We start from the raw sequence: 72089 nt of genomic DNA on the forward strand, positions 1-72089 counted from the left end.
ATTGGGGAACACCTAACACTCCTTGAAAACCTTGCGGAGGCTAGAGAAGTGATGTAGCCATACTTGCTTCTTGAGAATGTCACATCCCCATATAGCTTCTCCCTATTGACATAAACTTAAAGGTTGTAAAGGTAGAATCATATTGTAGAAGACCAATGTGAGTTGCTACATTAAGACCAAAAGAGGAAAGCATAGGATTTCCTTCATCCATTATTGTTAAACAATGATTATGGCATTCCAAAAAGTTATATTCCTTTTTTTGTATTAGACCAAGCTCAAGATGACCATTATGAGGAAGGCTTTAGGTTTAGCCTTGGCAAGGTGTATCTTCTTACACTTCTTGCTCGTGTGAGTCATTGTAGTAAGGCCTAAAAAGGAAAGCATAAGACTTCATTTAGCATTAAAGTCATACAATATTGATTTAAATATTCTCAAGTGTTAGCATCAAATACATCTTATATACTTATTAGAACCAACTTGAGATTAATCTCTCATGGTTAAGCTTGCACCTATGAAACTACAAAGGATTTCAAACATAAGTTCTATGAAAAGTGTAACCATAGAGTATTTTGATGTGGAAGTCATAGTCAAATTAGAAAATTTATTAGAAAAACATTAATCGTATGAAATTTCTCTATACATAAAATTTTCATTTCACTATTTGGGATGCTTTGTGATGGAGTCTTTATCCTTTAACCTATGGATATTTAGGATGTTATGGTATAATAGGTTTGGCATAAAAAACAATAAGTTTTTTGGTTGGAAAATATGGTTTTTTTCTTTATCTTGGGGCCCTTTGGGGCGCATAACAATGAAAAACTTGTTTGCAAGGTTAACATTATTCTCGATAATCCTCAAGAATGTATAATGGTAGTATATAGAAGACATTGCTTATGTGATGGGCCGAAGCTTCAATATCTAGCCTATTCTAGCATGATGAATGTTGGTGTATGATGCAAGCATGCCGTACTAGGATGCTACATTCTATATATGTTATAATTTTTTAAAGGATGCTACATCAAGTTGTGCTAACTTAAATTTGTTCATTATTTCATAACTTTTATTGGTTTTAATTTATATTCTAAATCTTTAAAATATTGTTAAACTAAAGTTGTATATTGGTACTATAAAAAATATGGTAGTGTAAACAAAAAGCATCAAAAGGATCCTTGTTTCGATCATACGATAGAAGAACTCGGTTCATATAGGGGAGCATATATATCTTGAAATAGATTTTATCATATGATAGGATCTATCCTTTTAGAGGGACGATATCTATCCAAGGTAGATTCTCTCACATAATAGATTAGCAAAAATATGGGAATCCACATAGTAAGCGCCAAATATAGGTATCACTTGATAAATTGCATTTTGAAAAAGTTTCCATATAAATGCATAGGTTGGAGTTTGGAGATTAAATATGGAGCATCTAATGACCTACCAAGTAAAGAGGTTGATTGAGAAGCAGCATGTGAGTGAGAGAGTGTGTGTGAGGGATCAATTAAGAGAGGCTTTTCTCCATCTTCTTCTTCTCCTTCTTCTTCTCTTAGAATTGGAGCTACATTGAGTAGATGCAAAGAATTAGAGGCAACAGCTTAAAGTGCAATGAGTCATGAGATAGCAACAAGATTTCTATGCTTCTCAACTAAAATGCAGGGAAGGTAGTAGCCAATGTTGGGGGTAAAGGCGCCTCCGCCTAGCCGCCTATGTATTACTACACTGACAGTACTTGCCACTACACATTGCAGGTGGAGGGCACCCGTCATCGTCACTTTATTCTTTATTCTTTTAGTGACAGTTTGAATAAAGGAAGGCCCAGTGACACATTGTAACTGTTGGAGTTCCCATTTTGTGTCTCTCTCTTTCTTCCTCTTGCTCTCTTGCCATAGCTCTTCCAAGCAAGCTTTGATCGTTCTCACCTTTCACTCGAGTCTATTAAACCTTTGAATATTTAGCTTTCTTTATTCATGTGTGTGTGTGTGTGTGTGTGTGTGTGTGTGTGTGTGTGTGTGTGTGTGTGTGTGTGTGTGTGTGTGTGTGTGTGTGTGTGTGTGTGTGTGTGTGTGAGCTTAGATCATTTAGTGCAAGAGTATGAGCAAACTAAGTGAGAGGGTTGAGCCATATATGTGAGAGTGTGCAACAAAAAGAGGAAAGTGAACATGGAGAGGAGACAAAGAGAGAATGTAGCAGAGAGAAGGAACAATGTTACTATAATAGCACAAGATACAAGGCTGCAATAGTCAACCCCAATATGCAACTCTATGCATCAATTTGGGCACTAGACAATAGCAAGGGGATGAGAGAATGAGAAGGGCTAGCTAATCATGAAGGATCAACGATGGATAATGGATAAAGGATAATGAAAGTGGGAGGGAAAGTTGCCTAACCCTAAATGTGGTCAAATCCCTAAAAAATAGCCAAAAGTGTACAAAAATAGATGCACTAATGTGCCCTCCATCTAAAGTGTTTAAAACACATAAATGACAAACAAAAACATGAGAGCTCCTAATGTCCTCATCTGACTTGGACTGAGGCTCACACGCAGGAGATGATCACACAAGACACACATGACTAATAACACCCCCTCTTAGATCCTGGATGTGGCAAAAGGCCAAAGAAGATGAAGTCTCGTGAGAGTGGTAGAAAGAGTGCCAATGCCAATGAAGACCCCCACTAAAGAAATCCAACCAAGGAGCAAGACTACCTCCCTCCATATAAACAGCCGATTAAATGGAAGCCCAACAAAGGGCAATGGAAATGGGGAGTCCTCTAATGGATCATTCTAGAAAACTCTGGGTGAGCCAACCCTCTAACCCAACTATGAGATGATAGCAAGGAACTAGCGAAGGTGCCATAAGCTACATAGAAATGATAGGAACCAAGGGCCAAGTGGCAGGGAATGATGGCTCTATGGCAAAGAAAAGGGGTAGTCACATAAAAGAAAGGTCCAAAGTAGACTAAAAACCCTGAAGGCTCCTCACAATCCTAGGAAGCCCTCTCTGAAACACAAAGGGCCAGGAAATCCACATCCACATCATCAATATTTTTCCCCTTTGAAAGGGATGGAAGATACAAGGGAACCACTAGAGGAGATAGTGGGGGATGGGATGGGACCTATGTAATAGATGGTGCACAAGTGGGAATAAGTGCTACAATAGAAAGTTACCTTGGAGGACCTTGCACAAAGGAAGGGGAATGCAGCATAGATAGACCCCCTCTCTGACGAACTTGCCAAAAACATGGCTCCAGTAGAAGAATCCTCAACAAAGATGGCCGGCTTGGTGAAGACAACTTGTGTCCCGAGATTAGGAATACCATGAACTAAGAGGAGAAGAATCCCAAGTCCAGAACAAGTAGGGCCTAAAAAATGGAGTTCAATGGATTGTTTCCAGCACTTCTCCTCGGGGTGTGAGGTCTTCTCACAATGAGGACACATGGGATATCCTCTACCCTTGCCCATAAAAACAATATCAAAGTCAAAAGAAGACTCCAACTTCTTCCTCTTCCCTTTCCTTTGCTTGGAGTGTCTTGTGCATGTAGATAAAGCCACAAAAATAATGAAATACTCAATAATACATTATAACATTAATATATATTTCATTACATAAATGCAAAATTAGAAAAAAGGAACAAAAATGCTTACATTGCAAATTGAACATTGAAGACTACCAAGTTTTGGAATTCCAAAGAATCAAATAAGCTCCACACTAGTTGACATGCGACTCAACAAGGACTTCAAACCCTTGAGCCTTTGTTTGTATATTGTTAGCACCTCCTTATATAACATGGTCACTTGTTCTTTCAACTTAGTGAAAGACACAATGTGGCCATTCCTACATGTTATGGCTTAGAGTCTACCATCCTCTTCCTAGAGGGCTTTCCACATATCATTGAAAATGACATGTGAATTTGTTTTTGGCTTAGAGGTAGTGGTTGAGAGAAGGTATCTCTCCCATGGGAGCCATCTCATCCTCTCTCATACTTTGATAGGTATCCATGTTTGTAGAGATAAAATTTGTATGTGCTCCAAGATCAAAGAAGATCAAAGCATGCGGATCCATGATTTTACCCCATGCAGGACAAAGCTCTACAACATCCCCATTTGATTGATCACTAAGCACATTGGGGCCCAAACGTGCAAAGGTTTTGGGTTTCTTCCCCTTTGAATCACCTTTATTTTTAGCATTTATAGCTTATTGCCTTTTTGGAATCTGTGGCTCGTCGTCAACTCTCTTTGTCAAACTTTGCGATTATACCAGAGTTTGTCATGGAACACATTTTAATTCACATGGCTTTGAGTAGAGTTTGGAGTAGGAGTTTGGGATTTCATCTATTAAAACACATGGTGTGCGAAAGGCACAAGAGGATGCTAAATCACTTTGTAGTGATCCAGTTCCATGCAAATCAAGTAGAGTGAGAAAGCCAACACAATGATTGAGATATGATAGCTATGTAGCTCATGACTATGCATACATTCCTCCATGAGACCTTGCTGTAATTTTTGAAAAACATGGCTGAGCTCATCATCCAAAAGATAGGTATCTTGTAACTTCTCAATCCAATCAGTATGTAGCTCAATTCATAGCTAAAACTTTATATGCCCACATTCTGGAAAGAGAATCAACTATCACATTGTCCTTACCCCTTGTATGCGAGATGTCAATATCATAATTTTGCAAAGTAGCTATCCACCTACACTACTTAGGAGTGAGAATTGGTTGAGTAAGGAAATACTTTAGGACCTTATGATCGCTCTGAACTCTAAATCAGCTACCATATAGATAATGGTACCACTTCTTTATCGCATGAAGAATAGCCAATATCTCTTGGTCATAGAAATTTATAGCCATCTATGTATCTATAGTAAGCTTGTGTCTCTCAAAGGCAATAACTTCATGCTCCTATAGCAATACAACCCCTATGCCACGACTACTAGCATCACACTATATGGTAAACTCTTCAGGCATACTAATGCTTAATCAATAAGTGGTCCATAGGCCTGATGATGTTGCTCATGAGAGTGCCATCAAAGAGAGTGTGTGTGCGTATGTGTGTGTGGGAGAAGAGAGAGAGTATGTGTGCATGTGGGAAGAGAGAGAGAGAGTGTGAGAGTGAGAGAGATAGTGAGAGAGAAAGTTGAGTGAGATAGAAAGATAAGAGAAAGAGAGGGAGAAGGAGAAAGTAAGAATTAGAGAAGAAGAGAGAGTGACACATATAGGGAGAGTGTAAGCATTAGGGAAGAAGAGAGTGACACATATAGGGAGAGTGTAAGCATTAGGGAAGAAGAGAGAGTGAGATATAGAGGAAGCGTAAGAAGATAGAGGAGGGTATACAAAGAGATATAGAAATAAGAGCGAGAGTGATTGAGGGTTGTGCCATGGATCTTCACATTGCCTTATCTTTTTTGTGAATCCCCTTTACTACACATTGCTCTATCTACCTTGATACCTATCCCCTCCATCCATAAACTTATCATGAGCTAGAAGCTCTCTATACTCTACTAATATTCTTTGTAAAATTCCCAAATAATTCCTCACTTTTATCTTGCATGTAAGCCTACTCTTATAAGCCCAAGTCCTCTCTCCTAAGCAACCCAAATTTATACTTCTTTCAAGGTTATCCATTTTAAGAAAAATCCTTCATACTTTCTCACAAAACCAGTAAGCCTACTCTCTCAAGACAAATTTCTCCATACTCGAATCCCACCTATTCTAATAAAAATCCCCCATAGTTTCTCACAACACCACTAAGCCTACTCTCTTAAGTCAAATTTCTCTCTACTCAAATCTTGCCTATACTTCCTTCAAACTTTTTCTCATACTTCAACGAAACCTAGTTCAGGGAATATAAGTCCAAAGAAGAATAAGGAGATGGCTCCAAAGAAAAGAAACATTGGAGCTGGATGCGAGGTAGTGCATGGGAGCTATGTCCTCGTCACATAGGCCCAAGTCTAGGTTTTTTTTTTAATTTCAAAGTGATATTCTTAAAATAACAATAGATAAAACTAGATGAACAATGTTAATAATTAAAAATTGTAACAATTAGAAAGCTCCCAATCCTTGTGGATATTTGGGATGTTGAGCAAAAGGACAATAAACTATAGATGCTTAGGAGGAAATCTCATGTAAATTACTCATGAATATATGTGTACGTCATGTGGGTTCAAAATAAGGTATTTTTAAAATACCATTTTTATACATTTTTTACACACAAAAGGGTGTAATATAAGGGGTTTATTTACAGATTGAATAGAAAAGGATTACATTTTATTTAGGAAAAATTCACACATGATATTTATAAATAGGCCTTGAACACACGTGATGTAGAGGATATACATATAGTAACAACTTCCATGAGGAGGAAATTCAATTAGAATTACCCTCCCATGATGGCAAGTAGTAGTCGTATAGGAATCCTTAAACAATTTGGATGTTTTTACACTAGCAATGAATGATGGTCCTAGAGAATTCATTGTAAGAAGTTTAAATCTATAATTAGGATGGGTGTTTAGCAAGTATCTCACTAAGGATAATGTAGTTGATCTTCTAGGATAAATCCTTGATGCTCAAATAGATGCATCATTGTTTCCAAAAGCAAGTTAACTTAGTAAGAGACCCAATGTTATGACTTAAATCCATGGAACATTTGCTTGTAAACTCAAGGTCTATATGGATACTTACATACAAGAGCACTTGTCATATTGCTTGTTCCATCAAAAAGAATATTTGGAATGCTTGTGGTTTCTAAATGAATTCCTAAATATAGGTTGAAGTTATGGTTGAGTGCATTAGACCTCCCCCAAGGATAGTTGAGTTGGCTCTATATTAAGGGAGCTAGTTTACCACTCCGAATTGCTAGGATTGGCACCAAATGTGAGAAATCTCTCCGTAGGGACTCATTGTAGGCTAGGAGACACCAAGGAGCCAAGGGGATTTGGTTTTAATTTCTTGGGTATGCTAGGGCTAGCTTACCCCCTCCAAGTATGAGTGGATCTCCTAGAAGGCCTTGATGCTAGTAGCTAACAATGGACTTGGTTGTTTATTTTAGCCTTCAAGTAGAGTCTTGATGAGGACAATTACTTACAAAAAGACAATGACGATAAAATTTGAATTGATCGTTGACTTACAAAATGGTTATTTTCCTTGTATTCGTGTTCGTGCCTAAATTACGTGCATGAATATTATTTTAAAGGATTAATAAATGACATTGATTTCTATGTGTTTAGATATGCTAGATTAATTAGAAAACTAAAGAAACTCTTTGAGGAAAGTGGGTGGTTCTTTCCAATGGCAGGGTGGTATTAGTTAGCCAAGAGTGCTCTATCATAACTCGAATGTTAAATTAGGAAAATCTAGGGAGGATTAAACCTTGATTCTCTTAGTGTATTGTCATTATAGCCATTGTAGTGCCATTTTAGCAAGCCAAAGTTCAGATTATACCTTATGGCTAGAGGGGTTGACAAATATCACTCCCCCTTGTTTCTCACTTTATTTGAACCAAGGTAATGGTTCTCTTTGGTTGGAGGGATAATGACAATGTAGTCACCTCAAAAGTTGATACTAGATGGCTAATAAAATACTAGAGTATTTTATATTATACCCCAATTCTTAGGCCGATCCTTGTGAGATTGACGTGGAGCTTCGCCTATGAGGTAGACTTTAGTTCAAGGTTACGAATGCTTAGTAATTATAAGGAGTTCCAAATGGTTGTGATCTTGATTACTTCTTGATGGGCTACTAAAATGCATACTATCCAAATTTTTTAGATATGCACATTAAAAATAGCAACAACCATCAACATGAAGAAGTAAAGATCAGTCTAGTTAAGATCAAGTACCTAGAGGGCAAAACATGCCTAACATTAGTAGTCCCATATCCCACTCCAACAACATTTGCAACATGGAAACTCATAAAAGAGGTTGTGTATGAAAGGTAATTTCAAATTTTCTATCATGCCTTGAAGGTGAATGAGTCCTTTGAGCTTTGCTAGCAAGGATTGAGCTTGAAAGTGTACTGCATCTAATTTGTAACTCTTAAAAAGTATGCTCCATCGGCTATGGATATCTCCCAATAAGTGGCTAGTTTTGTCAAGACCTAAATCATCCCTTGGATACTCAATTGGAAGCCATGCATCCCATGGATCTAGAATATATTTAATAAAAGCTAGATTTCTTAATCTTTAAGCACAATTAAGAAATACAAGATATTCGGGTCGAGGATTGCCCAATAAAGGACATTGTACCTTCATAAAGAGAGCATAAGGGAAACAACAACTGGATGCAAAAAATAAGATAAAGCTTAATACAACTGGCACCTTCATTCCAAAAAATCAAAACAATGGTGCTCAAAGATGTTTCCATTATAATGAACTGGGCCAATAGAAAATATAGCGCCCAAACTAAACCAATCGCCTTGACAATGACAATTTCATGGCCAAAAAAGAGGGGCAAGAGGAAGAGATAGAGGTACTATAGTAACTTTCATAGAAGAGGAAGAAGAAGAGCCCTCAATGGAGACCAAAATGAAAAGAGGGATGGTTCATGCTGCTCTTGATAAGATGGGACCAAACCGTCAATTCTCGCTAATTCAGACACTAGCAAACCATCGAGGCAAACCCTTCCAAATTTTGATAGATTGCAGAAGTACTCATTCCTCACAAAAGTTAGACATAGAGATTGTATCAACATTAAACTCTTAGTAGAGTTAGAAAATGGAAAGGAAGTTGTGTCATAATATCAAACTAGAAATTCAAAGATCTAAGCAATGAACCCTGCAAGCATAAGGTTTCATGTCATGGACTTGGATGCTTATGAAGTATTGCTATGGATGGATTGGCTTATTCCCAACAATGCTCACATCCATTGTGACATATGCTAGGTTACATTTTGAAACTTAGGAGGGAATCAAGCAACAACTCAAGGAAAGGTTCGTAAGCCAAAATTTTAGCTAGCTAAAGCTTCACAAATAGCATAAGGGTCAAGAAAGGGATTGCCTTTGTACTTAGAGAGAGAGAGAGATGGGGGTGACAGAGGGAGGGAGATAAAAGATACGAAGATAGAGAGAGTGTGTCTTTGTGTGGAACGAGAGCAAAATAGAGAGAGATAGTGAGGGAGAAGGAGATAAAATGAGTGAGATGGACATATTAGAGAAAGAGATAGAGAGATAAAGATTTATAGAAGGAGAGAGAGTGAGAAATAGAGAGAGAGAGAGAGAGAGAGAGAGTAAGAAGATAGAGAAGGAGAGGTATAGGGAGAGATATAGAAAGAAGAGCAAGAACGATTGATGGTCATGTTATGGATCTTCATTGCACCTTCTCTTTTTGGTAAATCCCCTTACTATGCATTGCTTCATCTACCCTTATACTTGTCCTCTCCATCCATAAACTTATCACAAGTCAGAAGCCCTCTCTACTCTATTAACCTCCTTTGTAAAATTCCAATATAATTCCTTCATTTCACCTTTCCAATAAGCCTACTCTCATAAGCTCAAATCCTCTCTCATAAACAATCCAAATGTATACTTCTTTCAAGCTTATCAAAAGCACTAAGACTACTCATTTACAACAAATTTCTATCCATTCAAATCTTTCCTATGCTTTTGTTAACCCCAGCTTGAGATTGAAGAAAAACAAGAAAAATACGACTGCAATAGAAGAAGCAGGACATAGAACAAGGCAAGGCACAAGGGTGGCCTCAAAAACCAAGTTAAAGGCAAAAATTGCATTTTTAAATGCAAGGTGCCCTAAAAATTATTGTAAAAGAACATCAAGCTCCCTCTAGTGCAAAATGTAAAATGTAGATGGGCATAGGCTAAAGAATAGGGCAAGTAGAATGGAAATGGAAAAGAGGACCTTGCCACAATGGCTGGTCATGTAAAAAAGGGATGGGTGCCCAAGGGATTTTAGGGCATATATATAAACTCCAAAAAGTGAATGAGAGCTCATTCTTTAGTGTGTGGCAAAGTGTACTCTTCTTCTTCTCTCCTTCTCTTCTCTTGCTTGCTTGCTTGCGAGTGCTTGAGGGAGGGAGTTTGAGTGAGTGAGAGTGAGGGATCTTGGAGGTGAAGCCCTCCACCATCTCCTCTCTTCTTCTTCTCTTCTCTTCTCTTCTCTCATCTCCCACGTGGCTATGGAGAATGGAGCTTGGAGGAAGAGGCTTGAGGATGCTTGATCTTGCATCACAAATTGTGGAGCTATTGGAGTGCTTGAGAGAGAAAGCAACTCAATCAAGCATCAAGGTAAGCTCACTACACTTGTAGAGAGGGATAGCGCACTGGCTATGTGAGAGGTAGCCACCATTAGTGCTCGCTTGAAATGCTTGAAGGAATAAGTGGTCTATGGGTCTTGGTGGTTGAGCGAGAGCACCCTTTACATTTTGTTTCCATTTTTTCGAGATCAACGGATTCAAGCTTGAGTGGTTGCACGCTTCTAATCGAGTGTCGAAGTAGGGTTCACCCCCAAACCGGTGCTCTTTGTAGGTAGGAGATTCGAGAGTTTAATCTTCAAAACAAGTAAGTATTTTGTGTTGTTGATGATTAGGCAAGTAGGAGGAAGCATTACAGTTTTCTGTTTTGAATTTTTGTTGCATTTAGAGTAGGTTAGGACCAATAACTTGCAAGGAAACAGTAGGGTTTTGCTGCTATGAAACAGGCCCAAACAGGACACGGATCAGGGAAAAGGAGTGCTGGAAGGATTTATGCCACTAATAGGAGAATGACTAGAAAGTTTGAGCCTTTATAACCCAAGAGGTCAAGGAAGAGCTCATTTGCAAAAACTGTTGCATTCTGTGAGAGAGAGAGAGAGAGAGAGAGAGAGAGAGAGAGAGAGAGAGAGAGAGAGAGAGAGAGAGAGAGAGAGAGAGAGAGAGAGAGAGAGAGAGAGAGAGAGAGAGAGAGAGAGAGAGAGAGTTGCAGGTATAGGACAAATGGAGCACATTGATTCTAAGCCTGATCTTGCAGTCTAGGTAGTTCCAAGATCTTCCTTGTGTTCTAATCAGTAGTTCTAGAGGATTGCAGGGTTAGGCGACAAACCCTAGGGATCTCTAGCATCGATCGCGCCAGCATTTAGGGTTGCACTTGGCCCAACAATCGATGTCCGCCAACTCTCAGAATTGGACCAGTCAAACCAGTCAGACAAACAATTAGGGTTGCACCCATCGTAGTCGCCGAGCGTCCAACTCCTAGAGTCGACCAGTCAGACTAGTCGGACTAAGTAAGTTGGATAGTCCGAATCGGACCACCCGACCAATGCCAGAGTCAGATAGTCCGAATTGGACCTCCCGACCAATGCCAGTCAGGACCTAGTCAGAGACAGTCATGGACAAAACCCCCAGTCATACCACCGTGGTCCAATCGGACATACCTAATCGAACTCGGATTGTCCGACTCAGAGAGTTGGATTGGTTGGACCAACTGACTCGGACAGTCCGAGTCAGACCAACACACTAGAGTCAGACTGTCCGACTCTAGGAATGAGACCAACATGGCAAAATAGAACTAGGGAAAATTTACCAGCTTCTGACCAAAACCAACCAAAATTGACCCCAAAACCAACCCATAGACCATAAAATTACCCTAACCGAGCAGAGGGGAGTAGTAGAGACCCTAGACAATTATTATGGGCAGCAAGGGAACACATCTAGAGCCATATTAGGCTACAAACAAAAAGGAGAATAGCATGAGTTGCATCTTTCATTTTGAATTCGCACCCCACATTGATTTTGTCACTTGAAGTGTACTAAAAAGCCGAGAACCTGATTTCACACAGTGCATAGAAGAGAGCACGCACACACATACACTAAGAGAGTTAAGTTGACGAGTGTTTGTAAATAATAAGGAACTCACTTAGACCTAACCATCAGAACGTACCTAGGTGATCGAGAACCCCAAGTGTAGGACAACACCATTGGAGGAGTGGAGCTATCCAACTTGATCAATCTCATTAACAACCTAGTGGAGCATGAGGCCGCAAACATGGTAGAGACAAGCACTAATTACGGATGGGATAAAGAGCTTGACCTAGGCTGTTTCCTGACAGAAATCGTGGCTAGTCACCAATTACGATCTATAGACCCAAACCAACCACTACGATAGGACGTCCGAGGACATCATAGCAGACCTCGAAGAGGAGATGAGGTAGCAGAGATGAGGATGGAGCTAGCTAGATTGCAAGAAATAATGAGACGATTGACATGCCCTCATATCCAATGCATATATTGTGGCAAAAACCACGTGCTAGCTGAGTGTCAGGATCCTTGGTCCTGACCTTATACCAATTGTGGTAGGTTTGGCAACAATGCCATGCATTGTAGACTGCTGAGGAGACTCCCGTACTCGTAACCATATAATCAACCATACCTAGTGAATAGGCCACCAAACTTCTTTGGAATGGGAGCTCCATTGGCTCTCGTGGCACCTAATGACACCAAACCAACCATTCCTAGGATGCAGATAAACCCCACAGGCATACCTAGTACCATCTGGACCCTACGTGACCCATCCATTGAGCGACGCTCCAATCCACTATGTGGAAGAGCCGAATGACGAAGAGCCTTATGTGCACCCCTACATATCATATGACGAAGAGAAAAATGCAATCCTTATGGATTACCGACCTATTGGTGATGGCGTTAGATAGAAGTAGAGGCAAAGGCAGAGGCTTGGGAGGGCAGACCCAAGAACCAATCTCGTGTTGGATTTGTGGACACCCAGGACATATCTCCTCATGCTACCGCGAACGGGAGCAGGCTAATTGGGAAACGATCTTAGATGCCTAGAGTGTGGAATCACTCACCTATTTGCCGAATGTCGAAGATGAAGACCACACTCTAGCACGACAAATGAGCCATCTATACCGTTGGGGTCGTTTGGAGTTGAGACATCTAATAGAGAAGACACATCCATCTCGTTGCATGTCATGACCCGTACACAGATAAAGCAGGCTGGCATATCACTGCTAGACCTAGCAACTTAGATGCAACCTCAATCGGAAAGAAAATTCATAGGTGAAGGAGAAAGAAAGTTGATGCAAAGGTGACATTAAAAAAAGAGAGTGCTATGACTTTACCTACCAGAAAAAAGGTGACAAACACATAGGCAAAAATGTCAGCTCCAAAGACGGCCGAGAAGGGGAGTGCAAAGGTTAGGGAGTACCCCAACCCAAAGCACTGACTCAAAGCCATCGAAAAGGTCAAGGAGTGGGTGAAAGAAGCCTAGGAGCACCTAAGGGATGTTGAGCCCATATTGAAAGATGAGATCGTTGATCTCTTAAGCATAAGCACACCAGTCTCACCTCCATGACCAAAATCGAGAGATGCAACTATGCCACAAGTAGTGCTGCTTCAAAAGAGTCTACTGATGCCCCAAGAGGAACACCAAGGAAAAGGGGATTCTACTACAAGAAAATCTATCTTGTAACATCAACAAGCTTTTATTTCATTCTTTATATCATCAAAACAAAGAAAACAGCAATTCTTCACGCAACATCATAGTAGATTTCTCCCACGGATTTGATAGAATCAACCATAATCTTCAACACCTTCATAGAATCCATCAATAGAACAATGAACACAAAATAATACACCATCTTTGAATGGAAATCAATCGCATAGTATTCACCTTCAATGTCTTCATAGTTCTCTCTCTCAATCTCTCATATACAGTTACACTGTTTTGATAGAATTGACTATCTCTGGCTCTCTCTCTCTCACTCTCTCAATAGTACATCATCTCCTCACTACAATACTCTCATAATAACTCTCAATAATCCTTCTTAGGTCTTGGATGCACCTCCTAAGAGATATGTCTGATATGAAGAGTCACTAGAGCCACTACAGTGTCTTTTCACAGCTCACTACTGTCACTGTCACTTCAGTCTTCATCAGCTACTTCTTCCATTTGTTTTAGCTCTTTTGAACTTAGATTCATCCTTTCCAAAATCTAGAAAACTTTTCCAAAGTCACACATACATTCTACAGAACACTTACAGAAGGTCTATAGAACAGTACAGTACAATACCAAAGCAGCTACAGTACAGAGACAAAGCAGAGACAAAGGCTCTACAGAAGGTTTACAGAGGGTTACAGAAGGTCATCAGAACCTCATAACTCATACTCAAACCATTCCAAACTATCAAAAACTATACAATAAGCTTCCAAAATATCTCAATCTTCATCAATCATCAATCCATGCTTCATACAAAAGACAATCAGAACAAAACAGAAGCTATACAGAAGGTATATAGAACTAATCAAAACCTCAACACAACATCATAGAGCTTCATATCTCCACTGAGAATCATCATGAACTTCCAAAGCATAATCAATATCATCCAAAACACTCTCAAATACTTCCATTAACAACCATACACCACTCTAAATCCATCAAAAATCAATCATTCAGACCTCAAAAACAACAAAAATCAGTCAAAAATTCAGTATTTTTCCACTCTCAACATATCCCCACACTTAGAAAGGAAGCGTCCTTGCAACCTAAGGAAAAGAAGAATATAAGTTCACTAAAGAGCTCAATTTTAACTTCCATAGGATCTTCAATAATCTTTCCAAACCACGACCCCAACTTATCACTTGTATCTCTAAAAAAAACTACTAAAGGAAAACTTCATTATTCATTAACTCATCTAATAATCATTTAAAAGCCATAACAAATTTGTAAAGGATATAAGAGGTTTTTCTTCAACTTTCCACTATAGGCGTTCAATCCACCATCAATAGTTTGAAAAGAGCTCTCGAACAAATTATTCCACCAGCACGAACTCATCACATACAAATATTACAACACACAAACACTAACACAACCATCCGAATGACACCTCCAAAAAGAGAGATATATCTCATTAAGAATCATCCAAAATACATTGCAAAGGCATCAATGAATGTGGTTCCTTTTAAAGGCTTGGTGGTTCCGAAAACGATCCATGGAAAATGACTCATCTACAAATGTCTTTGGAGGATTTTGAAAGAATTGCAGGTAGCACATCCTTTTTAGCAAAACAAGGTATCTGCTAGGTAGACATAGGGCATGAAAATACAGGACATCCAACTGTTGGGAATCAATGTTTACGTTGACATTCATACAAAGCTTTGGAATGGCCTTTTGATCATTATGGGAATGCCTATGCATGTATGCTAGATACCAAGCAAAATGAGCTATCAATCTCACTGAAGGATCTAGAGATTGTGAATATTGGTGAGCAAAATGAAGGTGATTCTGGTATGCTTAACTGGCAGTTGTCCAATCCCCTGAAATTATTGGCCACTTTATCTGGGGTCCTGTAAGAGAATCAGTCGAGCTCCATCCTCTTCTTCTTGGAATCTGCTGATCAAACCCTTCGTATTCACTAACCAAGTGAGGGGGTTGAGAAATAGAAGTGGCAGGAGATGGAAGTGGAATAAGTAAAAGAGGATGAAGAGATGGGTAGGAAAAATCATAAAAGGAGGAATAAGTTAAGAAGGAGTGGCTGAAAATTTAAGGGAATCAGTTAGGAAAGGTGTTAATTGATAAACACGAAAAGTAGAAGGTATATGGACAGATGGAGAAGGGCATGGTGGAGAAGGAAAAAATACTCTATCTTCGATAAAAGAGCAATAGGTAAATATGGGAATTTGAGGAAAAGATTGAGGTTGGAAAAGAAAAGGTAAGATTGTTACTGAATTGGTTTGATAACGGGAAAGATAGGTATTATAGCGATGACCCATTTGTTGATAGTACAATAGGCTAGGAACAGAGGGACCTAAGATAGATCTTCTCTGATAGGCATAAAAAAAGGTTGAATCAAATGGATGGTTTTTGGAAAGATGAGCTAAGAGATCTACCCTCAGTTGGTTAGTGCTCTGCACATAAGTAGACGCTGTGTTTTGATGTTGATTCAGGACCACAGAATCAATCATTGAGTGCCAAGAATTGTCAGGGCAAGTAGCCACTTTCGAGGAGTAACACTGGAACATGTCATCTATCCAGAACTGCAAATAGTTGACATACAAAACAACTTGCAAAACCACGTCCCCCACATACCAGACCATATCTACTTCATTTGGAATCAACAGATCACCTCGTAGATACATGTAAGACAGCAACATGGTATCCGTCGTCACACAGAATCTTCAAATACCATATGGACCACTTCTATCAGCAACTCAAGAGACCAAGCCCCACTCCAACCATCCTCTGGAAGTGGAAGATCCATCGTTGAAAGCCTCATATAGAAGGCCAACTTTTGCAATTGATAGTGGACAAAGAAAGAATGGTTCGGAGGAACATACTCCTGGAAGTGCTCAAATATAGACCATAACAAATCCATCCTGGACTGCAATCTTTCCACTCTATCTTGGAACAATGGACACAATGTGGCATGTCTCTGGAGAACTGCCAAGTCCTGCTTAGAGATAGAAGGAATCATAGGAACATTGGGGCTTGGAGGAACAAACCGTGACTGCGTTAGTTGGTCTTGCAACTCCTTGATTTGGGAAGCTTGTGATTCCACTATGTTATGAGTAGTCTGTAAGGATGACAGTTTTGCATTTAAAAGAGTCTGAAACTCTTGAGCTTCTTTGGACATCCTCTCTTTCTCCTCTGAGACTTTAGTGACCTCTAATTGAGCTTCTGTTAACTAAATCTTCAAAGAAGATATTTCTTCTCTCTGCATCTCAATCATTTGGGTTTACTGCTCCATTTGCTTAAATAGATTTGCAAGTGTGTCTTTAGCAGAGGCTAACTCTGAGGTTGCCTTATGCAACTGGTCTTTGGACTGCATCAGTTCTTCATAGAAAGAAGCATACAGCTGTTGAGGCACAAGTTGTCAAACTGAAAGTTCAATCGAACTCTGGATGTCTTTACAGAGGAATGGAATGGCATCTCCCAACACTACACTGTTCAGTGAAGGGAATGATATGTCGAAGGAACCCTCTCGATGTGCTCTGAACAAATTGTCACATGTGAGGTAAGTAGGGAGGTCACTGCCAGATGTAGCAGGAATTGTGACTGAAGGAAGAACTGAAGGATTTTTATCTGCCACACGCTTCAAGCGCTTCCGTTGAATGACCAGTGGAGGAGGGGAATCAAGATCCTCTATGTCAATAGGTTCTAACTCTTCGAAAGGTGGAGGGGGAGGTACTGGATCAGATGGAGGAGGTGGTAGCACACCCTTCTTTAGGCTTGAGTATGTCAAGAAAGCATACAAGTAGGAACCATAGGTGACATTTGTGATATTTCCTCTGGTTACTTTGACAAAATGTTGGTCCATCTTTGTAAGCAAGTAAGTACTCCAATCAATAACCACTCCTTTTAACACCATCCTGGAAGCTGTAAAGAGCTCTTTGGACAAGTAATGGGATGGTGTTTTGGCAGGCATAAACCTGTCTTGGAGAAACTAGTAGACTTACTTCCAAAGAGAATCAATGATGATCATGGAAAAAGATACTCTTGAAGTATTGATCACTTTCTTGACATCCAGAATTTCCTTGGTCTGCTTCAGTAACAGCTTGAAAATCTCATCGTTGGAGAATAATTGTCTAGCTGTAACAAAGGGCTCTTCTTTGTAGGAAAGAGACAAAGCCTTCCCTAACCCTGGGGGTGTCAACACCATGGAAGCACCATGAACTAGGCCCGACTTCTTGCTGTATGATACAAGGAACGCATCGCACAGGGATGGATCATCTGGAATCAAGGGGAATGAGACAGCCACGAAAGTTACAAGTCCTGCTTTTGCTATAGGCTCAAAAGCCAGTAGGGAACAATAATCCCTACTAACCAGCGGGACATACTGGATAGGAGGAGTGTGAGGTGCCATTTAGATGGAAAACATACACCACAACACAAACAATCACAAAGAATGCCTACAAAACAACCAAAGGGCTATCAAAAAGAGATCAATCTAAAAAGAAGGACACACATACAGACGTAGCTAACCAATTTACCACCCTAAACAACCCACATCCTAGAAAAAATTCGGCATGACCTCTACATATATGCGACTGAAAACTTCATGCGATGCAACAAACAGGCACCCAAACCCCCGTATCAGGCAAGAAAGAAAGAAAAACTACAAACAGTACCCATAATCGTAGCACATAAGCAAACCATAATACCTTAAAAATCTAAATCAGGACCTAACCATAACGTTGACTAACAATTTCAGCTAAGAGGACTTTACGCGCCCATCCCACGAAGCGTGTTTATTAAAAAGGGAGAAAAAAGTGCAGTGAGGGAAAATGGGTTTAATGAAGGGTTCCTTTTAAGAAATTATTAACAATGGGTGACATTTTATTAGGTGATAAACCTTAATAAGAAAACGATAGTTCCTTCTTAAAATTTTAATTATAATTTATTAGGGTGAAACGGTGCTTTATTGAAACCGGGACTACGATTCCCAGACTGGGGTCTCTAAATGCAAATTCATTAATTAAAAATTAATTGTGATATGGAGCGCTTTTTTGCTAGCGCATACTTTTTTTTAATGACGGTTGATACATTTTTATTAAAAATTAAGGTGTCTCTTAAGCGCACGTACCGCATGCAAAGTGAGTGGCTGGTTGATTTTAAATTATTAAATTTTGTGTTTAGCGCAAATGCGCGTGAAAAAGTGGGTGAATAAAGTTTATTTTAGCAATTAATTGTGGTTAAGGGATAATGAAAATACATAAAGCTCAAAAAATAAATACCTGGTAGGGGTGTGTATGCAATGGACTAAAGGCACATGGAGTGGTCCCCCAAAGGCAAGAAATCTAGTCAAACAAAAATAAACACCACTGACTGAGAAAAAAAAAAGCACCTTAGTGTTTTTGTTTTATTTGGATTTGATTTTTATTTATTTATTTATATTTTTAATTTTTTTGTTTATTATTTTTTTTCATTTATATTTTAGGTGTGTTTGTTTTGTGTATATTGTTTGGTTTGGTTTATTTTTTTTGTTATTTTGTTCTTTTTTGATTTTTTTAATAATTAAATCAAGATATATGACACATGAATATGTTGTGAAGGGCAAGGGTGAGATTGTAGCAATCCAGCAAGTGTCAACAATGTGTGTTAATTCATCCATGATTTTCCAACTGATTTTTAGAATTTAAAATGAATTTTTTATAAAATGAAGTATTGAAAATTAGGATTTTTGACTTCAAATAATATTTTTTCCTTTTATGGAAACATTTTTAATTAAGAAATTAGTTGCAAAAGGGGCAAGGGGGTTTGTGGAAATTTTTTTGAATTTATTTCTAATTTTTAATGACTTTTACTCATTTTTCATGTATTTTTGAATGAATTTTCAGATTTTAAATTTTCTACAATTTATTTTTTTGAATTTTAAATTTCAAAAATATTCCAAATAATTTTAGTAATATTGGTAGCTTTTTTAAAAAACACACTTTTTTGAATTTTAAATGAATTTTTGAAAATTTATGTGTTTTATGTTTATTTTTATGTATTTTTATGTATTTGCAGGTTGGAAAATAAAAGGCGGTACCCGAGCTGCGCGTGAACAGCGAAGGATGACTGCGTGTGAATGGCTGACTGCAATACTCCACCGTAGGGACAAGTCGAAAGCGCGTCCTCGCGCATGAACGCCCGCTAGCACACCTGTACACAGCGGGAAAATAACGGAGGAGAAAAGGCAGGAACGGGGGCTAATTGAGTAGATTAAGTGAATTAAGTGAGCTTAGTCTGAGAAAGTTGATCAAGTTTTATTAAGTGAGGTAAATCAATTAGGTTAGTTAGGTTAGGTTAGTTTGTTAAGTTAGGTTAGTTAGGTCAGTCAGGTTAATTAGGTTCATCTGGTTAATTAGGTTAGGCTGGTTAATTAGGTCAGGTTAAGTAATGTTAGGTAGTGTAAGTAATATAAGTTAACTAAGCTAGGGTTAGTCAGGTTAACTATGGATTAAGTCTAACTAGGGTTAATTAGGTAACTAGAGTTAGTCAGTCTAACTATGGTTACGTTAGGGTCATCTAACTAGGGGTAGATTAGGTTAACTATGGTTAAGTTAATTAAGTGTGGGTAGGTTAGGTGAACTATGGGTAAGTTAATTAACTATGGGTTAGGGTGAATTAACTGTGGGTGAGGTGAAGTTAACTACCGTAAGGTTAATTACCTGGGGGTTAGGGTTAATTAACTGGGGGTAAGTTAAGTTAACTGGGGTGAGGGTAGGCTAACTAGAGGTGAGTTAGTCTAACTAGGGGTTAGTTTAGACTAACTATGGTTAGTCAATCTAACTATGGTTAGATACTTTAACCACGGGTGAGTTAGTTGAACTAGGGGTTAATTTAGACTAACTAGGGGTTAGTTAGTCTAATTAGGGTTAGGGTCATCTAACTAAGGTTAAGTTAATGGAATTGTGATTAAGTTAAGCTAACTGTGGTGAATGAGATTAACTATGGGTTAGTTAAACTAAGTAAAGTTAATTAAGTTAACTAGGGTTAGGAAGGTTAACCATGGTTAGGTTAATCAACTAGGGGTCAATGAAATTAACTAAGGTTAATTTAAGGTAACTAAGGTTAGTAGGAATTAACTAACCAGTGGGGGTGGGGGAAAGAGGAGGTGGCCCGCCGCCCGACAGAAGAAGAAGAAGAAGAAGAGGGGAGGAAGAGGAGGAGGAGGAAGAGGAAGAGGGGAGGAAGAGGAAGGGGCGCTGTCCACGAAGGCGAGTGGCGGGCACTGCGGCGACGAGCGACAGGGAAGGAGGCGAGGGCGACAGAGGCTCGGCCGAGCCGACAGCGACGAGGGCGTAGGCGACGGCAGGCACGACAGCGATTGCTGGCGAGGGCGTCGATCGAGGCGGCGGGCGCAGGGGCTCCACGGCAGGTGGCAACGACAAGCGGCCAGAGACGACACCCAAGGGGGGGAGAGAAGAAGGAGGAGAAGGAGGAAGATAGTAGGGGGGAGGAGAAGGGAGAAAGAAAGGAGGAGGAAGAAGGGGAAGAGGAAGAAGGAGAAGGGGAGGAGAAGGGGAGGAGAAGGAAGAAGAGGAGGAGGAAGAAGAGAAGAGGAAGAAGAGAAAGAAAGGGAGGCCACGAAGGAGCGCGACAGGTAAGATAGTTAGGGTTTTTTTTAAAGAAAAAAAAATCTTTTCTTTGTTTTTTTTTCCCCCTTTCCTTTGGTCTTTTCTTTTGTTTTTTTTCTGTGGTTTGTGGTTTTTTTTTTCTCTTTTTTTTTCTTTTTTTCTCTTTGTTTTATTTATTTATCTATTTTGTCTTTTTCTTCTCTTTTTATTTCCTTTTTGTTTGTTTATTCTTTTTCTTTCTTTTCTGTTTGTTTTTTCTCTATTGTTTTGTTTTTTTCTTTTTTTTTCTTTTTCTTTGGTTGTTTTCCTTTGTTTTTTTTCTTTGTGTTTGGAAAAATAAAAATTTAAAAAAAAATGGAAGATGGGTGTGCAAAAAAACGCACTCGCACCCCCGTCCCGTGTACATGCGTGGGCAAGGGTAAAAAAATTTGCAATGACGGGATCAAACAGGGCAGGGACGACGAAGCGCGAACCACAGACGCCACGGGGGCATCCCGAGGTGAGTAAAACCAGAAATAGGCGCTTTCACGCACGATACGAGAAACGTGGTCACACGGGAAAAATGAATAAAAATTAATAAAATTCAAATCGTTCGTCGATTCAAAAATCCATAAAAAAGAAAAAATGTGCTGGGAGACGAGGGAAAAATGATGGAAACATGCAACATCGGGTCCGGGGGAAAATCAGGGTGTTCACATGGGAAAAACGCAAAAAACAAGCCCAAAAACACATACGGGTATTAATATCGGAAAATCTGCACATCCGAACGAAGTGAAGAAAGAAGGAAAAGTGTGCAAAACAATGTGTCCAACAACCCTATCATGGCAAAACACAGTTCCGATCAAGTAGGACGCGTTCACATGGGAAATTTTCCAAAAAGGGACCCGAAAATGGACTCGAAAATTAATATGGGAAGAATCGTGCATCAAAATAGAGGACAGTAAAAAGGAAAAATATCCGAAAGAAAGGGATTCATAGGGCTAACATATCAAAACTCAGTTTGGGGGAAATTAGAAAGGGTTCACATGTGAAAAACACAAAAACACACCCGAAAGCACTCGAAAAAATTAATAACTAAAAATCTGGCAGTCAGAAGAGGGGGGAGGAAAAAGGAAAAAGTGGGGGAAAGGCTGGCAAGACATGATTATCAAATCAAATTGGAATTCTGGTGAAAACAGGACAGGTTCACATGGAAAAATGTGAAAAATAGACACAAAAAAGTCCTACAAACCTACAAAAATTAATAACGAATCAACCGTGCATCGAAATGATAGGGAATAAGAAGGAAAAACGTCAGGGGGAAGGGTTCAGGGCTGGCACATTAGATTAGGGTTCCGAAGCAATAAAGATGCATTCACATGGAAAACCGTCCATTTTACGAGAATTGCTTTAAAATTTAATAACTTGAGAATCGTCTGTCAGAACAGGGGTTGGTAAAAAGGAAAAATAGTCAGTTTGAAGGGACAAATAGGACTGTAAGGTTGGATTGGGATTCCGATGAACGTAGGGTGCGTTCGCATGGAAAAATCACAAAACAAATGATAAAGAAAAACGATCAAAGAACAACTCTGGGGCCAGGGTGAAATAGAACGGAAGAGTGGGGAAGGAACCCCAATAGGGTAAAAGAAAGTCATGGCATAGATGCATGATCATAGCAAGGTATATGCATGGGGGTATGCAACATAGACGCACAGGGACGCGTCCCCACACTTAAAACCTTAGCAGGAAGGGTAAACCGAACAACAAGGACCTAGTACCACACCTCAGACCAACCACGAATGTCCCCACACTTAAGACATGACCATCACTAAAAAACAGAAAGTGTAAGGTTAGAAAAGCTTGGCCCATATTGCCGAGGAGGAATGTCAACTATTGAGGTTGTGTCTTGTGTACTAGGTATCTTCACAGCACACGTCCAACGTCCTTCGTGGCAGGGACTACATGGCAGCACCCATGGAGGTAGCTGGTTGAAGGAATCACAAGAAATCCATCGATGACAAGTGATATTGCACTCAACTCACGATCACTCAAAGGGCAGACGGACTGATATTGCAGAAATAGCGTACCAAGGGAGGTGGCTTCAAATTTCTTTCTGAAGAGGTTCTACTGGTGAGTCAGCTATCCTGAATTATGGGGTATTACCACCTTTTCCACAGTTAGCTTCTCGCCCCAAGGGTGCTTCCACCTTTTCTTAGAACAAGGCCTGTTATGACAGGGAAGTTCTTCCTTTTCTCTCATAATAGTTTTTTTTATTGTTTTTTTTTTCCCTTTCTTCTTCTTTTTCTTTTTCTTTTTTTTTCGTGAAGAAAGAGAATGGTAGAAATATCATGTATCAAGACCAACCTCGCTACCGTTGTTGGATCAAACGAGAAGAGAACAAGATCGGGTTGAGATGTTTCTACGAGGGGGTAGCAGAACGAGACTGCCTCATGAGGAGAATCATAAGGGCTATCAGAAGCACGATAAGAAGGACAGTGCAATGCCCAAAAGGGGGAGGGTAGGTTGACTGTGATTGTAAAGATCCCCAAGGAGGGAAGTACATCTTCAGGCGATAGCCATTGATGAGGAAAGGATCATCAGAGGCATCAACGATCTGTACACCTGAATAGAGCCGTTAGGATTGATAGCAAGTACCTTGTACGGACCCATCCACCGTTGTTGAAGCTTGCCAGGAAACTTGCCAAATCTCGAATCATAGGCCAAGACAAGATCACCTTCTTTGAACTCCTTATGCTTGATGAAACTGTCATGATAGGCCTTGCGTCGCGCTTGAGTGGTTTCCATGCACTGTAAGGCCATCCGCCGTATCTCATCCAAGCATTCCAAGTGCAGGAGACGGCGTTGTAGTGACTCATTATCTCCCAAGCGTTTATTAACTGCCACTCACAAAGAGGGTAATTCCAGTTCAACACGGAAGACGGCTCCTGTCCCATACACTAGCTAAAAAGGGGTCTGTCCTGTAGCTGCCTTATGGGAGGTTCTGTATGCCCAGAGGGCCTCTGTAAGTCAATCATCCTAGTCGCGATGATGTGTAGCAATCATTCTTGTCAGAATCGAGCAAAGGATGTGATTGGTGAGTTCAACTTGGCCATTGGCTCTGGGGTAGTAGGGAGGAGTGGACTTGTGATGGCGGATCTTATATAGCTCTGTCAACTCCTCCATGATTTTGTTAAGGAAATGAGTGCCTCTGTCACTTACCAACTCAAGGGGACTGGCAAAATGAGTAATAATATTCTCGTACATGAACATGGCTACGCTGCTACCATCGTCCCGCTTTAGGGCTTTAGCTTCACACCACTTTGTGACATAATCCATACATACTAAGATGTATCTGTTCTGCTTTCGTTTGGTGGGTGGATCAATGGGACCCATGAAATCAATCCCCCACTTCTCGAACGGCTTTAGGGGAAGAATGGATTGCAATGGCCTTGTTTTGGTGGGTTTTCCCATTCGATGATAAGCATCACATCTCTTACAGTAATCATATGCATCCTTGTGGAGGGTCGGCCACCAGTATCCTACTAGTAGAGCCTTCCTGGCTGTCGCTTCTCCTGCGAAGTGTCCACCACATGGCTTGTCATGGCATGCTTTCAATACTATGCCAATTTCATCCCCTGTAGCAGATCTTCGCAGCACTTCATCTTTGCCTCTCTTGTACAGTGTACCACCTAGCAAGGTGTAGGGGGCTGATTCTAACAGAAGCTTCTTCTTCTCATGGCTTGAGATGCCAGGAGGATACTGTTGAGTTGCCAGGAGATTGGCTATGTCTGCATACCAGGGAGTAAATGTTTCAACTAGAAACAAAGAAGCATCAGGAAGGTCAGGATCATCCTGTTCCTCTGCTTCTGTTTGAGGGATCTGTGATAGATGATCGGCTAGGACATGGGAACGGCTAGGCTTAGTGACCACTTTAAAATCAAACTCGTGGAATAGGATTAACCATCTCATCAGTCGTCCTTTAACATTTGCTTTGTTCATCAGGAAGGACAGGGCTTCATGATCCACAAAGAACTTGAAATGCGTTGACACCATTGCTAAGCATTCAAGCTCTGTCACTGTGTAGTTTTGTTCCCTATCAGTGACCTTTCGACTTGCATGATATATTGGTTGATCTAATTTAGAGGGACCCTTTTGACATAGGATAGCACCTAGCCCTTCAACTGATGCATCTGTGTGCACATGGAACTCCTTCGTCCAGTCAAGAGGCTGCAAAATAGGTGCTTGGATAAGGCACTGTTTTAGGGTATTAAAGGCATCTTCACAATCATCAGTCCAAAGAAAATCTGCATCTTTCCTTAGGAGCTTGTGTAGAGGGGTTGCCTTGGTTGCAAAATATGCAATAAATCTTCTGTAGTAGCCCATATGGTCAAGAAATCCTCTCAATTTCTTAAGGTTTGTTGGTGCTATTAAGGCGGCAATCTTTTCAATCTTCACCGGGTCTGTTGCAATCCCTTGTGCTGAGACAATATGGCCCAAAAGAACTCCTGATGAGACACCAAATACACATTTTTTGGGGTTGAGAGAAATCCTATACTCTCGGCATCTGTCAAAACATTGCTCTAGGTGTCCCCAATGTTCTCGGATCAAACTATTGACACAAAAGTCATCAAGATACACCTCAATGAAATCATGTAAATGATTCTGGAAGGCAACCATCATTACTCATTGGAAGATGGCAGGAGCATTACAGAGCCCAAATGGCATCACTCTATAGGCATAGGTCCCCCATTCTGTGGTGAAGGCTGTTTTAGATTGGTCCTCTTCTGCAATTTGGACTTGATTATATCCGTTGAATCCATCCAAGAGGGGATACAGTTCATGGCCTACCACTATGTCCAATAGTTGGTCTATAAAAGGGATAGGGAAATGATCCTTCTTCATCTTCGAATTGAGATTTTGAAAGTCGACACATATTCAAAGTTTCCCGTTCTTCTTGGGTACTACCACAATGGGTGAAACCCATTCACTGTTAGCCACAGGATAAATGAACTCTGCTTCAAGAAGTTTCAATAATTCAGCCTTCACCAAAGCAGAGTAATTAGAATTCATTCACCTTTGTCTTTGCCTTACAGGTTTGGCATCAGGCTCTAGGTCAATGTGATATTGACATACTATGGGATCAATCCCCTTTAGGTCTTTATACGACCAAGCAAACACGTCTAAGTTCTCTTCGAGTAGGTATCGCAGGACCACTAATTCTTTTTCTGGAAGATTAAGACCCACCTTCAGGTGACGTTCGGTACCATCAGCATCCAAGAACGTTACTTGTCTTTCACCTTCCACTTCGCGCCCAGGGATTGCTTCCAGATAGAGGTCTGACTCTTTCAAGAGAGTAGTGTCCTCATCTGATGTTCCACTAGAACCAGTGTCCTCCTTCTGAGCAGATGACTCATCCGTGTGTTGAGGTTGCTAGAAGGGTATCAGAGCTTTGTTTGCTTCTGTGTGAGTGGTGATTTCTTCTAGACTTGGGTATTCATCTTCAAAGGATGCGTCCAGGAATGTCACATAGCACGAACCTTCTAGAGGCCAGGGCTATGAGGGCTTTGGCTTCACAAGGAGCATCATCATCATCGTTTCTCTGGGACTGAACAATCGGGTGATAGGAGCCACTAGTGAACTTAATTTTTATGCTTTTAATCCATTGCTTATACAAATTCTACATACTTGTAGTCCATTGGTCAATCCAAATGGAACCATGGTCATTCCATCCAGCACCCAGAGATCTTCGGCCCCTAAGGTCTCTATAGGGACATCAACAAGATCATCCACTATCAGAGGAAACTCTTCATCTGCACTTTCATAACGTGCTTCATTTTCTTCCTCATCATTTTCATCATTTTTCTCTGGAGGCTCTGTCTCTGCTTCTGTAGAGGCTCTGTAGGAGAAGAACAGATCTTCTACCTCTGCATCTGCTTGTGATTCTGTCATAGCTTTTGACTCTACTTCAGCCTCTGGCTCTGGCTCTGGCTCTGTGTCTGTTACTATCTCTGTGACTATCTCTCTACTGTCTCTGCTCTGTAACTGTACTGTCTCTGCTCTGTATCTGCTTTGTAACTGTACTACCTGTGCTCTATCTCTGCGATTGTCATGTAACAGGGAGAACAATACATCCATGCTTCTATTTCACTGTCAGAGGTGATTTCAGAAGTAAATTCTAGTTGAGGCAGGAGATATTCCCCCATGGACATGGATTTTACTTCCCTTGGCAGTTGGCTTACAGTGCCCACTATTAGGGACTGTGCCTCTATTTTCTTAGGAAAGATCTGCTTAACAGCCTCTTCGTCTCCTGATGTACCATCTGTTACCTCATTGGAGGAGTCAGTTATGACTTCGATGGATGTGGATCCATTGCCTTTTTGCGATCCATACAGCTTTAACACCACTTTTTTGGGTCCTCTGCCTAAGGTTAGGGTTTCTTTGAACTAGTCCGTCCTAGCTCTCACTTCAAAAAGCCAAGGTCTTCCCAACAGCAGAGGGTATGAGGTCCCATAAGAATTTGGTTTGACCACCAAATATGCTAGCCAATAGTCTCTTCCTGCAAGGGTTGTTTTTACATATGGGAGGATGCCCAAAGGTTTGATTCTGCTTTGGTCTGCCAATCTGATAAGCCATTGTGTAGATTGAATTCCTTGCAACCCTAAGTCCTTCATTGTCACATCTATCATTATGTTTACTGATTAGCCTCCATCAATCAATGCATCTGAAATAAAGCATCCTTCTATCCATATACTAATCTCTGGGGTTCTAGGATCTAGGAAGGCATTAGCCACATCTACTTCCTTTACAAGCTCCGGGGCCTTATTGATCTTGGTCGCTATTGAAGGAGCAATCCTTAGTCCATGCCTTCTTGTCAAGATGCTTTTAAATTTCTTTCGGCAGCTAGGAGACAGCATCAGCAACTGTCAAAACGTTAAGTTAGGTTTAAAAGTGTCTAAGCCTTTGATCAAGTCATAATCTTTAATAGGATCCACAGGCTTCTTCAGCCTATTGGGGAATGGGGCTACCCCCATTTTCATATTTCCTTTTTTTTCTAATAATTGCAGCATTGACACTTCTTTTATTTCTAGAGGTGCTTCTGTGTCTTCTATCTCTTGGACCTCTGGTTATGTTTCTGGTGTGACTCTATGTGGCACTACAGTGCTCTATATTGCATTGTTCTATCCTATACTGCTATGTCCCTTTGTTGGTAGGTTGAACTTGACAGTCTTGGTAGGAGAGTTATTTTTGTTCTAAACAACTGTTTCCTTCTTCTTGGTGCGTGTAATAGCGGCAACTTCCAACTCTACTAAATTGGAGGCAGGCTCTTGTACCTTCTATTGGCTATCAATGCCATTGGCCTTTACAGGGGCTGGGCTTGGACAATCCTTTGTAGTGTGGCCTTCTCCTTTGCATCGGCTGCATAAGAGCTTGTAATCCACAGATCATCTAGGGTTTGGACAAAACAGTTGCTTGAGTTGCTCTTTCAGTTCGATAGCTTCCGGGATGGACATCTTATACGGCCTCTTTGCAACCGGTGCATCTCCTGGCACAAGTTTGATTTCGTGGTCGACTTCCCTTTGGGGAGGAAGTTCCGTCAGATCTTCAAGAAATACGCCTGTATATTCCTTTAACCATGAAGGTTCTTGATTCTGATCTAGCTTATTCATTTTAATCATATAGACAGGTAGGCCCTTTTAAACACCTTTTATTATCCGTGTTGCTTTTGCCAACTGTATTTTTGGCTTACCAGTGTCGTGACTAGTTCCCCTTCAGAATTTCGGAAGGAGACTTGGCCCTTTCCATAATGAATGTGGGCATCATTGGGTATTAGCCAATCCATTCCGAGTAAACATTCGTGGACACCTAGGTTCATTACCCTGAATCTCACGGAAGTTGGCTTCCCACCCAGTAGGAATTTCACCTTAGTAGTTTTCCTAGTACAAGTGACTTCACGACTATTTGCTGATTCCACAAGTAAAGTAGGTGCATCTATTGTGGTTATCCCTAATCTTTTTGCACAGATTGGTGAAATGAAAGAATGTGTACTACCACAGTCAATCAAGGTTTTGAAGCTTTTACCTTGATATTCTAAGGGAGTTTGAATCACCGAGAATTGGCGATTTGGACCCTTCTTGTGAAGACTGGTGTGAACCATTGCCCTCTCCATGTCAGCATCCATGGATGGATCTTCTTCATTGTCCAACTCCTTGGTGGAAACACTGGAGGTTCTCCCTCTGGCCATAACAATGGTTCCTTGGCCATGAGCGGATCTATTTTGACCTTGGAATTGCCCCTGGCAATGCCCTTTGCCAAGCTTGGGACACTCCCTCTTGAAGTGTCCGGGCTTGTTGCAATGGAAGCAACGTGGGTTGCGATCATTGCTTTGTATTGGAACAAAGTTGTTGACAGCATTGGCCCTAGCTTTCTTTCTTTGGCCCTGATTCTAACCCTGCGCTCTCTTAGTTTGAGCCTTAGACATACCCTTATTCTAATCTTTGTAAGGCCAAATCGTCATTCCTTGGTTTGGTCTGTACCTCCTGTATTATTGGAGCAGCTCGAATGAGTGTGTCTTGTAGGTCCGTTGGGCGCATCGATTCCAATCAAGTGTCTATGGGTGGATTCAACCCAACACAGAATTTTGACACCTGTTGTGCCATATCCATTGGGGGTGCATACTTTAGGAGTGAAATAAACTTTGAATAATATACTTCCAGGGATAATCCTAGCTGCTTCAAATACCTCCCTCGCACAGCTTCCTTAAGCTTATCCCAAGTGACTATCCCTTTCGAGATCGCTTGGTCTCTGCACCACTGTTTCCACCAAAGTCTCACTTTGCCTGTAAGCTTAAGTTTGGCAAGCATGGCTTGGTTAGCAGGTGCAGTTCCTGCTGCCTCAAAATAGTACACTATGGACTCAATCTAGATCTCGACTCGGCTTGAACAGTCCTTCCCTTGCCATCAAACTCGGGTGGCTTAATTTGTTTGAGAAGGAATTTCTTCTCTTGAGCCATAGCTGGACTTAGTGTAGGAGTCGGATTTGGAACCCGCGCTTAGGGTTGCGTCTAGACAATAAGATTCTTTATGTTAACATCCTATCATACATTCCCATATTATGTTAATATGAATAGCACAACTTTTTAGGTAAGTGATTTAATCACTTAACACCTTAGCTAACATTTATGATCAAGATAGACAATTGTAAAAAGTCTTATTTATTCATGAGGGCATAACCCTTTGAGTACATTTATTTTGGATAAGTAGGACAAGCTGATTGATACATCAATTTGGGGAAAACAGGATTTTGTTACAATCGGCTACAGGGATGGAATAATAATATGGAGTGGGGTCATGGATTTTCAAGAAATGGTAAGTCATAGGAAGCTTGGGGTATCCCTTCCTTTGATACCCGTTCTTCTCATAGCGCCCTAACACTTTGATTTTGTCAGCAGAGATTACCCGGGTCACTTCTTCATAGACATACTTGTTCTGCTTGACTTGTGACCGCTAATGTGCAAAGTTGCATTTATGCGAGCTTTGACAAAGATGAACACCTTCACGATCTTTAAATCCTCCATCCACTTGATTCTCTTCAAGTTGGTCTGAAGGTACACGAGTCGGTGGGCTGCTATGTAATATATTCCTGAGTCTCCCGTCCATCTCCACTCTGCATACAGGGGTGAAGGATTATAGATGCGGTCTAGAATATTCATCATGCCAAGCCTTTGATGATAATTCAAAGCATGCATTGCAGTCATGAACATGACCTGGAACACCAAGAACTTGCTCCATGCTTCGTGACTCTGCAACCCATCATCCATAAATGAGTAAAGAAATGTTTTCAACAGAAAACACTGCTCTATTCTAATCACCTTCCCTTGGTTATCCCCGTATTCCCTTTATTTTCCTCCATTAAGTTCCCTTGTAATCTTTAGATTTCTTTGGTTTGCTCTGATACCAACTATAATGTGTCCACTCATCCACTTGTGGGACACATCTTAGCAGCCCATTGGAAAGAGAGTCTAGAAAGCACCACTTGACACTCGCAAGGAATGTCACAGGGTCTGAGATCTAGGTCTTCCCGAGTCTGCTCCAGGTGGAAGTATCCGGCCATTCCCATTTAGGACCTACCTGAAGTCATGGTTTCTTTCCTATCAGCAAAGTCTATAGGAAGTAGCTAGTGTCGAGCTCCAGATGAACCACTTTGCATAGGAACAATAGAGCCGAAGCGGATTTATGCTGCACTTGGTTCATGGAGAATAGAAAACGAGAGGGATGCAAAGCTCAACCTCTCTGCCCATAAGGCATAGTCCCATTCTACTCCCCTAAAATAGCATAAATCGGGACTCTAAGTCTACTGACTCTAGGTCTTCACAGTTTTGTTATCACGTCTTTTGAGAAAAGTTCCCAGCTAACCGGGACCACCCTTTCGTAGGAAAGACACAAGTCATGTCCACCACACTTTCCTCAGTTTGCTTAGTTATCTAATTACCTACCATATTATGTTTGATATGCAAAAACAACTTCTTTAATTAATCAATTTAAACACATGTTTCTTCACGTAACTTAGGCACTAACACAAAAACAATGTCAAGCAAGCTCCTTTTTCAAATATCTGATCTTTATTTATCATAGTCCTGGAATACATCAAGTATCATGCGTGAAGGTTAACCCAGCAATCAACAGGATTGCTGCTCCAATATTCGCCCGTAGACTAGTACACGGGCCTCGAGATCCCATCTCAAGTCACATCGGCCTCTTGTGCGGGATCCGGAGATAAGGAATTTACGGCTAGAGCCTCCCTTGGTACCCAAGCGTCCTCCCACTCCAAGCAGCACCCACGGAGAGACCTCTCGCGGCGGGTTCGGTCCATATACCCGGCGCGGCTAACAACCCTCTTGGATAGGGCCAAGTAGGTAGTTGGAGGTAACTGAACCTGCCTCTCCCTCTAGGCTTTTAACCTGAAGTATTAAGTGTTTTGCCTTGAATTAGTTCCTTGAGTAAAGAAGTTCAAACAGTGTACCTAAGTGTACAATCACGATCATTATGGTGGTCATTTGTACGACCAATTGCTAAGGTGTGATTCCTTTTTTCCGAATGCTCCCAGCATTCGATCTTGGATTGTTCGCGACTTGGTGAGATTATAGGGGCTTGGCAAGCTAGGTTGCTTGTTTCTCCTTTTTCTTTGGGTTAGGGTTTGTACCCTACTGATGCTAATTATCCTTACCTTAGGTCTCCTTGTAAGATAGATCATGGACAACCCCGTCATCCTCGGTTGGTCAACTTGCTGGTTGTCTCCTAGATCCGTTGAAGTACCTATGTACCTTTATCTTTGATCTTAATTGATCAAGATTATCTATCCCCTTGACCATGGTTGGTCAAGATGCTTCTGTTTAGAATAGTTCCTACTCCATCTTAAGTATAATCTTCTTAAGCCCTCTCCATAATGCTTACATGCACTAAGCTTTTACCTATCCCTCTTGAAGTTACCAAGGACTTTGACATGGGACTCATGGATCCAAGTCCCATTTGGTAAATTACAAACAACGTTGAATTTTTCCAACAACTTTAATGCACGCGACGTAATGCCATGCCTTCATTTCAATGCTTACAATTTTGATATAATCCATATGATATTTTATGCCACACATGCGAAGGTACTCTCTATGCATAAAATCTTAACATTATCCTCTATGTAATTATTTACATGATCTATAACCTTCTTGAATGATCTAATCTTTATAACTTTATGTGATCATTGTATGAATCTAGCTGCACTTTAATCTTTTCTGTAGTTTATTACATGTACCTCAAAATCCATCTTGCGATAAGAAGTTGCACTTTGCTTCCTTTGATGTCCTTTGAAATGTATTTTGCGAGAACTTGGGCAAGGAGCAATGCACTTTATGCAATAATTTTTTTGGGTAATTTACGATGCAATTACCTAATCAATTTCACCTATTATGATATCATCTTACAATAAAATTTATCTTATTTGTTACATACATCACAACTAAGTTCACACGTAGGAAATTATGAAACACGCAATTAATGTGATGCATGTGAATATGATTTTTCATCGTGATAATTATAATCTATGATTTAATAATAGAGCAACCTAGGTTTGGAGTGATGTCTTGATTCCAATGGTATTCATGCTTGATAAACTATTCGCGGTTGCGGTGTCATCTTGATTCGAACCACCATCCACATTTGTAGGGTTTTCGGCCATCCTTGTGGAACTACACTTCGGGGCCATACTCGAAGACGCGTGTACGAGAGATAGAATTCTTGCACTCTCCTATGCAAAATTCTTGCTGCCTCTCCTTGAGTGGAGAAAAGATAATGAAGAAGAGGGGTGTATTTTCGAAAATGTTGAGGGGTGTGTGACCTCCCTTTAAGAGGGGGAAAGAAGAATCTTCCAAAAATTTTCCTCTCTCTCTCTCTCTCTCTCTCTCTCTCTCTCTCTCTCTCTCTCTCTCTCTCTCTCTCTCTCTCTCTCTTTCATGATGATGATGAGGAGGGGGGGTTTTCTGATCATAGGGGGGGGCTACGCTGCTTGACGATGAGGGGGGGCCGCTGTCCGTTGACGAGGGAGGGGAGGGGCTACTGCCGTCGGAGACCACCAGGGGGGGCACTTCCTGACGACGAGGGGGGGGAAGGGCTCCCCTTTATAGTGGGGAGAGAGTAAAAAAAATTGGGTTAAAATTAAAAATTTGGGTGCTGCCTGATGACGAGGGGGGGAAGGGCTCCCCTTTATACTCCCTCTCTCTCTCTCTCCCCGCCATGCAGCTGACAGGGGGAGAGAGTAAAAAAATTTTGGGTTAAAATTAAAAATTTTTAAAGGGGGGGTTCTTATGCGGAAGGTATGGGGGGGATATTACAGCTGTAAGGGCTTCTGGCCATCATGTAGAGTGGCATTGTAGGCTCCTTCTTGGGCACTCTCTCTTTCTCGGTAGCTTGCTTGTACTCCTCTTCCTCATTTGAGAATTTCTCGGTAGCTTGCTTGTACTCCTCTTCCTCATTTGAGAATGGCAGATCGATTGTAGCAAGTACATGCATCCAATCTTGCCCATCATCTGGATAAGGGGTATACTTAGTTAACAGCCCATAAGATTTTCTAACTTGGGCATCACCCTTCAGCATGGCTGAGATGGCATCTAGGTCAATTGGTGTTGTCTTCCAAGTGTCCATCTCTCCCCTCAATGCTTTTGTCCTATTTTCTAAGAAGATTAGACCATTACCCCAGTCTTCTATGACCCGTGCATTGCGCATCCAAGGCCGGCCTAGTAGGATATCATAGTCCACCTTCTTCATGACTACCGAGTCAACAGAGAATTGGACTCCTGCAATCTTCAAGGGCCAATTTGTTAGCACTCTGAATGGCCTTACCTTCATTCCATTAGCTATTGTGACATTGAACCTAGCATTCTCAACATGCACGGGTTACCCCAGTCATGGAGTACTGCATGGCTCAACACACTAACTCCTATTCTCGTATCTACAAATCCCTTTCTCATGGTGTCTCCTAGAGCTAAGACCAGTAAGACTGCATGCCTTTCAGTGCCTTTCCAAAAAGCATCGAGTTACTGCATCATGATCATGTAGATCAACTGCCCCTTGCTCCATCAGTCCCTCAACCCACTGCTTCAGCTCTTGCCATAGCATCGGATGCTGCCTAAGTAGATCTCCTAGGCTTAGAGTCACCAGGGTGGTCACTAGCATGATGAGGAGGTCATTGACTACTTGTCTCTCTCCTAACTCTATGTTTCTTGGCTAATGGTCCTGATTGGTTTGCTGGCCCATTGCGTGTAGATGTTGAGAGTGGAAAAAGATTGAATTTTTGGCTGATTTTTGTTGTTTTTGAGGTCTGAATGATTGATTTTTGATGGATTTAGAGTGGTTTATGGTTGTTAATGGAAGTATTTGAGAGTGTTTTGGATGATATTGATTATGTTTTGGAAGTTCATGATGATTCTTAGTGGAGATATGAAGCTCTATGATGTTCTGTTGAGGTTCTGATTGGTTCTGTATACCTTCTGTATAGCTTCTGTTTTGTTCTGATTATATTCTGCATGAAGCATGGATTTATGATTGATGAAGATTGAGATTTTTTGGAAGCTTATTGAATAGTTTTTGATAGTTTGGAATGGTTTGAGTATGAGTTATGAGGTTCTGATGACCTTCAGTAACCCTTTGTAAACCTTTTGTAGAGCCTCTGTCTCTATACTGTAACTGTATTGTAGCTGCTCTAGTACTGTACTGTACTATTCTGTAGACCTTCTGTAAGTATTATGTAGAATGTATGTGTGAATTTAGAAAAATTTTCTAACTTTTGGAAAGGATGAATCTAAGTTCAAAAGAGCTAAAACAAATGGAAGAAGCAGCTGCTGAAGACTGAAGTGACAGTGATAGTAGTGAGCTGTAAAAAGATACTATAGTGGCTCTGGTGACTCTTCATATCAGACATACCTCTTGGGAGGTGCATCCACGACCTAAGAAGGATTATTGAGAGTTATTATGAGAGTATTGTAGTGAGGAGATGATGTACTATTGAGAGAGTGAGAGAGTGAGAGCCAGAGATAATCAATTCTATCAAAACAATGTAAGTATATATGAGAGATTGAGAGAGAGAACTATGAAGACATTGAAGATGAATACTATGTGATTGATTTCCATTCAAAGATGGTGTATTCTTTTGTATTCATTGTTCTATTGATGGATTCTATAAAGGTGTTGAAGATTATGGTTGATTCTATTAAATCTGTGGGAGAAATCTACTATGATGCTGCGTGAAGAATTGCTGTTTTCTTTGTTTTGATGATCAAAAGAATGGAATAAAAGCTTGTTAATGTTACAAGATAGATTTTCTTGTAGTAGAATCCCCTTTTCCTTGGTGTTCCTCTTGGGGAACCATGTTTTTGGTGCGTAGCCGGGGAAACTTGCCATCAACAAGCACCAGAAGAGGCTGAAAATGAAGGAAATGGCATTATCAAGAAGAGGAGAAGTCAATTGATGTTTGCAAAGTTCCTTCCTCCACTGAAGAGTTGGAGATTCTCATTATCAAAGCCACTTTCCACAAGAAGTTCATCCCACAATGGCGGAAATATATCACCATCATGATGCATGCTCTATGTGGTGGACTGTTTCCTCTTCCTGTTGAAGCAGCAGAAACTTGCATCTTGGTGGCAAACTGTTTGGGAATAAACTGAAGGGCAGAAACAGAGAGAATGACCACGCATGGAAGATTTGGCATTCATTGAGAAGTTTCCAAACATCGTCAAGTGGGAGATTGTGAAGAAGCTTCAGGAGTCGTGGTCTATAGAGGTTCACGAAAACAATAAGGAAAAGAGTTGGAATTTGTTCATGGATGCTCAACAGCAAGATACGTGGGATGCTTGGTGTACTAACAAACTTTTGTTTGTCCAATTAGCAACCCACTGGAAGTTGGTAGACAGAGTGTTTTTCACAACATACACTGTTGAAACCCTCAGAAGCTGGCATTATTATAATGACACAACAACAATCCTAAGAAGAATGAGTTTTGATACTTTTAGAATGGAATATCTCCCCCTCTGTAGTGGTTTGAAAGCCGAATTCAGAGATGTTGAAAAGAAGGAAGTAGAAGAGATGTTGGCTAGAGAATCCATTAGAGACTGAAGCCCCCTCTGATACTATCCTGTTGAGTTCGGACCAACTGGTTGGAGCCAACCCCCTGATGAATGACGCAATAAAGAGGCAAGTGTTAGAACGATTCCAAAGGTACGTGAGAAGAGAGAAGGCAAAAATCAAAGTTGAGAATGAGCTCGCAACATAAGCCTCCTTTGACGCCCTAAAAACACTCTTTACAGAAGTCCCCATGGCAAGTGAAGGTCCCCTTCCTAGTTAAATTCATCCTGGAAATATTGATGATAGGCCAGCGAATGTAGTCCCATTGCCAGTTTTTAAGGGAGAGTACAATGAAGACCCTGATCTTCATGTAGCAAAATTTATGTAGCATGTGTGGCTAACAATGCCAGAACCCCTGAGCATTGGTTAGTGATATTCCCTGCCACTTTCAAGGGCGTGGCATTTTAGTGGTATGAGAGACAAGCAGCATAAACTTTTGGCATATGGGACGACCTGAAGTTGGCCTTCCTCATTAAATTCAGGCGTGAAGATTTTGAAGAGCGGATACGAGAGGAGTTCATGAACCTAAGTCAATCCTCTGGAGAAAGAGTAGAAGCTTATGTCTCGCGAATGGAATCCATCCTGAAGAGATGGACTAACCATCATTTGGATGAAGAAATATAGAAAGGAGTGTTCCTTAGAGGTCTACAACCAGAAGTTTGCAAGTTCATGGAATTGAGAAGATCAGTCAATCTGCAAGCTGTAGTAGAAGGTGCAAGATTGTATGATGAAGTTGAAGCAAGGCTGTCAATAACTCCAGGAAGAGGAGTCAATGACTCCAGGAAGTTGAAGCAAGGCTGTCAATAACTCTAGAAAGAGGAGTCTTACCTCCTCCCATTCCAGGAATGGTATACCCACCAAATGCAGTCCCAGGGACAGTTCCCTACCCCTATCCCCAGATGCAAACAGTGATGTAGTATAATGCACCTAATCCACTGTGATCACCACAGACGATAGTGCCTCAAATGATGGTTCAACCACAGCAATAGTGGCCTCAAACAGTTCCTCCAATGGTGACTCAACAACAGTGGAATCCTACCAACTGGAATCAACAACCCCAAGTCTCAATAGGAGCTCTGAATCAGAACCATAATAGAGGACCCTCTGGATCAACCCAACCAGTGTATGCAATAATTACAGAAGCTTCCCAAAATCCAACTACAAGTATTTCAGGAGGTGAAAATCTGAAGGACTACTTATCCAACTGAGTTGCAAGTATCAAGAAAGAGCTTATGGATGTGATTACAGAGCAGCTACAGACGTTGAAGGTGAATACCACCAATATATCCACTCGTGTGGAAGCTAGAAGAGATGTGATGCGCTCTAATACATGGTGCAAAAAGTGTCATCAAGTGGGACATTTAGCCACTGAATGTACCCGAAAACCAACCATTCCTAGGGCCTTGTGTTTGTTGATATTGAGAGAGGCAGAGACAGAGTGAAGAGCAAGCATGCTCTCACCTTCTTTCATTTATTCATTATCTCATAACCACACACATAGAGTAAGTGTATACAACAATACTAAGGTCCTTTAGGACCATTCACACTAGGTCTAAGACCACTGACTTATTTAATGTCCCACACTTGCTGATACAGCTAGACTAAGTTAATGTCGATTATACATACTAATAGGAGAATAGTATGAACTTGATATTTTAACACTCCCTCTCAAGCTCAAATCATCTGATGAACTCCAAGTAGCTATCTAAAACTACTAAACTTATCTTTACCCAAAGACTTGGTAAAGATATCTGCAACCTGTTCATCTGTCTTCACATGCATAAGATCTACTCTCCTTGCAAGAACCATCTCTCTGATAAAATGATAGTGTACCTCTATGTGTTTTGTCCTGGCATGGTATACTGGATTCATTGCCAAGAGTACACTACTGAGGTTGTCACATAATAAGGGCACTAGAGCATTCACCTGGATATCCAAATCAGCCATAAGCTTGAGCAGCCATGAAATCTCCCATGCTGCCAATGCAGCACCCCTGTACTCTGCCTTAGTACTAGACAATGCAACCGTCGATTGCTTCTTGCTGCTCCAGCTAATCATGCCACTTCCAAAGCCAAAAGCATAACCACTCATAGATCTACAATCATATGAGCATCCTGCCCAATCCGCATCTGTGTATCCAACCAGTATCAAGGGCTTATCTTGTTGAGATGACAAGCTCAACACATGTGGACATTGATGATGGACCGCCTGGTTAGATGGGTCCACACGTCTACACTTAGTACGTCGGTGGTCATTATGACTCACACATGGCCACTGACTCATTACTTATTATATTCAGGTTGTTACACCTATTTACAGCTGGCATAGTTATAGCACTAGTCGACTAGTGTAGTCGGTTATGCATTATTTGACTTAGGAGGCCATCTTCCTTTTATGTTGTATCTTATCTATACTTTGTGTACATTGTAAAGTGTGTGGAAGAAGAAGAAGAAACCAGCAAGAAAACGTTTTGGCCTCCATCTCTCTTCTTGTCTCTTGAGTGAGCTTCTCCTTGTGCATTCTGTGTGTGTTCGGCACAGCATCTTGAGCAAGTCCCCCCACCACGCTATTCTTGACATGGTATCAGAGCCGCGCCACTGAGAGAGGCTGATTTCGAAGGTTGAAGTGAAGAAGAAGAAGCAAGATTCAAGCAAGCAAGCCACGGGTAAGAATCTCTCCCATCCTTCCACTCTTTCTCTTGGATAGTGCCTGTGGAGGCACCAGAAGCAGGGTAGAGCAAAAATCTCAGATTGCAGTGAGATTTGGTGTGCGCGAAGAGCACTGTGTATTTTGGGCATCTGAGGCCATTTCAGGGTCTGTTTTAGAGTCACAATGTTGCGGATAACAGTTTCAGGGTACGCTGTGACTTCGACTGTATTGACCGAAAGTGGGTGCGCAGGTTACAGATTTCAGATCTGTAGGTTCAAAGGTGTTTACCAGTGAGTAAACACAAGGTTTATCTGCAAATTGGTTGCAGATTGCATATATTGTTGAGCAGATAGTGAAAAAGGCTATCTGGTGTATTGTTGTGCACTACAGGTCGAGGGTTGCAGAAGATTTGCTTGCTGTTTGGTATTAGTTTTGTGATAATGGCAGAGAACTGTGGAAGCCCCATCATTGAGAAGCTCGACAAGAACAACTGCCCTTCATGGAAGTTCCGTGTCACGAACTTCCTTATTGAAAAAGGCCTCTACGAGTTTGTTTTAGGTGAAGAAAAGGAGTCGGAGGTGAGTGATTCTCCAACTGCAGAAGAGACAAAGGCACGAAAGGAATGAAATGCAAAAGACAAGAAGGTCATGTATTGGTTGTCTGCAGTAATTGACAATAATATGCTAGGACATATTAGAAATGCAGAGAATTCATATGCAGCTTGGACCATACTTGAAAGTATGTTTTCTGTAAATACAAAGGCACGAAAGATTCAACTCAAGCAAGAGTTGAATACATTGAAGAAAGGGAAGATGCCCATCAATGAGTATGCACTGAAGGTAAGGAGCATTGCAGATGCCTTGGCAGCGATTGATGCAATGCCCGATGATGATGATTTGGTGTCGTCAACCTTGGGTGGACTTAACAATGAAAAGGCTTGGAAGTCTTTTGTAACTTCCGTATATGTCAGAAAGCCATTTCCAGATTTCGATGAGTTGGTCTCCCTTATGATCACTGAAGAGATCAACATGCAAAGTGAGACATCTGAAATAAGTGGTGAACAAGTCCAGGCTTTCTAGTCCAGTTTAGGAAGGGGACGTGGCAGGTTCTCTTCAAGAGGCCGTGGTACAGGACGTGGTAGTGACAACCAACAAAACAGATTGAATCAGCAATTTGGCGATATGCAGGTTTCAGGCGGTCGTGGTAACTTTAGAGGCAAGGGGAGCTTTAGAGGAAGAGGTGGATGGCAGAATAGAGGCTCTAACAACTCTGGTATTGTGTGTCACTACTGTGGCAAAACAGGTCATATTGCAGCCCAATGTTATGCTAAGAAAGATGATATTCGCAGTGGTAAGTTGCAGAAAGGAAACTATGCATCGTCTTCACGATAGAATGAAGACAAAAATGAACGTTTGTTTGTTATGCAGCATATGGTGAATGCTGTTACAGGAAAGGGAACACATGAATATGTTTGGTATGTTGATTCAAGTGCATCCAATCATATGACCAGCCATGCAGAATGGTTTGGAGAGATGCAGGATTTGCAAAATGCAGGTTATGTGCAGACGGGTGATGATTCATGCCACCCAATTTCACACATTGGAAAAGTTCCCTTGTCCTCGCATGATGGTAAGACAAAGAGTCTTTCAGATATAATACATGTGCCATCTATTACAAAGAACTTGGTGTCAGTGGGTCAAATGGTAGAGCAAGGGCTGCAAGTCAGATTTAATGCAAAGGGCTGCTTTGTAGAAGACTTCAATGACAAGTGCAGGTTAGTAGCAAAGGGAAGTAGAGTTGGACGTTTGTTTACTCTGGATGCTGGAATTCCTACTATGAATGCTGCTATGTATGCTAAAGGAAAAGGTGTTGTTGTAGATATTGAAATTTGGCACAAACGCATTGGACATGCAAATGTACAAAGGCTGAAATTAATGCAGTCCAAAGGGTTGGTTACAGGTTTGCCTACATTTAGAGTTGCATAATTTCATAAGGTATGCGAAGCATGTCAGTTTGGCAAGCAGGCAAGACAACCCTTTTCACATGACAAAGATGTAAGCAGAAATATGCTTGATATTGTGCATACAGACATTTGGGGACCTACACAAAATGTATCTCTTGGAGGCAGTTCATACTTTGTGACATTCATTGATGATTGTTCTAGAAAGCTGTGGGTATATTTTATGAAGGAAAAGAGTGAAGCTTTTGAGCACTTTAGAACTTTCAAGGCAGCTGTTGAAAGAGAAACAGGCTTGAAAGTAAAGTTCTTGAGGTCAAATGGAGGGGAAGAGTACCTCTCAAATGAGTTCAATGATTTTCTGAGGTCTCATGGGATAAAGAGACAGTTCACATGCAGATATACCCCACAACAAAATGGAGTTGCAGAAAGGAAAAATAGGCATATTGCAGAAGTTGCACGCGCCTTGGTTGAAAAGAATATGCCTAAGCATTTTTTGTATGAGGCTGTTCATACTATTGCTTATATTATGAACAGAACCCCCACAGCTGCAGTTCATGGTATGACCCCCGAAGAATGTTTTACAAGTAAGAAGCCTGATGTTTGACACTTGAAAGTGTTTGGCTGCATTGCATATGTTCATGTGCCAGACGAGTTGCGGAAGAAACTGGATCCAAAGGCTGAAAAGTGTGTCTTTATTGGATACTCTTTAGAGCAGAAAGGGTATCGTTGTTATAACCCTGTCACATGTAAGTTTAGAGTGAGCAGGGATGTCATCTTTGATGAAATAAGCAGTTGGTATGCATCTAGTGGTGATGCATTGGATGATGATGATGATCGTGACACTTGTGCAGGCTGAAAAGCAAGAATCAAGGACTCTTAGTGGACCAGAAACATCATCTGGTAGTCCTTGGTCTGGGAGACTAAGGAGTATCTCTATATCTTCGAGTGCATCTAGTAGCACTACAGGTAAAGACAAAGGAAAGAATAAAGTGTCAAAAGGCATTGATGCAGTTCTTGATGGAGATTCCAGTGGCTCAGAGAGCCTGGATGATGAGCTTGGCATTCCTTCAGTGAGGACTCAAGGTGTGCAGAGAGCACGCGTTAATGCAAAGACTCCATTGAGTGATCCAGTGGTACGCAAGTCTAGCAGGGTGAGATACCCTGTTAAAAGATTTGGTTTTGAAGGTTATGCAGCTCACCATTATGCTTATACGGTGAAACTAGTTGAGGATGTTGAGCCCACATGTTTTGAGGAGGCTTTTGGTCATGCTCATTGGGATGCAGCAATGGATGAGGAGATGGCTGCATTAGAGGCCAATAAGGCTTGGGATCTAGTATCATTGACGAAAGGCAAGAAAGCTATTGGATGTAAGTGGGTTTATAAGATTAAGCACAATGCAGATGGTTCTATTAGTAGGTACAAAGCTAGACTGGATGCAAAAGGCTATGCCCAGACATATGGCATAGATTATGATGAAACCTTCAGTCCAGTTGCTAGGATGGCAACTATCAGATGTGTGATTGCTTTGGCAGCAGCCAAAGGTTGGAGGTTGCAGCAAATGGATGTGAAGAATGCCTTCTTGCATGGTGATTTGTAGGAAGATGTGTATATGGATCAGCCAGCAGGTTATGAAGATTTAGAGCATCCCACGTATGTGTGCAGGTTGAAGAAGGCGCTCTATGGGCTCAAGCAAGCACCTAGAGCATGGTCTATCATCATAGTCATCTATGTGGATGATTTGATTATTACAGGTGATAGTGATAGTGGAATTGCTGAAGTCAAGGGCTTTTTCAAGAAGAAGTTTGAGATGAAGGATTTAGGTGAGCTAAGGTACTTCCTTGGCATTGAGGTGATTAGATGTGATGATGGTATATGGCTGTCCCAAAGATAGTATGGCTTGGATATTTTGTCCAAGTATGGTATGACAGCATGCAAAAATGTAAAGTTGAGTGCTGATGTTGGGGATGAGATAGAAGACCCTACTATGTTCAAGAGGATAGTGGGGAGTTTGATCTACATGACCATTACAAGGCCAGACTTGAGCTACGTTGTTGGTCTTGTGAGTCAGTTTATGCAAGTACCTAGAAAGCCACATTTGGATGCAGTCAGACGCATATTGAGATATGTGAAGTCCACATTACATTATGGACTTTTCTATGAGGCAGGTATAGATGTACAGATGTTTGGATACACAGATGCAGATTGGGCTGGTAGTATGTCTGATAGAAGATCTACCAGTGGATATATGTTCTCTCTTGGTAGTGCAACAGTTGCATGGAGCAGCAAAAAGCAATCTACAGTTGCTTTGTCGAGTACAGAGGCTGAGTATAGAGGTGCTGCTATTGCAGCATGTGAGGTAGTATGGCTACAAAAGTTATTGGCTGATTTGGATGTGCAGGTGGAAGGTCCAGTTGTCATTTATTGTGACAACATGAGTAGTATACAGTTGGCTAGGAACCATGTGTTCCATGCCAGGACAAAACATATTGAGGTACACTACCACTTTGTGAGAGAGAAGGTACTAGCAGGTGAGATTGACTTGTTGTATGTCAGCACACAAGATCAGATAGTTGACATCTTCATGAAGGCATTGGGTACAAAGAAGCTTCAAAAGTTTCGAAGCTTACTTGGAGTTGCAGAGATGCAGTTGAGCTTGAGGGGGAGTGTTGAGATGACAAGCTCAACACATGTGGACATTGATGATGGACCGCCTAGTTAGATGGGTCCACACGTCTACACTTAGTATGTCAGTGGTCATTATGACTCACACATGGCCACTGACTCATTACTCAAAACGCAGCTATTGGCTACTGTCAAACTGCTCATCCATCTTTTCTACAGCCATATGTTAGCTTTGTGCATTTCATAGGTTTCCTTGTTGTATCTATGGAGTACCCTATTAGGAAGCTAGGTGGCCATGTTGGCCAGCATGGGCAGCACATTTCTCTCAGTGGGTAGACTGTTTTAGACTGGCTGACCTGCCACTTTTAGCTCTCTTTTGCCTGCATATAGAGTGCTCATTCTCCTCCTCTATTTTATCATCTTCTGTATGCCAGCAACCTGTTGGAGAGAGGGAGACTGGGAGCACTCTGGTGGTCATCCACTGTCCATGTGCTTTGTGTTAGCATTTCATGTGATTTATGCTGGTCATCTCCTAGTTGTGAGGTCCATCAAAGTCAGCCCTTGCATTTCATTTTCCAGCCTGTAATTTTTTTTCAAGTGTATTCACACTGTATAGCTAGCTAGCTTCACTGCATTTCAGTTTTTTAGCCTGCTGGTGTGGAAATTTCACCAAGTCAGCCAGTTTTGGGGCTGTTCTACTATTTATAGCAACCCCTATTGTTGTTTTCTGCAATTCAGTCATTGCTGCTAGCACTCTCTCTTCTCAGCTTGCTTCATTCTCTTCCATTGCCCTGATTTGGTGCCCTCACTAATGCATATCAGCTACATGCATGAGGGATTGATCAATCCAGCCTTGTATTCAACATGCATTTTCAGATCAGTTCAGTATATTCCTTCTATTCTCTACGTTCATTTCAATCTCTCTCTCTATGTTCATGTATATCTTCCATTGCACATTCTCATACGGTATCATCACCAAAAAAGAGGACCCAGAGCTTCTTCAAAGAGGAGAACACACCCTATTTGATGTGTTGCTCACCAGAAACTTGTGTTTGCAACCCTTGAAGGCTATATGACTATTCAGATGGCTAGGCGACTGCTGCCACCAGAGCTGGGCGAAATCAAAACACATTCTCGTAACAAATCCACTGCTCTTGGCTGAGACAAGCCATCTACAGGCTGTATACTACAAAGCACAGCCTCTGTAGCTGTGAAGCGCATTCAATAGCATCATGCTGCATGTCCTTGGTCATGTCCGAATTCTTGATGATAGCCTTTCTTTCAAGAGCACCTGTCTGTTCCACCACTTTCTCTGCCATGTTCTGATTTTCCGAGAGAGAGAGAGAGAGAAAGAAAAAGGGAGAGGTAGAGGGAGAGAGCAACAGCCTGTTGCCCAGATGCTTGGCTTTTCATTTGCGAGGCATGAACATAAGGACACAGACGTCGACAATGGAGATGGTGGCACCGATCCAATCCCAGAGGTCGGGCTGGTCGCCGTCGAGGACATGCGTAGGTGTGCCCGAAGTTCTACTTCTGGAAGGTGGGGATCATGTCGGAGGCGACCAACACCAACACCCCTAGCATGAAGAACACCCAGATGCCGTTCTCCCTCCACCATTTCCAAATCATCCAACCCTTTGCGATTTCGCAAACACTGAGTCTCAATGGGAGCAATAATCAATGGTGGATTGTGGAGCAATGCCTTCTACTACATCGGCACACCCGGTGTGATGAGCCTCAACCAATGGCGGCAAGGAAGAGAGAGGGACAACCGCCTATGATGCTTGTTCTCCGCCTCGAGGCTAACAAGCAACCACCATCAGCGACCCTGTATATCGGAACCTGTGAGTAGCATTTAGGGCAAGCGTGGCGCTCTTCCAGTGCTGGATGTCAGAACTGTCCTTAGCAACTTTAGTTCCTTGTATTCCCATGGCAAGTCCAATGTCTGCTTCATGAAGGGCTGGTGCATCATTTGTTCCATCTCCTGTAATGCGACAACATGCCCGAGCTCTCTGAGAGTGCGCACCATCAACAACTTATTAGATGGTGAAGATCTTGCCATGCCAGATATCTTTGGCAGTTCTTGTTTTCTCTGCTCATCCGTGTAATTCCTGAAGGTCACTCCCTCAATTGCAAGTAGCTGGCAATGGCATGGGAGTATTTGACGGGGAAACCTAATGATCTCGAGGAAAGGACGAGCCTTAAGTAGGCTTAGACTGGTGTTCCGAGACATGCACACAGAGAGACGGCCCTTCTCTTTCTTCTTCTTTTGGGCATTGCCGCCTTCCTTCCCATTCTGGCATCCCCTCAGAGCAAGGGACACAACATTACTTGAGTACATGTGTCTCACAGTGGACTGTCCGCCCCTCACCTAGCAATAAGGATTCTTTGCTTCTCAGCTCTGCTGCTGATATACAGAGAATTTAATGGCTGCTTACAAGGTCCCTGTGTGTTGCCATGGTGTTCTAGCAAGAATTTGTTAGCATGACCAGACAATTTTAGCTCCCAGACTCCCAGGATGCAACCGAAGGCAGCGCTTGTTGACTCTCGTTCTTGGCTGACTCATGGAGAGCTGAGAATCCTCAGCCTTCACTCAGGCTGGTATTCTATCACCCCCCAATTCTTTTAGTGCAATCTTGCAGAGGGGCATGGCTGCACTATCCGGAAGCTTGGCTTTGCCATCCTCTCCAACAGGACTTCATTCCCCTTCTCCCATGTGGCCAATTGTTGTTGTTCTTCTTTTACTGCTCTTGACATTTTGTTGTATGGTGGCTTCCTTCCTTATCGCTACTCTTCTTCTTCTTCGTCTTCTAGCTCGACATTTGTTGCAAGTGCAATTCATATTTGCATGTCTCTCTTAAAGTAACAATAGGCAGCAATGCAGCATGGTAGGGCCTTCTTCCAACTTCTACTCTTTCTACTTAGCATTTTCTTTCTGTTTCTGAATGCTTCTTCTTCTTCAGCAGACATGGCTAGAAGGAAGGAGAATCTTTGATATTGAGGATGCCATGAGCTTGATGGCACATACTTGATCTTGTGCTACTATGGTTGCTTCTTTCTTTCCTTATTCTCCTTCAATGCCTTCACAAGCCCTCCTTCTCTCTCTCTTTCTCTCTACCACTATCATTCCTTCTTCTCCTTCACATTCCAACTCAGATTTGAGATCAGCTTGTTTCCCCGGCTGCGCACCAAAATGACAGCAACCCTCCCATGGCAGGAAATGAACATGAAACCAAGGTAAAAGCATGCAAAATCTATGCACATGGCTGAGCCATTAATCTCAAAACTGAAAAGAAACCATAAATCTTCCACTTAATAATGAACTGATTCGTTATCTTCATCATCTTCATCCATAGCTTCAACCATTATGCAAGAACAAAAGGGAAAAGAAGAATTTCTACACAAAAGACAGAGGAGAGAGGAGAGAGAACAAATTTTTTGCACCACCAAAAAGAGAATGTGAGATTGGACAAGAGAGGGAAAGAAAAGAGGCACATAACCACTCGTGCACTCCACCCCACCTCTTCCCCAAAAAGCACACCCCTTCGTATTTTTATTATTTCTTTGTTATACATTTGATATTATAACACCTTTGGCCTTTAATTTTGAGTATTCCTACCCTTCACAAATGCATGTACGTAACACTTTTGTGTATATCATTTATTTATTATGGATGTGGATGTGGATATGGCCCCCTCATATCTCTATCTCTTTTTGGTGATTTTGTAACAATGTAAATGTTATCCCCTTTACCAAAGATAAAATTGTGATATATGCATGGACATTTTTGTGCCTTTTTTTAATGCTTCTTTGGGTGTCATCACATATGGCATTGATTATGAAGAAACATTCAGTCCGGTTGCAAGGATGGCAACCGTAAGAGCAATCATTGCTATGGCTACATCAAAGGGATGGTCTTTACATCAGATGGATGTAAAGAATGCCTTCTTGCATGGTGATTTGCAAGAAGAGGTTTATATGGAGCAGTCACCAGGTTATGTGCATGCTGTTCATCCTGAGTTTGTTTGCAGGTTGAAGAAAGCCTTGTATGGCTTGAAACAAGCACCTAGAGCATGGTCTGACAAGATAGGATAGTATCTTGTCACTATTGGCTTTCAGATTTCCAAGGCGGATTTCTCACTTTATGTGAGAAAAACAGAGAAAGCTATTATGCTGCTAGTCATTTATGTTGATGATTTGATTATCTCAGGTGATAGTGATGAAGATATCCTTCATGTGAAAATGCTATTGAAGCAGAAGTTTGAGATAAAGGATTTGGGAGAGCTGTGTTATTTCTTGGGCATTGAGGTGATTAGATCACCAAGTGGGATATGGCTCTTGCAGAGGTAGTATGGATTGGACATGCTGTCCAAATATGGGATGACAGGCTGTAAGCCTATTTCAATTCCTTTGGAGCAGAATGTCAAGCTGAGCGCAGATGCAGGTGAGCTTTTGGAAGACCCTACTATGTATAGACGCATAGTAGGAAGTTTGATTTATATGACTATTACCAGGCCAGATTTGAGCTATGCTGTTGGATTGGTAAGTCAGTTTATGCAGGCTCTAAGGAAACCGCATTTGTATACAGCTAGACACATACTCAGGTATGTGAAGTCCACACTGCAGTATGGACTATTTTATGAGACTGGGGTTCAGATACAGTTGCATGGATACACTGATGATGATTGGGCTAGTAGTATTTCTGATAGACGATCTACCAATGGATATGTGTTCTCTTTTGGGAGTGTTGTAGTCACTTGGAGTAGCAAGAAATAGCCTACAGTTGCCTTGTCAAGCACAGAGGCTGAGTACAAGGATGCAGCAATGGCTGCATGTGAGGTAGCTTGGTTGCATAAGCTACTTTATGATATGCATCAGCCTACAGATGGGCCAGTTGTCATTTATTGTGACAACATGAGCAGTATACACTTGGAAAATAACCCAGTCTATCATGATAGAACAAAGCACATTGAGGTGCATTATCACTATGTGCGGGAGAGGGTTTTACTAGGTCTTATTGATCTAGTTTATGTCAGCACAGAGGATCAGGTAGCTGACATATTCATGAAGGCATTGGGCGCAGAGAAGCTGCGCAAGTTCAGAGACCTGCTTGGTGTGCAGGAATTGGGATTGAGCTCGAGGGGGAGTGTTGAGATATCGAGCTCCACTGTGATATGCCAGGGTGACCGTTGTGCATTTATGTCACCGACTTGTTAGTTGTAGATGCGGTTGGTACACCACCCCTGAATAATAGCTAGATGACAGCTATCCTTATCTACTCTAGTTCGTGGCTCAGTTAGTATGCCACCTTAGTTAGTTGATTTTGGTTTGAGACCCACATATAGGGTTCTTCTATTTCTTTTGTACTAGAGTTCTTTTGGCTTACACAACTAAGAAGAGGAAAACTATTTTCAGCCTCCACCTGTGTACGTATTCCCCCATTGTGCAAGCAAGAAAGCTACAAGTGAGACTCCTTCCTTCTCTCCCACAATCGTGACATTACCATCGCCAAACTGATGGTCAAACAGAACGATTCAATCAAGTCATTGAAGATATACTTAGGGCATACTACTGTCGCAAACCCAAAAAGTGGATTCATTACTTATTACCACTGGTGGAGTTTTCTTACAATGCTTCTTACCAACAGAGTATTCAGATGACCCCTTTCCAAGCATTGTATGGGCATGATTGTCGTACCCCTTTGAACTTCTTGGATCCAACCTTGAGGGTAGAAGCTTCTAAACAGATGCTGGAAAACATGGATGATCAAATCAAATCAATAAGACAAGACATTCAAGCTACCAAGGATAGACAGAAGGCTTACGCTGACTTGAAATGGCAGGACAGATCCTTTGTCGAAGGTAATATGGTCTTCATCCGTGTACGCCCTAAAAAGAGTTCACTATCCTTAGGAGAGTACAAGAAGATAAGTCCGAGGTATTATGGACCTTATAAGATCACTAAGTGCCTAGGGCCTAATGTTTACAGACTATAGTTGCCCGCAACTCTAAAGATTCATAATGTATTCCACGTTAGCCTATTGAAAAAGTATCTACGTAAGCTGAATCATGTACTTGATGATCAGCAAATTGTAATGCCTAGCTAAGGAGTCCTTGAGCTACGGCATGATAGAATCCTAGATGTTAGGGAGAGGCATTTGAGATTAAGGACCTTGAGAGAATACCTAATACAGTGGAAAGATTACCCAAAAGAGGATGCCACGTGGATGGACGAAAATACTCTCAACCAACAATACCCCCAGGTCTTCTCGAGATGAGGACATCTCGATTCCTCTAAGGGAAAGAGGATGTAATATCCCCCCCCTCGGTACCTTCCACATAGGAACCCCCTCTTTAAAAAATTTTTAATTTTAACCCAAATTTTTTTACTATCTCCCTCTCTCCCCCTGCCGATTGCATGGCGAGGAGAGAGAGAGAGAGAGAGAGGGAGTAAAGAGAAGGGGGGGCATGCAGCCCCCCAGGTGGAAGGGGTGGCGGTTGTGAACAGCCGTCTCCCCCCCCTTCATACACCACCCCTCCCCACTATAAAGAGGAGCCCTTCCCCCCCCCCCCCCCCTCGGGATGAGAAAAAGAGAGAGAGAGAGAGAGAGAGAGAGAGAGAGAGAGAGAGAGAGAGAGAGAGAGAGAGAGAGAGAGAGAGAGAGAGAGAGAGAGAGAGAGAGAGATTTTCAGAAGATTCTTCTTTCACCCTCTTAAAGGGAGGTCACACACCCCTCAACATTTCCAAAAATACACCCCTTCCCTTTATTATCTTTTCTCCACTCAAGGAGAGGTAGCGAGAATTTTGCATAGGAGAGTGCGAGAATTCTATCTCTCGTACACACGTCTTCGAGTATGGCCCCGAAGCATAGTTCCACAAGGATGGCCAAAAACCCTGCAAGTGTGGATGGTGGTTCGAATCAAGATGGCACCGCAACCGTGAACGGTTTATCAGGCGTGAATACCATTAGAATCAAGACATCACTCCAAACCTGGGTTGCTCTATTATTAAATCATAGATTATAATTATCACGGTGAAAAATCATATTCACATGCATCACATTAATTGCGTGTTTGATAATTTCCTAGGTGTGAACTTAGTTGTGATGTATGTAACAAACAAGATAAATTTCGTTGTAAGATGACATCATAATAGGTGAAATTGATTAGGTAATTGCATTGTAAATTACCCAAAAAAACTCTTGCATGAATTCTTGCATAAAGTGCATTGCTCCTTGCCCAAGTTCTTGCAAAATACATTTCAGAGGTCATCAAAGGAAGCAAAGTGCAACTCCATATCGCAAGATGGATTCTAAGGTACATGTAATAAACTACAGAAAAGATTAAAGTGCAGCTAGACTCATACAATGATCACATAAAGCTATAAAGATCAGATCATTCAAGAAGGTTATAGATCATGTAAATAATTACATAGAGGATAATGTTAAGATTTCATGCATAGAGAGTACCTTCGCATGTGTGGCATAAAATATCGTATGGATTATATCAAAATTGTAAGCATTGAAATGAAAGCATGGCATTACGTCGCATGCATTAAAGTTGTTGGGAAAATTCAGCGTTGTTTGTAATTTACCAAATGGGACTGAGATCCATGAGTCCCATGTCAAAGTCCTTGGTAACTTCAAGAGGGATAGGTAAAAGCTTAGTGCATGTAAGCATTATCGAGAGGGCTTAAGAAGATTATACTTAAGAGGGAGTAGGAACTATTCTAAACAGAACCATCTTGACCAACCATGGTCAAGGGGATAGACAATCTTGATCAATTAAGATCAAAGATAAAGGTACATAGGTACTTCAACGGATCTAGGAGACAACAAGCAAGTTGACCAATCGAGGACGACGGGGTTGTCCATGATCTATCTTACAAGGAGACCTAAGGTAAGGATAATTAGGGTTGGTAGGGTACAAACCCTGACCCAAAGAAAAAGGGGAAACAAGCAACCTAGCTTGCCAAGCCCCTGGAATCTCTCCAAGTCGTGAACGATCCAGGATCGAATGCTGGGAGCATTCGGGAAAAAGGAATCACACCTTAGCAGTTGGTCATACGAATGACCACCGTAATGATCATGATTGTACACTTAGGTACATTGTTTGAACTTCTTTACTCAAGGAACTAATTCAAGGCAAAACACTTAATGCTTCAGGTTAAAATCCTGGAGGGAGAGGCAGGTTCAGTTACCTCCAACTACCTGCTTGGCCCTATCCAAGGGGATTGTTAGCCATGCCTGGTATATGGACCGAACCCTCCGTGGGTGCTGCTTGGAGCGAGAGGACGCTTGGATGCCAGGGGAGGCTCTGGCTCTAAATTCCTTGCCTCCAAATCCCGCATAAGAGGCCGACGTGACTTGAGATGGGATCTCGAGGCCCATATACTAGTCTACGGGCGAATCTTGGAGCAACAATCCCGTTGATTGCTAGGTTAGCCTTTAGGCATGATACTTGATGTATTCCAGGACTATGATAAATAAAGATCAGATATTTAAAAAATGAGCTTTCTTGACATTGTTTTTGTGTCAATGCCTAAGTTATGTGAAGGAACCTGTGTTTAAATTGATTAATTAAGAAAGCTTCCTTTGCATGTCAAACATAACGTGGTAGGTAATTAGATAACTAAGCAAACCGAGGAAAGTGCAGTGGACGTGACTTGTGTCCGTCCTATGGAAGGGTGGTCCCGGTTAGCTGGGATCTTTTCTCAAAAGACGTGATAACAAAACTGTGAAGGCCTAGAGTCTGTAGAGTTAGAGTCCCGATTTATGATGTTTTAGGGGAGCGGAATGGGACTATGCCTTATGGGCAGAGAGGTTGAGCTTCGCATCCCTCTCGTTTTTCATTCTCCATGAACCAAGTGCAGCATAAATCCGCTTCGACTCTGTTGTTCCTATGCAAAGTGGTTCATCTGGAGCTCGAGGCTAGCTACTTCCTAGCTGATAGGAAAGAAACCCTGACTTCAGGTCGGTCCTAAGTGGAAACGACCGGATACTTCCACTCGGGGCAGACTCCGGAAGACCTAGATCGCAAACCCTGTGACATTTCTTGCAAGTGCCAGGTGGCAGTTTCTAGACTCTCTTCCTGATGGGCTGTTAAGACATGTCCCACAAGTGGATGAGCTGACATGTTACAATAGCCAATCCAAAACTATCACGCTTCGTGTCCTTAGTAATAGATGAGAACTCCAAGAGGTCTTGGAGTACTTGACGAGCAAGTTAGAGCCAGCAACCTTGCCACTAACTTGAAACCTCTCAAAAATCTCTTGGATGAACCCAAGTGGCAGTGGATTAAGGTGCACAACCTGAACTTAATGAATAATCAAGCCTTAGTCACCGATAAAAAGAAAATACCACATCAAAACTTAGGAGATGATGAGCAATCAAATGAGGATAATTCTCATGAGACCAATAGAAGGACTGCTACTCCTTCAATTACGAGAATGAATATAAGGATTGCTACTCCTGCGCCGAGGACTTCTACCCACTATATGAGCCTCCATTGGTAGAATCTCCTATCAAGGTATGAGTGGCCACTATCACGAAAATCAAAGATGAAGATGAGGAAGATGTAGCTCTAGCTTACTTGCACTTGACTCACTGCCAAGCAAACACACACATTTGATGTGTTGATCGATGAGGATGTTGATTTTAATATCTTGACTAACGATCATTGGGTTCAAATTGGAAAACCACAATTACAACTCACTAACACCAAACTTAGCCCATTTGGGGGTCGATCGTATGCACTTCTAGGAAAGTGCAAGGTCGCAGTCTCTATCAAGTCTAAAAGCATACCAATGATTTTCTATGTGTTGCCAAACACTAAAGATGTAGGTACAAAATCGTTGTTAGGACGCACATTTAAAAAGTAAGCTCATTGCAATGTCAACTACAAGTCTCAGCATATCCACCTCACTGTAGGCAATAGATGCATAGTCATCGCTTTCAGCAAGGGCTGTGCGAGTCCTTCAAAGTCCACAAAGCTACTAGTAGAGAAACCCACCGCTAAGTCTAAGGAAGGGGATCATGACTTGTCGCCACCCGCTGCCAAACCCCAAGACAAGCAAACCACTAGAGCCAAAGCTGAGGCATGCAAACTAAGGCTTCAATGGATGCTTAAACATCAAAACCCACCCCCTAGGAGTAGACATCCCTGGCCCCGCAAGGCTAAGAATCCACACTCAAAACCTAGGAGGCCAAGACAAAACCATAGACATCGACATGTGGTCAAGTCACGATGGGTCCCCAAGAGCTTATTGCAAGTGCAAGGCTACTATGAGGGTGACACCTAGATCTAGGTACCTAAATCCAAAACGACCAAAGGACCTACTCAAATGCTGCCCTCAAGCTTGACCACACAAAACATCAAGACAGATCAAGCACTCATTTTCACTTTCATTCTCTACTTTTCTACACTTGTGCTTTCCTTCCTTCTCTCTTTGTGTGTCATGGCTACCACTCTTGCCTTCGTTGCATGGATTAGCTCCACACACTACGTGCACATAGGAGACTAGATAGACCCTAGGTTTTATGTGACCTTGAGTCTGGAGAGCTCGCTTTCCATCGTAGACCCTAGCTTTAGTATAGTGGCATCATTTTGTGATGCAACAAACCCTCTCACTTTATCTATTTTGGACTCTGCTCTTAGGTGGGTCCCCATAGATTTCTTATATAGTTTACATCTCGGATCGAGCCATGCAAAGGTGATAAATCGAGCCCTCGTGTATGTGGGGCAACATCTCCGTGCTAGAGTAGTGGCCACCTCATCCCAGGACCATGCCACAATGGATCTCATCAAGCGCGATGCAGGATTTGCCATATATGTTTTATGCATTGAAGTGCAAGAGGACAGTGACGAAAACATTGACACACCCTCTCGGCCATAGCTAGAGTATTTCGAGAGGGAGCCTGAGAAGATCACTCTTGATCCAAGCGTAGAGGTGGCACAGAGCTTAGCCGCTGTGCACCCACCTCCCTGCCTTGATGAGACGCCGAGCCACCCCTCATTTCTCTCCATGCTGTCACCATTGATGGGGTGGAATATCTACTAATGCAGGATGTCTTAGAAATTTTGAAGCTAAGAGAAGAAGAACTATATTTTATCATGGTGCGTGATGCACTTGAAGATTTTATAGATTTTGATATACAAGATGCTCCAACACATATTGATGAGGACTAGACCATAGCCCCAAGAGCTTCCTAGACCATAGCCCCAACACATATTGATGAGGACTAGACCACAGCCCCAACACATATTGATGAGGACTAGACCATAGCCCCAACAGCTTCCTAGAGAACCCATGCCGCAATGTGAGGATTGCTATCCTATCAATTGACCCCAAGAGGTGAGCATTTGGGAGCAAGGAGAACTCCAAACCCTATCCTTCAAACTATCATTCCTCTACCCACCACGAGCCCTAGATCAATTCCTACTAGTGGAAGTAGTGGACATAATAATTCAAATGGCCAACAACTTGGCAAATCAATGGGTCGCGGAGTGGAGCATAGTGATCAGCCGGATGGAGGTGGGAAGCTCCAAACTACTAGCACGACAAGGTGTACCAGATCCCCAAGATGGTCCAAGGCTTTGAAGCACAACCTAAGTGGCGAAGGAGGATTTGGAACACGACCCTTGATGCATGGATGGCATTTTGCGGCACACTCCGTGAAGAGATGAATGATCCTATCTACATGCTCTACCCTTGTAGACATAGAGTAGACTACAATAGGGAGGAGCATGGTAGGTACAACTTTCCCAAAATCTACAATGCCAATGTAGAGAATCCCAAGGACTGCCTAACCTTCAAGGCATGGGACCTCTGTCCTTCAATCACATGCTTCCTTGAGGATTTCTCATCCTATCCAAACCCCGCTTTCATCACAACTTATAATTATCTTAGGACATTAGGTTTCTACTAAAGCAACTGCCACCCATCGAGGAGGCCCACCTACCCTCCACTATGTTTATATCTCAACCTAGGAATATATAGTTGTGCCATGGCGGCTAATGATGAGGGCCACATTGTTACCCTCTTTTTGTATGAAGGTGCTCAAAGACATGAACGATAGCTGATTTACCAGGTGTGGATACCCCTTTTTGTTGACCACACCTCTAAACATCAAGGCTAATCTCAGGAGCTACATGCAAAGATGTGCCTTTTTTAGCAAATCCCTTAGGCCACCTCATGATACATCATCAAAAGAGAATCGGGGTATAGCCTAGGAGTGCCACCATAGCTAATATTTGAAAAAAAAAAACACAAAAAGGGAGAGAAAAAAGAAAAAGTAAAAGAAGAAAAAAGAAAGCAAAAAATGAAAAGCAAAGAAATCACAATAACCAGCAATTTACACCACGTAGGCCACATTCACTACACCTAGGGTTCTCAAGTTAGGTGCATCTGCTAGCTTCAGTCAGTCAGCTCCATCCCTAACCCCCTAGCCCCATTTTGATTCCCCACTTCATGCTTAGGGCACATCAAGGGCTAGACATACCTGAGGAGGTAACACTCACCTATGGTTAGACCTGTCACCCTAAGCTACACTCACCGCACCTCCCTTATGCATAAACTGGGTCCTCAAGTGGGGAACAACACCCAGGCTTTGAGCCAACTCCCAGTTCCACTAGCACAAGCACAATGCACCACATGATAAGGTAGACACTCCCCCTAGGTATTGCACTTCTTCTCTTTTCACGTAATGCTAGATGCTACAAACCACCAACATTGAAGGCCCCCACAATCCACTCAACATACCCTCATCCTCCAACAATGCAATCATTGCCAAGCCTCTCAACTAGCAATAGTCCACGCAAGGCCCCATCACCAACTAGACAACCACCCTTCCAAGAACCAAGCCCTCATTACTAAAGACCCGCAAGTGCAATGGAACTTGCACTTGTCTAGGAGGGGGTAATGTTAACCCTAGATCGAGATGGAAAAAAAAAGAAGTAGAATATGGATGCAATGGAAGAAACAAGGTAGAGAACAAGCAAGGCGCAAGGGCGACCTAAAAATTCAAGCCAAAGGCAAAAAACATGTTTTGAAATGCAAGGTGCCCTAAAAACTATTGCAAAAGAGCGCCAAACTCCCTCTTGTGCAAAATGTAAAAGGTAGGCGGGCATAGGCTAAAGAATAGGGCAAGTATAATGGAAATGGAAAAGAGGACCTAGCCACAATGGCTGGTTATGTAAAAAAGGGATGGGTTCCCAAGGGATTTTAGGGCATGTATATAAACTCCTAAAAGCGAATGAGAGCTCATTCTTTGGTGTATGGCAAAGTGGACTCTTCTTCTTCTTGTGAAAAATGTAAAAGGTAGGCAGACATAGGCTAAAGAATAGGGCAAGTAGAATAGAAATGGAAAAGAGGACCTTGCCACAATGGCCTATGCAAAATGTAAAAGATAGGCAGGCATATGCTAAAGAATAGGGCAAGTATAATGGAAATGGAAAAGAGGACCTTGCCACAATGGCTGGTCATGTAAAAAAGGAATGGGTGCCCAATAGATTTTAGGGCATGTATATAAACTCCAAAAAGTGAATGAGAGCTCATTCTTTGGTGTGTGGCAAAGTGGACTCTTCTTCTTCTCTCCTTCTCTTCTCTTTCTTGCTTGCTTGTGAGTGCTTGAGGGAGGGAGTGTGAGTGAGTGAGTGAGTGTGTGTGTGAATGTGTGAGGGTGAGGGTGAGGGTGAGGGATCTTGGAGGTGAAGCCCTCCACCATCTCCTCTCTTCTTCTTCTCTTATCTTCTCTTCTCTTGTCTTGTGCATGGTTATGGAGGATGGAGCTTGGAGGAAGAGGCTTGAGGATGCTTGAGCTTGCATCACAAATTGTGAGCCCATTGGAGTGCTTGAGAGAGGAAGCAACTCAATCGGGCATCAAGGTAAGCTCACTACACTTGTAGACAGGGATAGCACATCGACTATGTGAGAGGTAGCCATTAGTGCTTGCTTGAAACGCTTGAAGGAATAAGCAATCTGTGGGTCTTGGTGGGTGAGTGAGAGCTCCCTTTACAACTTTCTTCAAACTCATTATCATACTTCAATAAAACCTAGTTTAGGGAGGAATAAAGTTCAATGAAGAAGGAAGTGAGGAGTGTATTGATAAGATGGCCCTGAAGCCAATAAATGCTAGAGATGGATATGAGGTGGCATGCATGAGCAATGTTCCCATCATGCAACCCAAAGTCTAGCTTGTTTCTTCATATTTCAAAGCGATCTTGTTAAAATAATGATAGAAAAATCTAGATAATAATGTTGATAATAAGAAATCATAACTACCAAATACTCTAGGATTCTAGTGGATATATGAGATATCAAGCCGAATAAACTATAGATGCTTATGAGAAAATTCAATTTAAATTACCCTTATGTGATGGAATGGTCCAGGTAATAGGAATCCTTAATCAAATTGGATGGTTTTTATACTAGCAATGAACAATGGGTTTAGAGAATTCATTGTGAGAAGTTTAAATCTATAACCAAGATATCTCTAGTCCAACTTATACTAGCCCAACTTCACTGTGAGAAGTATAATCAAATTGGATGGTTTTTATACTAGCCCAACTTCACTAGGGTGGATGTTCAGCAAGTACCTTACTAAGGATAATGTAGTTGACCTTCTAGGGATAAGCCTTCGATGCTCAAATACATGTCTCACTATTGCCTAAAGTGAGTTAATTTGGCAAGGGACCCAAAATTTTAACTTAAATCCATGGAACATATGCTTGTAAACTTGAGGTCTAAATGGGCACTTATGCATAAGAGCACTTGTCATATTACTTATTGCATATAAAAAATTGTTTAAAATGCTTGTGGTTTCTTAAAAACATACAAGTGAACTTATGGTTGAGTGCACTAGGCCTCCCCTAAGGATAATTGTGCTAGTGCCATACCAAGGGAGCTACTAGTCAATTTACCACTTTGGATTTCTAAGATTAGTATCGGACATGAGAGGTCTCTCCATAAGGACTTGTTGTAGGCTAGGAGGTACCAAGGAGCTAGGTAGGCTTTGGTCTTCATTCCTTGGGCATACTAGGACTAGCTTATTCCCTATGAGCTTGAGTGGATCTCCCAAAAGTTCATGAAAATAGCTAAGGGGGCAGACTTTGTGATCTTGATAACTTCTTAATGGGCTACTAAAATGTGTACTATCAATACTCATTAGATATGCACATTTCACAAACAACAACTGTTAACCATTAACACAAAGAACTAAAAAAGACCAACCTATTCAAGATCGAGTACCTAGAAGGTAAAACACACCTAGCATTAGTAGTCCCATATCCCAATCCAACATCTACTACATGGGAAACTATTGCTACATGGGAACTCATAAAAGAAACTATGCATGGAAGGTATCTTCCACCTTCTTATTGTGCCCATGAAGATGAATGAGGTCTTTGACCTTCACTAGATAGGATTGAGCTTGGAAGCATATTACTTTTGAATTGTAAGTCTTCAAAAGTACACTCCAGCTATATATATCACCCAACATGTGGCTAAGTTCTGTCGAGGCCTAAATCTAGTTATTGATATCATCTAATAGTTGGCTAAGTTTCATCAAGGCCTAAATCCTTCCTTGGACCCTCAATTGAAAGACATGCATCCTGTAATCTACAAGCATCCTTGATAAGAGCTAAATTGCTTAGCCTTCAAGAACTTTTAAGGAACACACTATATTGGGGTTGAGGATCACCCAATAAAGGACCCCATGCCTTTAGAAAGAAAGCACAAGGGCAACAACAATTTGATGCAAGGGAGAAGGCAAAGATTAATACAACTTGCACCTTCGCTCTAATAAATCAAAACAATGGTGCTCAAAGTTGTTTCCATTGCAACAAAATGGGCCAATACAATGCCCCAAACTAAACCAATTGCCTTGACAAAAATAAATGTATGACCAAAACAAAGGGGTAGGAGCTAATGTAGTAATTGTCATAGAAGCATAAGGTTCTGTATCATGAACTTGGGTGCTTATAAATTCTTGCTAGGAATGGACTGGCCTATTCCCAATTATGCTCACATCTATTATGGGAGAGGCCAAGTTACATTATGAAGCCTAGGAGAAAATCAAGCAACAACTCAAAGAAAACGTGGTAAGTAAAAAATCTAGTTAGCTAAAGCCTCACAAATAAGTTAAGACAGGGATTGCCTGTGTACTTAATCAAACTCAATAAGATTAGTCAAGATATTGAATCAAGAGAGGAGCCTTTATGGATAAAGGAGTATGTCAAGACTTTCTTGAAATAATTAACTAAACTTCCATCTCCAAGGGAAGCTGACTATGAAATTAAGTTACTTCTAGGAGTTGCTTCAATCACAAAAAGGCTATATCAAATGTCCATCCTTGAAGCTGCTGAGCTGAAGAACAATAGAACAAGGACATATTTGACATAGCAAGCTGCCATAGGGAGCCCCAATTCCAATCCGCAAATAGAAAGACAAAATACTTTGTGGGCTAAATCAAGTCATAGTTAAGAAGAAGTATCCAATTCCTAGAATTTGTGAGTTACTTGAACAACTTCAAGGAGTAAAGATATTTTCAAGGAGGAGCAATGATTGATGAAATTTGAGAATGTTTGAAAGCTCATTGAATGGTTTTTGATAGTTTGGAATGGTTTTAGTATGAGTTATGAGGTTCTGATGTTTTCTGTAACCTTTTGTTGAGCTTCTGTAGAGCCTCTGTTTCTTTTCTGTTCTATTATGTATGCCTCTGCTGTAAGTGTTCTGTGGAATGTATGTGTGACTTTGGAAATTTTTTCTAGCCTTGGAAAGAGGTTAATGTAAGTTAAAAAGACCTCAAGGAAGTGGAAGAAGTAGCTGCTAAAGACTCAAGAGAAGACTGGAGTGAAGTGATAGTGATGAGCTATGAAGAGTCGTTATAGTGGCTCTGGTGACCTTTCCTATCAAACACACCTTTTGGAAGGGGCATCCACGACCAAAGAAGGATTATTATGAGTAATTATTGAGTATTGTAGCGAGAAGATTATGTACTATTGATTGGGAAAGAGAGAGAGAGAGTCAGATATAGCCAATCCTGTGTCAAACAATGTACCTATATATGAGAGATTGTGAGAGAAAACTATGAAGACAATGAAGATGAATACTATGTGATTTTATTTCCATTCAAAGTGGTGTTTCTCTTGTGTTCTCTTTGTTGGTTGATGAATTCGATGAATAATATGAAGAGCATGATCAATTTTGTTGAAGTTAAAGCCATGGGAGATTGTTTATATGATGTTGCGTGAAGATTTCTTTCTTGTGGTGTTCTTTTCCTTGTTGTGGTTCTCTAAAGAATGAAACAAAAACTTGTTAATGTTATAAGCTAGATTTTTTTGCAGTAGAAACCCCTTTCCTTGGTGTCTCTCTTGGGGCTCCATGTTTTTGGTGCACAATCTAGGAAAACTGCCATCAACAAGCATCAAAAGAGGTTGAAAATGAAGGAAATAGAATTGCCAAGAAAAGAAGAATTTAATGGATGTTTGCAAAGTTCCTTCTACCACTGAAGAATTGGTGATTCTCATTACCAAATCCACTTTCCACAAGAAGTTCATCCCATAATGGCAAAAACATATTATCATCATGATGCAAGCTCTATGTGGTGGACTATTTTGTCTTTTAGTTGAAGCAATAGAGACATGCATCTTGGTGGAAAATTGGTTGGAAAGAAATTGAAGTGCAGAAACAGAGAGAATGACCATCCATGGAAGATTTGACATTCATTGAGAAGTTTCCAGACATCATCAAGTGGGAGATCGTGAAGAATCTTCAAGAGTCGTGGTCAGTGGAAGTTAATGAAAACAAGAAAGAAAAGAGTTGGAATTTGTTCATGGATACTCAACAGAAGGACACATGGGACACATGGTGCACTAACAATCTCATGTTTGTCCAATTAGCAACCCACTGGAAATTGGTGGATAGAGTATTCTTTACAACATACACTATTGAAACCATCAGAAGTTGGTATTACTATGATGATGGCACAACAAGGATCCTCAAAAGAATGAGTTTTGATACCTTCAAAACACCTTCCTCTCTATAGTGATTTGAAAGTTGAATTTAGAGACATAGAAAAGAAGGAAGTAGAAGAAATGTTGGCCAGAGAATCCCACGGAGACTTAAGCCCCCTTTGATTCTGTTCTTTTGAGTACAAACCCAACTGGTTGGAGCCAACCCCCTGATGAATGACACAATCAAGAGGCAAAAAAGCACTCTTTACAGCAGTCCCCATGGAAACTCAAGGTCCCCTTCCTAGTCAAATCCATCCTGGAAATATTGATGATAGGCCAACCAATGTAGTCCCATTGCTCATTTTTAAGGGACAGTACAATGAAGATCCTAATCTCATGTTGCAGATTTTATGCTAGCATGTCTGGCTAACAATGCCAGAACCTCTGAGCATTGGTTAGCAATATTCCTCGCTACTTTAAAAGGCGTGGCATTTCAATGGTATGAGAGACAAGTAGCATGAACTTTTGGCACATGGGACGTGGCCTTCCTCACTAAATTTAGGCTTAAAGGTTTTGAAGAGCAGATGCGAGAGGAGTTCATGAACCTAAGTCAGTCCTTTGCAGAAAGAGTAGAAGCTTAGGTCTTGTGAATGGAATCCATACTGAAGAGAAATGGACCAACCATCATTTAGATGAAGGTATCCATAAGGGAGTTTTCCTCAGAGGCCTACAACTAGAAGTTTGCAAGTTCGTGGAATTGAGAAGACCAGTCAATCTACAAGCTGCAGTGTGGAAGGTGCAAGACTGTATGACAAAGTTGAAGCAAGGTTGTCAATGACCTTAGAAAGAGGAGTCCTACCTCCTCCCATGCTAGGAATGGTATACCCACCAAATGAAGTCCCAGGGACAGTTCCCTACCCCTACCCCCAGATGCAAATAACGTCATAGTACAGTGCACCTAATCCACAATGGTTGACCACAGACGATAGTGCCTCAAATCATGGTTCAACCACAACAACAATGGCCTCAAACAGTTCTTCCAATGGTGACTCAACAATAGTCGAATCCTACCCACTAGAATCAACAACCCCAAGTCTTAATAGGAGCTCTGAATCAACACTACTACAAGTACTCCAGGAGGTAAAAATCTGAAGGAATACCTATCAAACTCAATCGCAAGTATCAAGAAAGAGCTTGTGCATGTGATTACAGAACAGCTACAGACGTTAAAGGTGAATACCGCTAATATATCCACTCTTACAGGGGGAGGGAAAGATGGATTCATTCTAATACATGGTGTGGAAAATTCCATCAAGCGGGACATTTAGCTACTGAATGCACCTAAAAACCAACCATTCATGGGACCTTCTGTTCACACTGTTTGAGGAAGAACCATACAAAGGATACTTGCTTGCTGAAAGAGATGCACAAAAGAAAAAAATAAAGATGAAGATGAAATATTCAACTTGCTGGAATCCAAAATGACAACGCAAGACATTGGACTAAAGCCTAGGGAATTGGGTCCTAATTTCAGTCCAAGGAGGTTTCCCTCTCCTCAGAGTTATAGAGGACGATAGTCTAGCGGTGGCCAGAGATCAAAGGTGGAGTGTTACAGATGTGGAGAAAAGGGTCATATATCACCGAACTGTCCAAACCCTAGACGGTCTATGGACTACAAGCCCTTATGCACTTGATGCAAAGGATAAGGCCACACTGCAAAAGACTATCCAAGTCCAGCTCCTGTGAAATCTACTCCTAATACCCAATAGAAGACCCAAGAACCTACTTCCAATTTGGTGGAATTGGAAGTGGCTGCAATAACATGTGCAAAGAAAGAAGAACCCATAGTTCCAAAAGAGAATGTTCTCTCTGCTAAGACCATGAAGTTCAACCTTCCTAGGGAGAAACAAAACAGTGCAGTACAAAGCATTATAGAGCCATAGAGACAGTTGCAGAGGCAATACCAAAGGTCCAAGAGATAGAGGATGCCGAAGTACCTCCTCAAGGAGAAAAAATGCAAATGTTGCCGCTCCTAGAAGAAAAAGGGAATATAAAAGTGGACGTGGCCCCATTCCCCAGCCGATTGGAAAAGCATGTGGATCCTATCAAAGAATATGATTTGGTTAAAGACCTAGACACTTTTAAACCAAACTTAACATTCCAATAGTTAACTTAACTTATTGATATTGTCTCCTAGCTGTCAAAAGAAATTCAAAAGTATACTGACAAGAAGAAGAGTCCTAAGAATTGTTCCCTTCGTGGTGACCAAGTCCAACAAAGCCTTAGAACCTCTGAAGGAAGTAGATGTGGCTAACGCCTTCCTGGATCCTAGAACCCCAAAGATTGGCATGTGGATTGAAGGATGCTTTATTGTAGATGGATTGATAGATGGAGGCTCATCAATGAAGGATCTAGGCTTGCAAGAAATGCAACCTACACAGTGGCTTATCAGATTGGCAGGCCAAAGCAGAATCAAACCGTTGGGCATTCTCCCGTACGTAAAGACAACCCTCGCAAGAAGAGACTATTGGTTGACATATCTGGTGGTCAAACCAAATTCCTACGAGACCTCATAACCTCTGCTGTTGGGAAGACCTTGGCTTTTCGAAGGAACCCTAACCCTAGGTGGAGGACCCAACAAAGTGGTATTGAAGTTGTATGGATCACAAAAAGGCAATAGATCCACGCCTATCAAAGTTGTGAGAGACTTCTCCAATGAAGTAACAGATGGTACATCAAGAGACGAAGAGGCCATCAAACAAATATTTCCCAAGAAAATAGAGGCATAGTCCCTAACAGTGGGCATTGTAAGCCAACTACCAAAGGAAGCAAAGTCTTTGTCCATGGGAGAATACCTCCTACCTAAACCCAAATTGACTTCTAAAATCACCTCTGACAGCGAGATAGAAGCATGGATGTAATGTTCTCCTTGTTACATGGCAGTCATAGAGACAGAGCCAAAGATAGAGACAAGAGCAGAGATAGAGACAGACACAGAGACAGAAGAAAAAGTAGAAGTAAAGGACATAGCAAAGAGCTTGTTCTTCTCTTACAAAGCCCCCACTGAGGAAAAAATAGAATTTGAAGACGACGAAGGTGATAATGCTGAAGAAGAGTATGAAAGCAAGCTAGAAGGATCTATCCTACTCACAAAAGGCAAAGATGAGGAAAAAGTTCATGAAGCCTCAAAAGTAGAAGATCCCTTTATGTTTGACAAAATGATTATGGTACCCTTTGGACTGATTAATGAGTCACGTCATAAGAAAATCCTTTATGAGAAATGGATTAAGAAGAACACGCCTTCCTTCAGCAATGGCTCTTGTTGCCCAAAGTTACCTTTCCTAAGAGAAGATGATGACGATGCACCTTGCCAACAACTCCTAGTTCGGTAGCCCAAATAGAACACAGAAGGTTCCTATTATGTGACGTTCTTAGATGCATCCTCAGAAGATGAGTCCTTGAGCCAAGAAGTAATTCATCCCCAACCCAAACCGGAAACTCCTACGATACCCTTTCAGTTTTGCAAAGAGCGAGCTAAGCCTCCATTAAAAGAGGACAACAGTTCTAGCGAATTATCAGAAGATGAGACCACTCCCTTGAAGAAGTTGGATCTCTACCCAGAAGCACTCCGTGAGATGTTTATCCGTGAAGTGGAAGGTGAAAAGCAATTGACGTTCGTGGATGTTGAAGGTAATAAACGTCACCTGAAGGTGGATCTAAATCTTCCAGAAGAGGAGCTACTGGTTCTGCAAGACCTACTAAAGGAGAACTTAGACATGTTTGCATGGTCGTACAAAGATCTGAATGGGATTGATTCCAAATTATGCCAACACTACATCAACCTAGAGCCTAATGCCAAACATGTGAGGCAAAGACATAGGTGCATGATTCCAAATTATTCTGCCCTAGTGAAGGCTAAATTACTGAAGCTCCTTGAAGCTAAGTTCATCCGATTTGGGAATACAAGTTTAACAAAGAAGAAGGAAGTGAGGAGCATATTGACAAGATGGCCTCAAAGTGGAGAAACATTGGAGTTGGATGCAAGCTAGCATGTGCAAGCAGCATCACTATCACGCAACCCCGAGTCCAAGTTGTTTCTTTGTATTTCACAATCTTGTTAAAATAAAGATAGAAAAATCTAGATAAAAAATGTTGATAATAAAAAACCATAACTATTAGACAATTCAAGATCCTTGTGAATACTTGAGATGTCAAGTAGGACAATAAACTGTAGATGCTTAGGAGGAAATTCAATTAGAATTACCCTCTCGTGACACCTAGTTCTCATATAGGAATCCTTAAAACAATTGGAAGTTTTTACACAATGATGAGCATTGGGTTTAGAGAATTCATTGTGAGATTCAAAAGCTACCTAATAAAAGAAATTAAGAAAGATATCAACCTAACTTCACTAGGGTGGATGTTTAACAAGTACCTTGCTAAGGATAATGTAGTTGATCTTCTAGGGATAAACCATGGATACTCAAATGATGCATCATTGTTTCTTAAAGTGAGTTAACCTAGCAAGAGACCCAAAATAATGACTTAAACCCATGAAACCTATGCTTGTAAACTTGAGGTCTAAATGGGCACTTACGCATAAGAGCACTTGTCATACTACTTGTGGCATCAAAAAGAATATTTGAAATGATTGTGGCTCCTAAAAGGAATACCTAAATACAAATTGAACTTATGGTTGAATGCACTAGGCCTCCCCAAATGATAGTTGTGTTGGCTCTATATACCAAGGGAACTAGTTTACCACTCTCAATTGCTAGGATGGACACCAAGCACAAGAGAAGACGATGCTCTCCTGGTCCCACAAGTCTGAGCATAGATCCCACACAAGTAACATGGTGTACAGGCACATAGCACCACATCGCATCTTGAACACATAGCAGAAGCCAACTCACAAGGTATGCCAAGACAACATCATCGCGTCATAGCATGGACCCTCCACGTCGTGTCGCATCAGCAGCTCACTCCTCACAGCATGTGTAACACATTTGTCTAACTCACACAAGGGTAACTTGGTGCTTGGAGCAACCAAATCATGCCAAGGAAGAGTTCTAGACTCACAAGGATCCACGTTCAACCATCTTGGACCACCGCGCCATGGGGGTGACATGGGTCAAATCCCACCTCTCCTTTTTTAAAAATTCATTTTCACTTGAACTCGGAGCAAGGGGCCCACCCGCCTTCTTGCTCAAAATGAGAACCCTACACATCAGGAGGCAAAAAAAGATGGTTGCTCCATGAGGCACAGCCACTATGGAGGAGGGGGGAGACATGGGGTTGCCCAAGCCTCACACTCCCTTCCCTCATACCTACCCCCTCTCGATCGATTTTGAGTCCACTCAAATTGAGTTGGTTCCCTACGAAAAAGACTGAGGTTAATCACCCAAAAGAGAGTAGTATGAGGATTCATCAACCATACGAATGCCTTTGGTGTAGATTACTCTAGAGCTGAGGCAATGATTTCTTCGACCCATTTGTAATACATCCTGACACCCTCGCAAGATTCTCCAACTGCCTTGCATGGGGAAGAACTCGCCTTGATGACCACATCTCAATCCATTGGACGTAGGTTCCAACCTTGATCGGAAGCTGAAGCACTACCACCTGCTCCACCTTTTGCATCAAAGACACAACTACCACTTGCATCCTTGAGTTGTTTTCTAAGCTTGAATCGAAGTTATCTCCCCCCTTCATTTCCTAGGCAAGTAGACTTGGTGTTGCTTCAACTAGGGCCTAAGCCACATCCCATCATACACCTCGCATCATACCCAAGAAGGGTTGCTTTTCCCCCAACGACCCGAGGCAAAAAACCACCTACGCATCGGGATGCACAAACGGCTATGAGCCTCTTACGGAAAGACTAGCATCCCACTACTACAAAGGCTTCACGAGAATGAGAGATCAATGCCATCGCTGCATGGATGGCTCCACTACAAAACTCTTGTAGTAGCCTCCTGCAGTAGACCGCACCTTGTTGGATAAAAATGAGCAACCGAGGACATGATGTTGCATGGGGTCAAGTGGGGTAACACATGGGAATATCGTTTTTTTGTCTTTCTAACACCTACCCATAGCAGGAGTTGGGTTGAAGGTGGAAATCCCAAGTGGTACCATGCATGTTTGACACGTGATTGTGATATTTCAGTTTTGAGACACGTGCCTCATGCAAGAAGAAATATCCTCATATATGAAACGTGTTCTCGCTTCCGATTTTGAATCCCTGAGTGAAATTTTACATGGCATGGGGAATGCTTGTCATCTAGTAACTAAGGGGAAGTAAGGGACAGCTTGGAAAAATAGGGAGAAAAGTAAAAATATGAGCAGTTTTTAAAAAGGAAAAAAGAAGAGAGGAGGAGAAGGGTTCAACACAAAAAACAAAACAATCAACATATCAAAGAGAGAGAGAGAGAGAGAGAGAGAGAGAGAGAGAGAGAGAGAGAGAGAGAGAGAGAGAGAGAGAGAGAGAGAGAGAGAGAGAGAGAGAGAGAGAGAGAGAGAGAGAGAGAGAGAGAGAGGGAGGGGAGAGGGAGGGGGGAGGGAGGGAGGGAGGGAGGGAGGGAAGAATCTTGCAACCTAAAGAGAAGGGAAAAATATGATTCTCAAAAGAAGAAGAAAAAGTTTCTAGAAGAAAGATGATGCGAAGTTGAAGTTATTGAAGGCGGAAATCCCAAGTGGTACCATGCATGTTTGACATGTGGTTGTGATATTTCAGTTTTGAGACACGTGCCTCATGTAGGAAGAGATATCCTCATACATGGAACGTGTTCTCGCTTTCGATTTTGAATCACTAAGTGAAATTTTACATGGCATGGGGAATGTTTGTCATCTAGTAACTAAGGGGAAGCAAGGGATAGCTTGGAAAAATAGGGAGAAAAGAAAAAATGTGAGCAATTTTTAAAAAGGAAAAAAGAAGAGAGGAGGACAAGGGTTCAACACAAAAAACAAAACAATCATAATATCAGAGAGAGAGAGAGAGAGAGAGAGAGAGAGAGAGAGAGAGGGGGAGGGAGGGAGGGAGGGAGGGAGGGAGGGAGAGAAGAATCTTGCAACCTAAAGAGAAGGGAAAAATATGATGCTCAAAAGAAGAAGAACAAGTTTTTAGAAGAAAGATGATGTGAAGTTGAAGTTATCGGAGATGTGGAGCATGATGGCAGGGCTATTGAAGCTAATTAGCTTATGTGAGTTCTCAGTTTTCAGATGATGGTAATAAGAGTCCTCCTTTTGTCTTGTTTTCTTCTACTGTTGCATGGGGCACAAATGTTGAGTGTTGAAATGACTTGTTTTTTGGCTGATTTTTGTTGTTTTTGAGAGCTGAATGGTTGATTTTATGGGATGATTGGTTGATTTAGAAGTGGTTTGAGAATGTTTTGGATGATATTGATTGTGTTTTGGAAGATCATGATGCTTGTTGATGGTTCTGTGATGTTCTGATAGGTTCTGAATGGTTCTGTATACCTTCTGTTTTGTTCTGTTTTGGTCTGTTTTGTTCTGATTGTCTTCTGTAAGGAGGGATGAAGTATTGATTGATGAAGATTGAGATATTGAGAAAGCTTATTGAACGTTTTGTGAGAGTTTGAAATGGTTTGAGAATGAGTTATGAGGTTTTGATGACCTTCTGTAACCTTCTGTAGGTCTTCTGTAGAGCTTCTGTTCTGTTCTGTCTCTGTTCTGTTCTGTACTGTAGCTGTTCTGGTACTGTTCTGTAGACTGTTCTGTAAGTGTTCTGTGGAATGTATGTATGACTTTGGGGAAAGTTTTCTAGCCTTGGAAAGAGGTGAATACAAGTGCAAAAGAGCTGAAGGAAGTGGAAGAAGTAGCTGTTGAAGACTCAAGAGAAGACTAGAGTGAAGTGACAGTAGTGAGCTGTGAAGAGACACTGTAGTGGCTCTGGTGACTTTTCATATCAGGCATACCTCTTGGGAGGGGTATCCATGACCTAAGAGGGATTATTGAGGGTAATTTTTGAGAGATTGTAGTGAGGATATGATGTATTATTGATGGAGTGAGAGAGAGAGAGTCAGAGATAGCCAATTCTACTCAAACAGAGTGATTGTATATGAGAGATTGAGAGAGAAGACAATGAAGATATTGAAGATGAATACTATGTGATGTATTTCCATTCAAAGATGGTGTATTTCTTTGCTTTCTTTGTTCTATTGATGGATTTTATGAAGATATTGAAGAATATGGTTGATTCTATTAAAAACCGTGGGAGATCTACATGATGCTGCATGAAGATTTGTTGTGCCTAGTGTTCTTTTCTTCATTGTGATCATATGAAACATGATAAACAAGCTTGTTGATGTTACAAGATAGATTTTCTTGCAAGAGAATTCCCTTTTCCTTGGTGTTCCTCTCGGGGCTCCATGTTTTTGGTGCGCAGCCGAGGAAGCTTGCCATCAACAAGCACCAAAAGAGGCTGAAAATGAAGGAAATGGCATTGCCAAGAAGAGAAGAATTCAATGGATGTTTGTAAAGTTCCTTCTTCCATTGAAGAGTTGGAATTCCTCATAACCAAAGACACTTTCCACAAGAAGTTCATCCCACAATGGCGGAAACACATCACCATCATGATGCATGCTCTATGTGGTGGACAGTTTCCTCTTCCTATTGAAGCAGCAGAAACTTGCATCTTGGTGGCAAACTGTTTGGGAACAAACTGAAGAGCAGAAACAGAGAGAATGAACATCCATGGAAGATTTGGCATTCATTGAGAAGTTTCCAGACAACATCAAGTGGGAGATTGTGAAGAAGCTTTAGGAGTCTTGGTCTGTAGAGGTTCACAGGGACAAGAAGGAAAAGAGTTGGAATTTGTTCGTGGATGCTTAACAGCAAGATACATGGGATGCTTGGTGTACTGATAATCTTCTGTTTGTTCAATTAGCAACCCATTGGAAGTTGGTAGACAGAGTGTTTTTCACAACATACACTATTGAAACCATCAGAAGCTGGCATTACTATGATAATGGCACCACCACAATGCTCAGACGTATGCATTTTGACACCTTCAGAACCGAATACCTTCCCTTGTGCAGTGGCATGAAAGCAAAATTCAGGGACATTGAGAGGAAAGAAGTAGAAGAAATGTTGGCAAGAGAGTCCTCAAGAGACTGAAGCCTTCTGTTAACCCTCTGTGGAGTACTAACAACATAGTGGAGTCAACCCCCTGATGAATGACGCAATAAAAAGGCAAGCGTTGGAACGAGTCCAGAGGTACGTGAGAAGAGAGAAAGCAAGAATCAGAGCCGAGAGCCAGCTCGCAGCAGAAGCTGCTTTTGACGCCCTTGCGAAACTCTTTACAGAAGTCCCAATGGCACATCAAGCCCTTCCTCCTCCTGCTGGAGGCCCACTTCCAAGCCAGATCCGTCCTGGAAATATTGATGACAGACCAGCGAACGTAGTCCCATTGCCAGTTTTTAAGGGAGAGTACAATGAAGACCCCGATCTTCATGTAGCAGAGTTTATGGTAGCGCGTGTGGCTAACAATGCCAGAACCCCTGAGCATTGGTTAGCAATATTCCCCGCCACTTTCAAGGGCGCGGCATTTCAGTGGTATGAGAGACAAGCAGCAGGAACTTTTGGCACATGGGACGACCTGAAGTTGGCCTTTCTCACTAAATTCAGGCGTGAAGGTTTTGAAGAACGGATGAGAGAGGAATTTATGAACCTAAGTCAGTCCTCTGGAGAAAGAGTAGAAGCTTATGTCTCAAGAATGGAATCCATCCTGAAGAGATGGACTAACCACAATCTAGATGATGGCATTCAGAAGGGGGTGTTTCTCAGAGGATTACAACCAGAAGTCCGTAAGTTTGTGGAGCTACAAAGACCAGCCACCCTGCAAGCTGCAACAGAAGGAGCAAGACTGTACGATGAAGTGGAAGCTAGATTAGCGATGAATACAGGAAGAGGAGTCCTACCTCCTCTGATGCCAGGAATGATGTATCCACCCAATGCTGTTCCAGGGACTGTTTCCTACCCCTACCAACAGATGCCCTCAGTATCACAGTACAGTGCACCAAATCCACAGTGGCCACAATCCATGCCTCAAATGGTGGTTCCACCACAACAACCATGGTCTCAACCAATTTCCTCAATGCCAAATCAACAACAACAGTGGAACCCTACCAACTGGAGTCAACAGCCAACAGTTCAAACAGGAGCACTGAATCAGAACCAGAACAGAGACCCCTCTGTACCAGCCCAACCAGTTTATGCAGTGATTACAGAAACTCCTCAAAACCCT

This window comes from Lygodium microphyllum, chromosome 26 (assembly GCF_053477565.2).
Source record: "Lygodium microphyllum isolate KBCC chromosome 26, Lygodium_microphyllum_v1.1.10, whole genome shotgun sequence".
NCBI classification, from domain to species: Eukaryota; Viridiplantae; Streptophyta; class Polypodiopsida; order Schizaeales; family Lygodiaceae; genus Lygodium; species Lygodium microphyllum.